This window comes from Trachurus japonicus, chromosome 10 (genome assembly GCF_045865225.1).
Source record: "Trachurus japonicus isolate A0001 chromosome 10, Traja_1.0".
Classification (NCBI taxonomy): domain Eukaryota; kingdom Metazoa; phylum Chordata; class Actinopteri; order Carangiformes; family Carangidae; genus Trachurus; species Trachurus japonicus.
Genome location: NC_140916.1, coordinates 4146901 through 4218989, shown reverse-complemented (window position 1 = coordinate 4218989; position 72089 = coordinate 4146901). Strand labels below are relative to the sequence as shown.

The window sequence follows — 72089 nt, the reverse complement described above, 5'->3', positions numbered from 1 at the left end:
TGTGTCATTACAGCTTCTTCTTCCTAGTCTTCTGTCCTCTAATTAGAGTTTCACTGCTCCGACATCTGGTGTGTAACGCTCCAACACACACACACACACACACACTGGATGAGGACCAGACCTCCACGTCTTCTTCTCTCTGTGTTTATTTGTGCTGACTGATCAAATCCATCAATAATAATCACTGGTTCTTGTTCATTCACAAGAAACAATCAGCTTGGAACTGAGCTGTGACTGGCCCCATGTTTATATGTGGCCCCTGGTTCTATGTGGCCCCATTTTGAGGGCCTCAAAACTTACCTTTTTAAAAAATCTTTTAATCTGTAATTGCCCGCTCAAGATAACTGTTTTTAAGTCTTGTTTTTAACCTATTTTTCTTTTTTGGTTGCTGTTGTAGCACTTTGAGATTTTTTGGTAAATATAAAGTGCGTTACAAATAAAATGTATTATTATGTATTATTATGTTTATATGTGGCCCATGGTTCAATGTGGTGTGAGCTAAATCTGGTGCAACCATCTCTTCATTTTTTTTCTGCAAATGATTAATGTAATTGCAAACTGTCCCTTATTAAACTAATAAACTAAACTAAACTAATGTTTATATGTGGCCCCATGTTTATATGTGGCCCCCTGGTGCTTTGTGGCCCCTGGTTCTATGTGGCCACTGGTTCTATGTGGCCGCTGGTTATATGTGGCCCCTGGTTATATGTGTCCCCTGGTTCTATGTGGCCCCCTGGTTCTATGTGGCCCCTGGTTATATGTGGCCCCATGATTTTATGTGGCCCCCTGGTTCTATGTGGCCCCATGTTTATATGTGGCCCCCTGGTTATATGTGGCCCCTCGGTTCTATGTGGCCCCTGGTGTTCTGTGGCCCCCTGCTTCAATGTGGCCCCATGTTTATATGTGGCCCCCTGGTTCTATGTGGCCCCATGATTTTATGTGGCCCCCTGGTTCTATGTGGCCCCATGTTTATATGTGGCCCCCTGGTTATATGTGGCCCCTCGGTTCTATGTGGCCCCTGGTGTTCTGTGTCCCCCTACTTCGATGTGGCCCCATGTTTATATGTGGCCCCCTGGTTATATGTGGCCCCATGTTTATATGTGGCCCCCTGGTTATATGTGGCCCCATGTTTATATGTGGTCGCTGGTTATATGTGGCCCCTTGGTTCTATGTGGCCCCTGGTGTTCTGTGGCCCCATGGTTATATGTGGCCCCTTGGTTCTATGTGGCCCCTGGTGTTCTGTGGCCCCATGGTTATATGTGGCCCCCTGGTTCTATGTGGCCCCTGGTGTTCTGTGACCCCCTGGTTATATGTGGCCCCCTGGTTCTACAGGGACTACAGATGAAAATTAGCTGTGAGCTAAATCTGGTGCAACCATCTCTTCATTTTTTTTCTGCAAATGATTAATGTAATTGCAAACTGTCCCTTATTAAACTAATAAACTAAACTAATGTTTATTTGTGGCCCTCTGGTTCTATGTGGCCCCTGGTTCAATGTGGCCCCCTGTATATCCACAAGTTTCTGAACGTCATCTTTGGTCAAAACCGGAAGCCGGTTTTACTATTTCGGTGGAACTGTACGTTTACATTTCCATGGTTTTCAGTCGTTGTCTGTCTAGTTGCGGTAAACGCATGGATCTATTAACGCTGGCTTTTAACATGGATGTCAATTTGTGTGATATTCATTGTTAAAAGCTGCTGTGATGATCCATGCGTTTTACAGATTTTCATTAAAAAAATAAAAAAAATCCATGCATTTACCATGACTATGAAACCATGGAGACATAAACATAAAATTCCACCGGAAGAGCAAAACAGCTTACGTTTTTGACGTTAGGAAAAGGTGGATATGTAGCCCTGTGGCTCATGGTTCTATGTGGCCCCTGGAATCTTATTTTACTTTCTTGCTTTTTATTGTATGTTTATGTTTCCAATTTCTTACTATCTGGGGTTTTGTTTTAATTTCTAAAAATTGTATGTTCTTATGTTGTTGTTTTTTTCCCCCCTTTTTGAACTCTGACTGTTCAACGTTTAGTTTTCATGTGAAGCACAGAGAGAGTGGTCCCTTTTCTGCTTCTCTGTGGCTCCTCAGCTCGATGGACACAAGAAGAAGTTTCCTCTGAACGTTGTTGAGATTTTTTAAACACAATCTCTCAAAGGAATTTTCAATCAAAAGCAACTCGAAAGCAAAATTCCTTTGAGATACTATGACCTGGACAAATGAGAATATGCACAGGCTTAATCACAATCACACAGAGTCAAAGTGAATGTTTGAACTGAGGCGACCTCGGAGCAAAGAGACAAACCTCCTCCTCCTCTCTGATTGGTGGTTGACCTGTGTGATGTCATGGTTGGTGGTCGGCTCTCTGTCGGCTCGGTCCCGGCAGCCGTGTAGAGTGTGAGGAGGAGAAGGAGGAGGAGGAGGAGGAGCAGTTCTTTATGGAGCTCCCTCTGCGTCTCCTCTTCTTTATTCCCTTCGTGTAATTGGCGGTTCTCTCTGGCTCCCTCCCGGGGCCGCTGCCGTGGAGGAACAGGCGGCGTGGGGCCGGTGGCCCCCGGGGTCCGCGGGGGGAGGAGGGAGGCGTCTCCTCGCGGCTCTATAACGGCCCCGGATCCTCCTCTGGCTCCAGAGCCGGCCCCTCTGTGGCCACTTATCACCTGTAATGAACAGCACACAGCCCTGGCCCCGCCCCCCCAGGCCCCACCCCCAACGCCACCACCACCACCACCACCCAGCGCCACGGCCTCTGATACGTCCACTCCACCTCCTCCTCCACCTCCTCCTCCTCCTCCTCCTGTTGGTTTTAATAACAGCAGATTTTTATCTGATCAATAAAAAATGTTTTTAATCTGATTTAATTAATTTTCAGTGAGTGAACTTTTTCATTCATGAACTTGTAAAATTTAATCTTAAGCATCCAAACTCCTCCTCCTCCTCCTCTTCTTCTTCTTCTTCATCCTCCTTCCTCCTCCTTCCCGACCTCCTAACCCTCTTATTTTTCCTTATCTTCCTTCCTCCTTTTCCTCCTCCAATACCTTCTTGTCTGATTGATTGATTGATTGAAAACTTTATTAAAAACATTAGACAAGTGTTCAAAAGGATTAAAAACACAATAAAGCCCAAAGGCTTATTTCCATTGTGGTCCTAATTGATGGTAGACAGTTTGTCCTCCTCCTCCTCCTCCTCCTGCTCCTCTTCATCCTGCTTTCTCCTCCTCTTCTTCCCCATCTTCTTCCTCCTCCTGCTCCTGCTCCTCTTCATCCTGCTTTCTCCTACTCCTGATCCTCCTCTTCTTCCCCCACTTCGTTCCTCCTCCATTCTCCTCCTCCTCCTCCTCCTCTGGTCCCGGGGCCCCTGCAGGCCCTGAACCCTCCTGTTTTCTTTGGCCCCGTCCCGTCTCTTCTCTCGTATCGACTCGGCCCCGCTGAAGGGAAATCAATCAGTGTGAGTTTGAGCTCGACCTCCTCAATATGAACTAATTTGATTTCTGAGTTATAAGGCAATAAATAAGCTCCATAAACCAACACTCGCAGCCTTTTCCTCCTTTTCCTCCTCCTCCTCCTCCTCCTCCTGCTCCGAGTTGGGACAGAACTCGTATTGTGTCGCTCTAATTGGCTGCAGCTTTTCTTTCAGGGACGTCGGCCATCTGCGCCGTCCGTCACATTCCAACATGTTTTACTTCTTAATGGAAGAGAGAGCGAGAGAGAGGAGTCGCACTCACACTCTGGCTTGCTCGCCGCCGGCCCCCGTCAGGTGTTTGGATGGTCCGGGGCAGATTAGGAGGGCGGTGGTGGTGGTGGGGGGGTTTCTCCTCTCCCCGGGGGTCACTTCAGGATGTGTAACCTGATGTAATTGCAGGCATTAAGTGCAGCGAGGCCCCGGACAATCTCCCCCTTTGTGGAGTGAATTAAAGAATATTAGCAGTGGCGGCGGCGGTATAGTAGCTGCCGCCGCTGCTGCTAATGGACAGAAAATGGATTGGTGTGCAAGGGGGGGGGGGGGGTCATTAGAATACAAAGCTGGTGTTAAAAGGGGGCTTGTCGCTGGCGTGGATCCACCCTGAACTCTGCTGCTCTGGCTCGTAAATCATCAGAGAGTTGTGGAGCTCAGTGCTCAGGATGAAGGATGGAGGATGGAGCAGGAGGAGGCTCAGAGCTGGCATCCAATCAGGTTCCTCCGTTTGGGCGTCCACGCAACAGTAAAAAAAAAAAAAAGCCCGGGTCCAGCAGCAGCAGCAGCCACCCACCGCCTGCATGAGCTGCTTCCTGTCGCTACGGCTACGGAGGATCGAGGCTGTCGAAACCAAGGGGGGAGTTGTGGGTTCTCCAAGTGAAGACCACTTCCGCGTTTAAAAAGCTGCAGTTCTCCGTCCGGCCTCTGGGGGCTGGGACCAGAAGGGAGCAACTCCAATTGAGCCCCATGTTAAAATAGCCGACTTTACAGCTTAAAAAAACATATTTACAGCCTGGTACATTTTATTGTTTTGGTCTCTACCGATAGTTTCCACCTCCGTGAACACTGTGTTTGTACCACAACCGTTTTAGCGTTTAGGCCTCAAATTCATGCATAAATTACGTTGAGTGTCAGGTTCACAGACAGTTTACCGGCCGTTAATTGGTTGCTTCGAGTTCAGTGGGCGGGTTCTCGGCCGGCTAACCGCCGCACCTCTCCAAATATGGCAAGTAGACTCCACCTAAAATCCAAGATGGCGCCGTTCAAATCCCCGTAGTATTGGTGTAGGTACCAAATGTGTCCGAGCTGTCAGATTTGTCCGGGGCCGCGACTGGCGATGACGTGGCACATCGTGATTGGTCGTGAGGATTTATAAAAGTTGTAGGTAGACGAAAGTGAGCTATTTATATTTTCTAATGATAACATTAAACATTTACACAGCTAACAGTGACGAAAATGATTAAAATACTGTAACTAGCGGGGGCTGTCATGATCGTTTGTTTGACGTTGCCTAGGAGATCTGAGCCAAATCTGGCGAGAGTGTGTTGTTGAGACAGAGACAGGTCTTGAACAAAGTGGATTTTCTCCTGATGTGTCCGTCTGAAAATTACGGAGCCCTTGATATATCATGGAATAAAAAAAATATAATTTGTGGCCACGAAATAGCAAGTCATTCCCACGAAATAGCAAGTCGTTCCCACGAAATAGCAAGTCGTTCCCACGAAATAGTAAGTCGTTCCCACAAAATAGTAATTCGTTCCCATGAAATAGTAATTTGTGGCCACGAAATATTAAGTCGTTCCCACGAAATACCTAAATCGTGGGAACAAATTACTATTTCGTTCCCACGAAATAGATAGAACGTGCGCACGAAATAGTAATCCTACTCCTGGACACATATGCGCCGATTCCGGCCACCCACTGACCAGGTTGAGCACCCACTGAGGGGGCACGCCACCAGATGTGCATTTCTCCGTGCCGCCTCGGCCCCTCTGCTGTGTGTCTGTGGGTAGCTCGTGTGTGCGTAGCCTGTGTCAATGTGTGTATTAACACTAGAACCGCCAACATTCTAATCCCCCTTAAAACGCCACAGCGGTCTCGTCATGTGTAATTACATTGTTTCCAGTCGCAAACAGTTCTGTAAGTGGAAAAAATAATATTTAATTTTTAGTAGTGTTAGTCCTTCTTCATATTATGTTGTGTTGGGGTCTTGATTGGATGTGGTTGGGGGGTTAGACTGAGTGATGTTACAGCACCGCTTGTTGCACCTGCAGCACACACTTCTGCCTACAGCTGAAAGTGACGCATCTGGACACATGTGCTGCTCTCATGTCAAGAGTCGATGTCGCTGTTCACTGGATTTTTATTTTTTCTAGGTCAGTTTGTTATCAACTCCAGTGTTTTACAGTTGTTCTACCTGGATACTACGTAGTTTAGGCTCCACGCCCACAGAAACCTGTTATTACCGGACTGGACAGCAGCCGAGATAATTAGGCTATTATTACGTTATAATTCAATAATCATTATGACCGAGAGTGAGTAGGCTATACATATGGCGCTTTATATCTAACACAGACTAATCATGATCTAGTCTGTCCTGAGCCCACAAAATAAAGTTTGTGAAGTGTCTGTGTAACGGAGCTCCGCGCACCTCCGTTACATCTGCACGGAGCACACGTCAGCTGACAGCTGACAGATGCGTATATCTGACAGATGCAGCTTACAATTTCCTCATCACTACCTGAGCCACCAACCAATCCCCCCTCCCTCACGTCCCGATGAGTCTCCTGGACATATCCTGTATCCTTTTTCTTTTCTAACCGCTGTTTCAGGTATTGCCCGTATACACTCTCGCTCTCTCTCTCTCGCTCTCTCCTCATATAAAAATAAATATAGCCACATAGGAACAGCCGGTGCGAGGTATAATTGCTCAGAAATCGAGTGTGTTTCATTTTAATAAGTTGTAAGCTTCAGAAACCATTAAACACACATATTTAGGAAAAGTCACGGACTGGAAGACCTGTAGGGGGGGGGGTGTCCTGTAGACTATAGACTATTGAGAGCCAGGTCGCTGCAATAAGGGGATCACCGTGGTCTGTAATGCGAAGGAAGCCTATTCTTGGTGGGCGGACCTAAGTTGCCCTTTGATCAAGTAGCCTATTGCCTATAGCGCACAACTTCTTTCAGCGGTGACTGACTGTATATAAAATGACATATATAGGCTATAGCCTAATATATAATAAGCTCCTGACGCTCAGCTCCACTGGACTTTCAAAGTAAAGGTGACGCAGCTGTAAATAGGTTAAAATAATGAAACAGCGGCACTTATATATATTTTATGATTAAACTCTGAACATAACCTGGTCGGGACCAGGCGCATATGTGTCCAGGAGTACATTAGTATTTCGTGCTCACGTTATATCTTATTCGTTCCCACGAAATAGTAAGTCGTTCCCACAAAATAGTAATTCGTTCCCACGAATTAGGTATTTCGTGGGAACGACTTAATATTTCGTGGCCACAAATTACTATTTCGTGGGAACGAATTACTATTTTGTGGGAACAACTTACTTATTTCGTGGGAACGACTTGCTATTTCGTGGGAACGACTTACTATTTTGTGGGAACGACTTGCTATTTCGTGGCCACAAATTATATTTTTTTTATTCCATGATATATCACGGGCTCCGTAGAAAATTGCCATTTTCATGTCAAACTGTTCAGAAGAGTTGTGGCTTATGACAGATGAGTCCAATATTTACTATGGGGCCAAGTGACTAACTTCGCCAACATCCGCGGTAGCGTCCAAGTAATTGCATTACACCACCACGACCAATCACGATGTGCCACGTCATCACCAGTTGCGGCCCCGGACACATTTGGTACCTACACCGGCACAAAACAGACTCCCCCAAACCAATGGGTGACGTCACGGTGCTACGTCCATTCTTTTTACAGTCTATGGTCGAAACACACAGTGGACGGATACGGTGGTGATGTCATCAGCAACATCTGTATCAATCAATCAATCAATCAATCAATCAATCAATCAATCAATCAATCAATCAATCAATCAATCAATCAATCAATCAATCAAGAAGACCAAACAGATGAAATAAAAGATAAAAGATGAAAAATAAAAGCAGGTGACACATGGCAGCTCCTCCAGGGGTTTGAACATCTGGACCTCTGTAGACCAGGTCCTGTGTAGACCAGGTCTTCAGTAGACCAGGTCCTCTGGAGGACTCTGGACCTGCAGAAGCAGACCGTCTCGTTCCTGAGACTCCTTCAGAAATGTGAAACTTAAAACAAACAAACAGACGAGTTTAATGTTCAACTGTTGAAACCAGGACCTTTAAAACAAAAAGGTTTCTGTAGAGACTTTCTTCTTGTCCTGGTTGCTAGGCGACAGGAACTATGTGACACATCAGGAACAGCTGAAGACTTGAATGTAAACGCTTCGAGGACAAGACACCGTCCACATCCAGGTCAGACGTCCACAGTCTATTAAAGTCTAAAGTTTAAATTCTAACTCGGTTTTTACAGTTTGATATTAAAGTTGATGTAACAGTGTAAATGTTTGAGGCTGTGTTTATGTCGTCGCTGCTCCTCAGAGTTGAACTTCAGAGACCAACGTGTTTGACAGTTTTTATTAATTCATCGTAACTTGAACTTCCTGTTTGACGTGGACACACCTGGTCCTCCATATACTCGCTGTGTGTTTTTCTTTCCTCTCGGCCTTAAGTCCTCATTTCCCTCCCGGGCCGGCTCGGTAATGACTGGTATTTTGGAGTGATGAGATAATAACCTGGAGTGAAGGAGGGGGGCGTGTCCCGGCGTCGGAGCACGCTCACTCGCTCTGTCAGCAGCTGAAGGTTATTCAGCCTTTAGTTTTTTCTGGTTGCTGGATCTCGGTGGGCGATCTTAATGTGAAATCCAGAGAGGCTGAGCTGGCAGCTCCTGGCCGCGGCCCAGCCAGAGAGGAACTCTGCCACCGCTGTTCTCAACACTCCTCCATTACCTCTGCTGCTGCTGCCAACAAACACTCAGACATTAAATATGTGGAGCTGCGTTCCAGAAATGTAAGAAAGCAGGAAACTCTGACTTCCAGCTGTAAAAAATGTCGAAAATAAATACGGAACTGTGACCATATTTCTTGGCCTCGGCGCTCGGAGCCACTGCCAACATAACACGGGGTGGAAGAGATCCCTCAGTCACATGTTCAACATGAACTTTAGTACGAGTTAAAGCAGGAAATATGCGCTGCAACAGACCTGGAGCTGCAGAGCCGAGTCTCTGTTCCTCCCGGCAACGATCAATAAGCTGCTTCAGAGGTTTATTGAGATGATTTGGACGAGCACATGGAGCTGGTCCAGAGATCTGACTGTGGAAGTGATGCACACTCCTAATTAGTGAACTGGAGTGAACATGTTCTGTGCGTCATTACAACTTCACTTTGCTGTAGCTCTAATTTCACTGGAGACTCAGTTTCACCTGAAGCAAACGAGCCCCCCCCGCTCGTTACCGTGACTCTGTTGCCAGGCGACATCTACTGGTCGCACGGGAGCAAAGTGACAGAGGATAAAGTTTCTATTGTTCTCGACCTGCTGTAACCATGACAATGAAGATCGTGTAATGTTATCTTAAACCTATGGTGGCCCTGAAGGCCCAACGCTTTCAAAAATACTAAACCTGCTACAAAAACTCACAGATGTGTTTCTGGGGGACACAATTAAGTGACGGACCAGGCTAAAATAGAATGCTAAGCTAACAGTCCATATGATCAATAATCATGATCAATGGCTGAAACCGAAAATGAAGAATCCATGGCCGACAAAGGAAAACCAAAACACTGGAAGAAATTATTTTGCCAATTTCTAGTACTGTTGCGTTTATGGCTATTACTGTGTAGCCTAAAATAAAGGCATTGCAATTGCATGAATTAATATTCATGCTTCAATGAATAAATCAATAAAAAATGTAATATAAAATAAAATAAAATTCTAAATAAAATGTTTTACTTGACCCCACTCATGAATAACCTACGGGCCTATAACTGACTGGCCTGTTACTGGCTGCTGGAAGACTGTAAAATTACATATGATATAAATATAACAATTCCTTTAAAAACTTTTCTGGTGTAGGCTATAGGTTGTTTGTTTAATTTTTTCAACTCTGAGAAGTAACGTTAAACTTCAACAACAGAGATATACCTAGGCAGAACAACAAGTATGCGGGTTATTTATAGCGCTTATCATTTAGTTTTTAGACGGACCGCTGCAGAGATCGACTGTAGCCGCTAACGGAGCTAACTGCTAAACAGATACTCGTGGTTTCAGATCGGTGCCTGGACTCCAGTACTCGCCGATACCGATGTCGACATTTTCGGCAGTAAAGGGATTTCAGATGTTGGTGACATGTTGGCTCTAATCCAGGCAGACTCGTGCTGGCCGCGGTTTTTGCTTGTGTTATCACAACATCCTTTTACGTGTTGTTTCATTTTTTGGCCATTTTCGACCGAAAATTTTCAGTGGCTGAATTTTCGGTGAATCTCTATCTCAATAACATGTGAATCATGTGATATCTTGTCCCTGGCCCAGTCCCTTGTTTTACTGTGTCCCCCCCTCAGGGCCACCGTAGATGTAGTATAAAGAGATAAAAATAGCAGTTTTGTTTCTATTATTGTCCATGATTGTTGTTGTGTCTGATGTTATCTCTAATGTGCCATCTTTTCCTAAATCAAACCAAACCTTGACCGTTATTATAGTGACCATGGCGACAAAATTGGTATGTAATGTATAGGTTGGTTGGTAGCTATGTAAGCTATGTATGTTTGTACAGACTGTGTTATTGAGAAGACAATAAAAAAAGAAACGATATAAGAAATATAAGAGCAACAATAAAAAAGCAAACAAACAACCTCAGATCAATTTGATCCATGTGATCAACCAGGAAGTGAACAGGAAACTGAACAGCTACAGTAAAATACAGGGATCATCATCATCACAAGTGTCCAGGGTTGTGTCCAAAATCCCTCCCTCATTCCCTCCTCCCTACTCACTACATAGTGAATTCAATATAGTGACTATATAGTGGACTCACTGGTCAAATAAAAAAACACTTTCGGACACTACTCCGCCGCACAGTTAATGACGTATTACGTTGCGTAATTAAAACGTTCCGACCGTGATCCTAACGGCCGGTGTAGTTACCATGGACACAACCATGGTAGGTACCAACATAAAAAGAGGAGGAAAGCAATATATTAAGCGGTAAGCATCAAAGATGTTCAATCAAACCCACATAGTTTGAAACAACGTTCACAACGTGTCACAACTAAGCATAAAGTCCGCTAGCTTAATGCTAACGTATAATGTAAAATCTCATAGACGGGCTAACATAAATTAGCCTCGCTATCCAGAGTCTGTGGTCAGTTTATAACGCTTGTTAGGAAATTTGCTCCGACGTTTGTTGTAGGAGTCTGTGGAAGACAACTCTGGCAGCTGGAAACACACCGGTCACTACTTCATTCATTTGGTAGCTACCATAGACATATAAAGAGTAGACGCCGCATCGAACGCTGGGCCTATTGGCGCTGACGAGCGGTGGGGCCGCCATCTTGGACCGGTCTACCGCTCCACTCAATGTATCTGTTTGGTAGGTGCAATTGATAGTTTCACTAGTGTCAGTGCATTTAATCAATAACTTACTGAACATGATCCCGCCTATTACACGGCGTACGAGTGAAATAATTCATTTGAAACATAATTTTGATCAAAATACTACTTTTATCGATTTATAAATGTTATAATTTAGCACATCTGCATGTCTGGTCTCCTCTCCGCTGTGTTGCTGAGCCTCCTCCCATTTGTTTTCAACAAAGCCTTTTATAATCAATAACTGGATCGATGGATTATCACATATATGTTACAATGTGTGTAGTCTTATCTGTCATAAACAAGATATTATAGGTTTGGGGCGTGTTTGTGTCGCGGACTACAGGCTCTGATCTGATCAGCAGGTTTGGTTTTCAGCCAGGATGTGGAAGGAGCCTCTACTCTCTCTGTAACAGGTTACAAGTCATTTATCTAACATCACTATTAGTCCCAAGGTTTTTACTGAAGGTAAAAATGAAACATAAGGTAAATATCCTGCATAGTCTACTCTGTTCTGTGCTGCGCTGATCAGAGCGGCGTCCCTAGCAACGGTGTGTTACACTTGACAACCATTCATTATACAGAATTATTACACGGCTCTATTGAATGCTGCTCTCTGATTGGTCCAGCGCTGCGTTCTGCGGTCTGTTATTTCTGTATAACGGACCGTCGTCAAGTATAACAGACCGTTGCTAGGGACAGCGCTCTGATCAGCGCAGCACAGAAAAGAGAAACTGCAGGATATTTACCTTGTGTTTCATTTTTACCGTCATTAAACAGCTTCGGACTAATAGTGATGTTAGATAAATGACTTGTAACCTGTTACAAGGAGAGTGGAGGCTCCATCCACATCGCTGCTGGAAACCAAGCCTGCTGATCAGAGCCTCTGACCCGGTGTCAGCTCTCCTCTCGTCTCGGTCGGACCGCGACTCCGCGACACAAACGCACCCCGTAAACAGTAAAGTTAATCTCTTGTTTATGACAGATACGACTACACACAATACACACATCGTAACACGTGTATGGTAATCTATCGATCCACTGATTGATTATCAAAGGCTTCAAATGCACGAACGGGAGGAGGCTCGGCAAAACAGCGGAAGTGACCGGTCTTGCAGATTCGCTAAATTATGCAATTTTAAATCAATGAAAATCGTATTTTGATCAGAATTATGTTTCAAATTAATTATTTTCCGCTTCGCGTCGGGGTTCCATACAACCTGTCGGGGTTTATTTCTCCATAACAACCTCCGAACTATACATTATCCCTTACATAAATATGTCTATGGAAATAACAGCCCGTAGAGAGCAGCAACTGATCAGAGAGCAGCATTCCTGTAATGAATAAATATATAGAGATAAAAGCTATATGTTAGAGAAAATAAAAATATATATAAACCAGAGAATCAATTCATATCAGGTCAGAGAGAGAGAGGGAGGAGAGAGAATAAATAAATAAATATTCGATTCACAAAATGCAACCAATACAAGTAATGTTCAATCTTATTAGTGAAAAGTAATCCCCAGAGCCAGCTGTTTTCGATGGTTTTCTGCTGATTAGAACAGAAATAATATGCTGCACAGTGCTCTGCATCCTGTTACTTCTGCTGCTCGACTGAGTAGAATGACCGGTTCAAGATGGCGGCCGCATTTCTCACGGCGCAGCGTTCGATGCGGCGTCTACTCTTTATATGTCTATGGTAGCTACACCGGTCACTACTTCATTATTTGGTAGCTACACCGGTCACTACTGCATTTATTTGGTAGCTACACCGGTCACTAGCTACTTCATTTATTTGGTAGCTACACCGGTCACTACTTCATTCATTTGGTAGCAACACCGGTCACTACTTCATTCATTTGGTAGCTACACCGGTCACTACTTCATTCATTTGGTAGCTACACCGGTCACTACTTCATTCATTTGGTAGCTACACCGGTCGCTCTGGGCCGGTGTGGTAACGGCCATCCGTGACCGCAATGCATGATGGGATATCTTGCTCCGGTTAGTGACCATCGGATGTTCACTACATTTCGCGGTGAATTGTGGGATAGATTCAGTCACTATAGTGAACATTAATAATCACTAAACATTCAGACACCACTACAAAATGGCCTGGTCACTAGATAGAGAGTAGGGGGGATTAGGACACAGCCCAGGTCCAGGTCTGGTTCTGACGGTGGTGCTCAGACCTGTGGTGAACATGCTGCTCTCTCTGCTCTGGGACTCGGCAGCTCCATTTCCTCTGTGTCATAATTTCAGCAGCCCGTTAAAGACGGAGTTACAGGCTCCACACTCAGAAGGTCCAGAGAGAACCAGGAACCGTTAGATAAAGGTTATGGTTCCCCGCTGAGCCGTAACCCCGGAACGACACGGAATAACTTCACTCCTCCTCATAATGAGTGAAAGCATCACTCACTCACCTGTCCCTGTTTTATTGACAACATGCTCAGATGGACTGTGTTAAGTGTGTGAGTGTGTGTGTGTGTGTGTGGTCATCAGCTGCACAGGAAGTCATAACAGGACTGTAGCTACGGTGGCCCAGAAGTGGAAAACCATCAAAGCTACAGAAAACAAACAGCAGAGAGTAAAACCTGAGAACAACAGCTCCGTGTTCGTTTCCTCTGCAGTAAAAACTCTGTTCAGGAAAATACTACGACACAGAGCGGTGAGTTCAGGCGTCCTGGTTCCTGCTGTAAAACTCTGTCACTCATTCATTAAACCCAACTGGAAATTTCACTGAACTCACAGTTGGATCAAAGAGAGACTCTCCTCCTGAGTCCAGAATGACTTTTAACTTAACTTTTCTTTAAAAAGTCAAACCTAAGAATTGTTGAGACACAAAAGTTTCAGGGGAGACGTTACAACGACAGCCAACCGGAGAGCTCGGAATTCTGTCTTGAGTTGCTAGTGGCAACAAAAACAAACAACAGTCTACAGCTCAAATCATACATCATGATTTAGTTCTGAGCTAACATGCTATCATGCCGACAAGCCAGGGATGAAGCTAACGTGAAATCTTACTTACGTAAGCAGACTGAGGCTAAAGCCAACATGCTATTTTTAATTTTAATTTTAAAAAGGACATTGCACATTAATAACAAAAGCATTAAAAACTGGAAAAAGAAAGCATTTCCTGCAGGAAATGCATGCAAATGCTGAAAGCAGAGCTTTAGCTGAACGCTATTGCTGAATGAGCAGATGAAATTGTTGAAACAATGCTGAGTTAGCTGAGGAAACTGCTGAGGCAATTTTGAAAAAGGCTAAAGCTAAAACATAAAACTTGAAGGCTGAGAGATGAATGTCTTTCTATGGGCGAAAGAAAGAAAGAAAAAAGAAGGAAAGAAGGAAGTAAAAAGACAGAAAGGGGACAGAAGAAAGAAAGAAGAAAAATAGAGAAAAGGAGACGGAGAGAGGGTGATGATAAATGGAAAGAGGTAGATAGATAGAGATAGAGAGGGGTAGAAAGAAATAAAGAAAGAGACAGGGGTAAGAAAGAAAGAAAGAAAATACAGAGAAAGGGGGTAGAAGGGAAGAAATAAAGAGACAGAGAGAGGGGGATTGATGAATAGTAAGAGGTAGATAGATAGAGATAGAGAAGGATAGAAAGAAAGAAAGAAAGAAAGAAAGAAAGAAAGAAAGAAGTAAAAAGACAGAGAAAGGGGTAGAAAGAAAGTAAGAAAGAAAGAAAGAAGAGAGGAAGGAAGGAAGGAAGTAAAAAGCATAGACTGTAAAAAGAATGGCCGTAGCATCCGTGACATCACCCATTGGTTTTGGGGAGTCGTTTTTGTGACTCAAATATGGCGGCCTGAACAGCGCCATGTTGGATTGGCCGGCCGAGAACCAGCCCACTGGCCTTGAAGCAGCTGTCCACGGAGCTGCTCGGACCTGTCACTCAACGTGTCCGCGCCCTAGTTGGCCAGAGTTTTAACCTAATAACAGTAAAACGATAGAGTTAAAAAAAATTCACCCCCCTCAGAGTGTGTGCGGGGGTAGAAACTATCGATTGAGACCAAAAAACGTTCTGACACCAGGCTTTTAACATGTTTATTGAGGATGTAAAGTCGGCGATTTGGAGAATGCTGCTTTCTGAAAGGGGGAAGAAAGAAAGAAAGAAAGAGGGGATAGATAGATAGATAGATAGATAGATAGATAGATAGATAGATAGATAGATAGATAGATAGATAGATAGATAGATAGATAGATAGATAGATAGATAGATAGATAGATAGATAGATAGATAGATAGATAGACACTCTGCAGGAGGATCCTGCATCTCTGGACCTTCTCTCATTTTCTCACACTTTCCTGCCAGATCAGATTCTTTCCTGTTCACGTTCCTTCAGTTCGACCCCAGACAAAAGGCCATCAGAGTCGTCCTTCGCCTCATCTCTGCTCCGTCAGACAATAATCACCGCTCCGCCTGCCAGACGACGGCGTCCGCGTCATAAATCACGGCGTTCGTCCCACACACGGAGGAGGCGGGAAAACGTCCAACGACACATCCACCGCCGTCACCGCTCGTCTTTGTCTCCTCACATCTTGGTGACATTATCTGAGCTCTGCTTCCAGTTAGTGGAGGAGGAGGACGAGGAGGAGGAGGAGGTCAGGTTCAGGGCGTGGTCGGAGGTCGATGACTCCGCTCTGACTCTCTGCTGACGCTCTGATGTGGTTTGGAGCCGCAGGTTCGATGCCGAGCTCTGAGACTGTGTTTGACCTCGTGAAGTGGTAAATAACAACAAGTCAAACTCTGGTGAAAACACACGACGAGTTCACGGGGCCACGACCCAGAGACACACACACACACAAACCACCTCAGAGTAGACAACTGAAATATATTCATGAATAAATGAATGATCAGAAACCAAGCAGCGACGTCACCTGTTCAACCTCCAGGAATCCAGTTTGGTTTATTCACCAGGTCCTGACGGAAACAACTAGAAACATGATGATAATAATAATAATATAATGGTGATGATGATGATGATAAAACAATAAACTGACAGATGTAGTCCTGAAACATCGGAATGTGTTTAGAAAGAAAGAAAGAAAGAGACAGAGAGAGGGGGATGGATAGATAGAAAGAGGTAGATAGAGATTGAGAAGGGCAGAAAGAAAGAAAGAAAGAAAAAACAGAGAGAGAGGGGTAGATAGAAAGAAAGAAAGAAAGAAAGAAAGAAAGAAAGAAAGAAAGAAAGAAAGAAAGAAAGAAAGAAAGAGACAGAGAGAGAGGATGGATAGATAGAAAGAGGTAGATAGATAAAGATAGAGAAAGAAAGAAAGAAAGAAAGAAAGAAATGGTGAATAATGTTTATTTACAGGTAAATAAACAAACAAACCAGTTTCATCTTAGAAAAATTACAGTTAATGAGCTTGTTTTCTCTGATTCATTGATTGTAAAAATAATGTTTTATGTTTTTCAATAACTTGATAAAGTATCTGATGGTGATGCTGATCATCACCTGAACGTCATAGTCCAGAATGAACTCACTGTTACATGGTTTAATATATTTTATACAATATATTTAGTTATTACGTATTATGTTTTTGTGATGTCATGGCTCCTTCTTGTTCTCTGCACCAATCACAAGTTCAAACACCTGGTATGTTAAAAACTGCTTTTCTGTTTCTGGTTCTGGTCCTGTTTCTGGTTCTGGTTCTGGTTCTGGTTCAGTAGACTCTGATGTGTGAGTGTGGATCCCACAGCGCAGCAGAGTGAAACTGACACTGGGCGAGACCGGCTCCAGCTCCAGCTCCAGCTCCGGCGTCGTATCGTATTTTATTTTTATGCTTTGGCTCCATATGTAATAAACAGTATAGATAGAAAATAAACAGCAGTGCTGGCTTTGTGTGAGGAACCCTGGGGGAGCGAGGACGGGAAGAAAAGCTGCAGCTCCGAGCCAAGAAATAAATCCCTGCCAGGAGCCGGATCACCTGCTAGGATATTTATACCGGTCGGTCCTGCAGCAGAACCTCTGTCTGCTGCTAAATGTCACTGATGGAGGTTCTGCTGCTCTGCTCTGCCCGGCCCCACGGCCTCCCGGTGCACATACATCTCCATCAGCGCAGAGAAGGAGGCTGACTCCTCGCCGTTGTGGTATATTTCGATGTCTATGCTGATGAAAAAGATGACCACTCTGGCACGTCTTCTTTGTAGATGGTAGAAAAGAGTTTATTGCAAAAAAGATATAGTGTCAAAAAGCCAAATCTTGGAGATGTCTCTGGAGCCAAATATGAGACCTCTGGCTCTTGGCCAAAAGTCCAGACCTTGGATGTAACTGACCAAGATGGACATAAGCTAAGACAAAACCTAACATGTCCAAATGACCCTCTGTTATTTGACATCTTGACCAGTCAGTTACGCCTTTAGACTAACTAAAGCATAGATGAAACAGGCCAAATACAGATGTCCAGAAAAAGTGACTTAACCTTTAACCTAAAAATATGGCCTTCAGTCTGAACAGAGCCTTTAGTTCACGTTATACCAGTCATTACTTTCAGGCAAACAAGGAACACACCTGGAGAAGGTAGTGAGATAGTTCTAAAGGTAAAAGTAAAGAATTAAAGTGGGTAACATACTAAACACATCAATGACGCTCAGGGTAAATTACTTAGCAACTTAGGAGGTAGAAAATACACTACACCGTCCTCCTCCTCGCTGTCCTCGCTGCTTATAGGAGGGAGTCGGCCATATTGAGCTGGAAACACCTCCCAGAGGAGAAATGTATTTTAGGTCAGCTACATGTTCTGCCATCTGTTCTGCTGCACAACTTAAAAGATGTTGAGAGGAACGAGAGAGGAGGGGCCAACAGGGGGAGGAGGGGGGAGGGGGGAGGACTAACCTGAGAGGAGGAGGAGGAGGGGGAGGGGGGGCAGGTGGTGCGTTTAAAACCATAATAAAACAGAAAGAAAAGAGACTAATTTCAGTGGGAACCTTAGAGGAGCTTCGTGCCAGGAGGGGGGGGGGGTGTATACATTTATCATCCTCAAGCTTCCCACAATCCTTTGGAGTGCAACATGAATGACGGTGTGGGGGGGTGAGGAGGGGGAGGGGGGTTGTCGGTCCCTCGGCAGTGTGAGTGGAGTTTTATGCAAATTAACACGAAACCAGAGGAAAGGAAAAAAAAAAAAAAACGAAGAATGTGAAGAGGCTTTTATTGTGACAGGACAGGAAGTGGACAGGAAGTGACCCTGCAGAGGTCAAGAGGTCAGAATCGGTTCTGATTCTGAGATGAAATGTTTTAATTTGAAAGAAAGAAAGAAAGAAAAAGACAGAGAAAGGGGGAAGAAAAAAGAAAGAAAGAGACAGAGAGAGGGGATGGATAGATAGAAAAAGGTAGATAGATAGAAAAAGAAAGAAAGAAAGAAAGAAAGAAAGAAAGAAAGAAAGAAGAATTAACACGAAACCAGAGAAAAAGTAAAAAAAAAAAAAACAAAGAGTCTGAATGTGAAGAGGCTTTTATTGTGACAGGACAGGAAGTGACCCTGCAGAGGTCAAGAGGTCAGAATCTGTTTTGATTCTGAGAAGAAATGTTTTAATTTATGTTTTAAAATAAATAAAAATTCACTCTTTAATTTCCGTCTTAAAAAAACCTTCCTGTTCATTATAATATATTGTATATTGTATTGTATAAATATATTGTATTATAATTAAACATCATGTTTTTACTGAATGTAATTAATTTTTTATGTAAATACATTTAAATTAAAACCTTTTTTTGTTCATTTCAATGAATTTGACTTTAATCATTTATTATTATATTTTGTACTTTTATATTTTTCCCCCTCATGAAGAAGATGAAGCTGTTTTTTTTTATATTTTATACTTTGGGCCTTTTGTTTTCACTTGTCGATGTTTTTCCTCCTGAATGTCGTCGTTGTCGTCTTGGTTGTCGTCGTTTCCCAGAATGCTTCACTTCACACCAGAGGAACGTTGCCGTCATCATCACCGGCCCCTCCCTCCCTGTGTGTGGAAAACATGTGAGGTTATGGATGGACTCGCTGATGGAGTCAGAGGGGTGAGGAGGGGGGAGGAGAGGGGAGATGGGGGGAGGAGGGGGGTCATTAGCTCCTCTGGACGAACTTCAACTCGTTTTCATGAACTTCTCTTCAGTCGTGGTTCGATGCAGCGACGTCCCCACAACCTGCAGGTGGCTCACAAAAACACACATATTGTTTTCACATCCTCCCCCCTCCTCCTCTCCCTCCCTCCCCCCTCTCCTCCTCCCCCCTCTCCTCCTCCCTCCTGGTGGCGACTGATGTCCGGCCTGATGCACTGCAAAAACTCAAAATCTTACCAAGAATATTTGTCTTATTTCTAGTCAAAACAAATCTCATTCTACTTAACATTCACACACACTACATTAAAATAAGACTCATCACATAAAAAGCAGCTTGTTTTTAGACACTTCTTTCAAGCAGATTTTCACTTGAAATAAGTAGAAAAATCTGATAGTGGATCAAGTTTTTCTTTCTTATTACAAACAGGGCCATTGTATAGGGGAGAAAGGTGATGGTAATTCTAGGGGCCCAGAGCCCAGTAGTCTAATCTTTATGACTGAATTATTCTGCATCGTGGAAAACTGACTAATACTCAGAGTAATGCTGCATTAGCATCAAAACAAAGTTAATAAAAAATGATAATACATAGGTAGTCTATGAAAAAAAAAGTGGAAAAGTCAGGGGACAGGGGGCCCAGAAATCCTAGCAATTGCCCTGATTACAAGCACAAAAAACTGTTGTGAAAAAGTGAAAATTATCTAAAACGAGTAAATTTTTAGGCGATGAGTCTTGTTTTAAGTGGAAAGAGTTTAGTTTTGAATAGAAATGAGACATTTTGACAAAAAATAAGACAAATATTCTTGGAAAGGTTTTGAGGTTTTGCAGTGTTGCTACTTTAATATCAAACACACAAATAAACGTCTTGTTCAGGCCGAGCCGGGCCGAGCCGAACCGGGCCGAACCGGTCCGAGCTGAGCCGAGTTGGGGAAGCCCGGGGCCGAGCCGAGGGGCCCGGGGCCGAGCTGACAGGGGAAAATATTTGGTGGTCTCTGGGGTGCAGCTTAGTTCACATTGAGCTCTGCTTTTACTTCCCTCCCAGGAGCAGAGACTTGGCTCGGCCGCTGATGACTCCTCCAGATGTTCACCTCACTTCTTCTCCTCCTCCTCCTCCTCCTCCTCCTCCTCTTCTCCATTGTGAATTTTTTGAAACACCACAATTAACATCTATAAATCATGTCCCGAATACTTCCTGCTCAATCACAGGGGAATATCAGGGAACAGCCCAATAACTCATTACAAATTGGAGGCTTAGAGCAGCCAGAAAGATAAATAGTGTCGTGAAAAGCAGCTTCAACAGGACGAGGAGCTCAGAGTCCTAATGACACCAGCTCCACCTCCACCTCCACCTCCGGAGCCACTCCCTCTTTACTCCACATCTCCGTTTGACCAGAAACTCAACTTCATCCAAACTGCACAACCTCTGAGATTAAAAAATATGGTAAAATGAAAACATAAAGTTCAGTTTTCAGCAGCTCTGGAAATCATTAGCATTAGCATCTGTTTACAAAAGTCCATCATTAGCATGCTAACCAGTTAGCCTTAGCTTCATGTGTGTAAAAACAACATTTTCTTCATATGAATCAAATGATTTTTATCATTTCAATTTTAAATAGCATATAATGATTATTGATCATTTATAATATTTAATAAACATTATCGAAGTAAAACTGATAAAGACTGATAAACACGAGTTCATGCTTCACTGATGAACAGTGTTTATTAGAGCTTCTGCAAATGTTAATGTAACTTTTATGATTGTTATTTTTATATCATGTTATTATATTATACATATATATTTATTTTATTATCATATTGTGAGTTTTTGTTATAAATCTAGTTTTAGAATTTTAGTTTAAAATCCCAGGATTAACATTTATCAACATGTGATTCACATCATGTATTTAATCAAAAGTTATTAACATTAAGTATAAATGTCCATGTTTAATGTTTCCTTTTTCTCATCAAAGACAATAATTTAATAGTTTGTAATTCTCATCATTGTCAACTCAACATGATTTAAAAGAATATAATTTAATTCATGAATTGTAATGTATCAAACTTCAAAATTCACTAATTTAGAGAGAGATGAACAATAAAAAGTGTTTATCAAACTGTTTTCACAGATTTGTGTTTATTCTGTATTTATTTATATTTCATATTTTGAGCATCTGCTGTTTTTACAGAATGTTTTTTTAATTGTTCAGTTTGTGAATCACTGAGTTTAATCTGTTTTGTGAAAAATCAATAAAGTTTATACTAATTCTAATTATTCAGATGATAAAACACATAAATAATGTACAACAGATTCTGATCATTAACAAACAGTTATGATGTTGTTATAAGGACTTCATATTCTGTTTCCAACGTTGAGTGAGAAGCTGAAACAGGAATCGATCAAAAGGTCAAAAGTTACGAGGTGTTTTCACACGTTTGCCCTGCGATCATCAGACTAATGATCGCTCATCCTCCTCCTTCTCCTCCTCCTCCTCCTCTTCTTCCTCCTCTTCCTCCTCCCTTCACTCAGCTGTCAGTTTATTTCACCCCGGAGATGTTGGAGAAAAAGAAAAAGAAGAAAAAGTCAAAGAAGAAGCGTCGGCTCGTGAGCTGCCAGTGATGAATTAATAAACACGGCAGCGTTGATGCTTCTCTCCGTCATCTCCAAGGTTGTTTCCTGAAATCTGGCCGGGGCCTGCTGGGATTGGTCGGTTTGTCAGATTTTCAGCCGCTGATCGATAAAGTGAGGAGGAGAAACAAACAAACAGAAAACAACAACAGCAGCAGCATCGGTGCAAGGAGCAGCAGCAGCAGCAGCAGCTCCGTCTCCGTCTTCGTCTCTGTTGTCCTCTGATGATTCCAAGGACACGAGCGCTCGGCCCGGATCGATGCTGCTGCAGGTTTCCTCCTCTTCCCCACGCGCCTCAACACCGACGCTCAACACTTTTATTCACTTTTATTCTCTTAAAAAAAATCCAAAAAAAAATCGGTTCAGTCAAATATGCAGCAACCAATCAGAGCAGAGAAAAAACTTCTTTCACTGTGGTTTGTTAAACACACAACACAAGAAACTCAGCTGCTCAACAACAACAACAACAACAGTGGAGAAAAACCGTGACGCCTGAATCCTCCAATCAGAAACCAGCTGCAGTGATGACATCACAAAACATTTAGTGTGAATGAATCAAAACTCTTTCTTTTGTTGTCAGCGAGGACCTAGCCCAGCCGTCACCTAGGAAACGGTAACGCAGACACTCAAACATCAACTCACATTCTGTCGCTGAAGTAAAGGCAAGGCAAGGCATCTTTATTTATATAGCGCATTTCATACCAAGGCATGTGCTTTTCTTTAAGACAAAACTTTTTTTTTTTTTTTTAAAAGAGAACCATAAAACAGAATAAAAACAGAGTTAAAAGCAAGAGCAAATAAAACAAAATAGATAAAGTTTTAAGTTTTTAAAAAGAGCTCAGCTATAAGCACGTGAAAAGAGAAATGTTTTTAACCTGGATATAAAAGTGCTTACAGTTGGGGCAACAAAATGATTAAAGTTTAATTATCATTGTCAAACGTGTAAAAGTGAGAGGTCCCACTTTCCCACCAGCAGGCGAACGCATCGAGCAGCTGGGGGGGCGGAGCCAACAGGTAAGACACACCTGTCACCTGTTGTTGTGATTCTCAGTGGACCAACACACCGGGTGTGTGTCTGTGTGTGAACATGAGTTCTATATGAATGAAATGATTGGATGGTTTCTTGGGCCTCGTTTGGAGACAAACTTCTGTTTTTATTTTCTTTGACATATTTGATATAATTATTATTCATCATGTTCAGAGATGGACAGAATACTCGACCCCAGTACTTGAGTAAGAGTACAAATACTACCGGTCAAAACTTACTCCATTACAAGTAAAAGTAGCTCAGTCCACATGTTACTCGAGTAAGAGTAAAAAAGTACTTGCTTTTAAAGGTACTTAAGTATCCAAAAGTACATGCTTTTAAATTTACTTTAAGTAAAAACAAGAGTAAGAGTAAATTTCTTATTTTTCACATCAATGAATTACTATAATTTTTTCTAAATGAATTTAAGGAGCTTTTAACTCTTGTTAGTGAGAATGAACTCTTTGAAAGCAGCTGCACTGATGTACTGCTTTTAGGGGTTAGGGTTTCCTTCTTTGACAAACACAGCTTGTGTCCAATAGGATTTTAGAAAAAGACCTGAAAGTAACGAGTACTTTTCAGCCTTCCTAGAAATGAACTCGAGTAGCCTAACAGTAAAAATATTTGTCTTGGAAATGTATTCAAGTAAGAGTAATAAGTACCAAAGAAATCTAATACTTAAGTAAAGTACAGATCCTCTGGATATGTACTTAAGTACAGTACTCCAGTAGATTTACTCCGTTACTGTCCACCACTGGCGATGTTATTATTATTATTATTATTATTATTATAAATGGATGAAGAACTACAGGTGGAGTGGCTGCTGGCTGCTGGTCTGGGTTCAGTGTCGGTGTGAACTCTCTGGTTCTGGAGGCTCGGGGCGGAGCGGAGAGCCGGGTCGTTATCATGGGCGGCCATTCCTCACAGATGAGAGCGTCGGCTCTGTTTCCCCTCGGCGGCAATTAGAGCCAGTGAAGGGATCGACCGCTCGGCTGTAGCCACCAGCAAAACTCTCTTCTGCTGCTGAGTCTGCTGCTGGCAGACTCAGCATGACGACCCCTAGGCCGGCAGCCCGACCCGCAGGACCAGAACTCTGAATCCTGGTCCAGAGGACCAGAACTTGAGAACCAGAGCTCTGCAGTCCGACCTGGAGGACCAAAACTCTGCAGCCCGGCTCCAGGGGATCCAGTCTGAGCGGTACCAGTCTACTTCAGGTACCAGTCAACAAAGAGAGTCCAGCTGCAGGACCAGACCCAGTCCCAGAGACATTGTGGCTCCAGCAGTTGGATCCTTGGTGTTCAATTTTCTTAGACGAAGATCGGCCCGCCGGTTTGCGTTTAGAGTTGCTGAAGAGTTTCTCTGATGACTGTAGGTAGGAGGCAGGCTAACACTACCTATACGCTTCCAGTGTTTGAGCTAAGCTAATTAGCGACTTTAGGTGGAGGCAGGCTAACACTACCTATACACTTCCAGTGTTTGAAGGCCAACATTTCTATATTAAAATGCTTTAAAAAAGATCTTTTAGGTCTTCACTGAATGTAAGTCATAATTATTACTATTAAAATAAACTTAATAAATAAAGACATGGGATGTTTCATTCAGTGTGTAATGGACATATAGGCCTATATAATGTGTTAGTTTCACTTTTTGAATTGAACACATTCTACATCGCGGAGGCGACGTATTTCCACTAGAGCTTCCTTCACCTCTGAAACGGGGCAGAGCTCCGTGGAAACACCTGCCTGACACAGCAACGTAGAGAACCGTGCATGTCCGCGCACGGGGGGAAAAAAACGGCGTTGCCGTCGCACCGAATGCACGCGGACGCGCCACTTTAATGAGCGCGCATGTCGCGCGTCCACATTGGAGGTCGGCTGTTATCAGTATAATCAGAGACAACCATGAATGAGTTCGCCTTTCACGTGATTGTCACAGTCAGCCTGTTAGAAAAACATTTTACTGACACAAGCTGAGACGCTGAGACCCCCCCCCCCTCCCCTCAAAACAAAAACTCTTCGGATCTGAACGATTCACACAAGTCTGTTTGCATCCCTGACCTATACACTTCCAGCGTTTGAGCTAAGCTAATTAGCGACTTTAGGTGGAGGCAGGCTAACACTACCTATACACTTCCAGCGTTTGAGCTAAGCTAATTAGCGACTTTAGGTGGAGGCAGGCTAACACTACCTATACACTTCCAGTGTTTGAGCTAAGCTAATTACGGGCTATACGGCTCTATCTCCTTTGTTACTGCACGCACAGTGGAAAGGATGGTGTCTATCTGCTGGTCATGGACTCAGGAGTGAGGCAAGACACGGAAAAAAAATGTTGCCATATCCCTTTAAATAGAGAAAAGTCTGAATTAAAGGTCAAAGGTCAAAAGTTTGACTGGTCTCGTTGATTTTAACTTTGTGTCTTTTAATTTTAAACTGAACTAAAAGTTGAATTTTGGGTATTTTCCCTCAGTTGTGTGTGTTTTATTTATTGTGAAAATCTTGACCCTGCTCCGTCTCTGCCTCTTCACACTCATGTTCATTCATTATGTAATTACTAATTACGGCTAAAATCAAATAAATGTGATTTTATTCTGTTGTTTTAGGATCTGAAGGACCCCCCCTCCTCCCCTTTCCTCCCCCCTCCGTCTCTGTGATCCTCGGCTCCTTCAGCAAATTGCTTAATTACATATTTAAGGTGTAATAAGACAGTTTGAGCGGCGGCCTGTGATGTAGTGAGCGCGGTGAAGTGCTCCATATTTCAGCGGGTGAGGCGGGGGGAGGCTGTGCTGCGTTCAGGCGCAGTGATAATGGCTTGTTAAGGTGGAGGAGGAAGGAGCTCCTCTCTAATCACTGCCAGGCTTTGATTAGCCGCGGCACACGAATAATGGGTGGCATTTTCCGAGGCTTGTCGGGCGGCGGAGGGAAATGATTTAACGGCCTCTCTGCTCCGTCCTCCTCCTCCTCCTCCTCCTCCTCCTCCTCCTCCTCCTCCTCCTCCTCCTTCTCATCCCAGTGGTTTTGATCTATTTTTTACTGCCTGTCTCAGTCATTTATCACGAGCAGAACGGCCAGTAAAGTAATCTGACATTAGCACCCAGTGACTAATACCTCAGGAAAGAAAAAGAGAGAAGGCTGAGCTTTGTCATTTGAATAAATCATGGAGCACGTCTCCATTAAAGATGGAAAAAAAAAAGAAAGAAAGGGAAGGGAAGGAGGAGATGTTGGAATTGGCCTCTGAACCTCGGAGCTCGTTCTCAAAGAAAAGGACGAGGAAGAGAAGGAGAAGGAGGAGGAGGAGAAGAAAAGAGACGTTACTGTAAACTGAGACGTTTATTTATTTAACTTGATTTCTGCCTTTTTAGATAGATAGATAGATAGATAGATAGAAAGATAGTAGACAGACAGACAGACAGACAGACAGATAGATAGATAGATAGATAGATAGATAGATAGATAGATAGATAGATAGATAGATAGATAGATAGATAGATAGATAGATAGATAGAACGATAGATAGATAGATAGATAGATAGATAGATAGATAGATAGATAGATAGATAGATAGATAGATAGATAGATAGATAGATAGATAGATAGATAGAACAATAGACAGATCGATAGATAGCTAGATAGACAGTAGACAGATAGATAGATAGATAGATAGATAGATAGATAGATAGATAGATAGATAGATAGATAGATAGATAGATAGATAGATAGATAGATAGATAGATAGATAGATAGACAGAGAGACAGACAGACAGACAGACAGACAGACAGACAGATAGAACGATAGATAGACAGACAGACAGATAGACAGATAGAACGATAGATAGACAGACAGACAGACAGACAGACAGAGACAGATAGACAGACAGATAGACAGATAGATACAGTAGACAGAGGAAGTGGAAGAAACCGTCGATGTGGTCAACGATCCTGCAGCTCCTCAGCATCGATCCAGTGTGTGTGTGTGTCTGTTGGGGTTTGGGGGGTCCAGTCAGTCACTCAGGCTGTTGGAGATGCAGGGTCCCCCCCCCCCCTCGGCGCCTCAGCCTTGACCCCGAGACGACCAATCAGCTGCAGGCCAGCGGTCAAACTCTGAGTCTGCATAATGCATGAAGACGAGTCCTGAGAGGACGGACAGCGGACTCTCTCATAATGTTTACACTCTCACCACGGTCCAGTGTGTCTGTGTGTGTGTGTGTGTGTGTGTGTGTGTGTGTGTGTGTGTGTGTGTGTGTGTGTGTGTGTGTCTGTGTGTGTGCTCCTCTCTCTCTGTGTCTTCACTTCAGTACAAATAATAGTAATTAATTTTCATGTTTATAGAATTAGGTTTTATTTTGGCGGGGCGGGTCAGAGACTTCCTGTGTGAGTTTCACCAACACCGAGGTCAGAGGTCAAATCATCACCGGCTGGGTTTTTATATTCAACAGAAAATTACACATCAACTAAAGTAAAGAGGAGGAAGAGGAAGATGAGGAGGAAGAGGAGGAAGAAGAAGAGGAGGAGGAAGAGGAGAAAGATGAGGAGGCGGAAAAGGAGGAAAATGAGGAGAAGGAGAAAGAGGAGAAGAAGGAGGAGGAAGTGGCGGAGGAATAGGAGGAATAGGAAGATGAGGAGGAGGAGGAGAAGGAGGAGGAAAAGGAGGAAGAAGAAGATGAGGAGGAGGAGAAGGAGGAGGAAAAGGAGGAAGAGGAAGATGATGAGGAGGAATAAGAAGTGGGGGAGAAGGGGTAGATGGGGAGGAAGATGAGGAAGAAGAGGAGGAGGAGGAAGATGAAGATCAGGAGGAAGAGGAGGAGAAAGTGGAGGAGGACGTAGATGAGGAGGAAGAAGAGGAAGAGGAAGATGAGGAGGAGGAGAAAGAGGAAGATGAAGAGGAGGAGAGGTAGATGAGGAGGAAGAGGAGGAGGAGGAGAAAGAAGAAGATGAAGAGGAGGAGAGGTAGATGAGGAGGAGGAGAAAGAGGAAGAAGAAGATGAAGAGGAGGAGAGGTAGATGAGGAGGAAGAGGAGGAGAAAGAGGAAGATGAAGAGGAGGAGAGGTAGATGAGTAGGAAGAGGAGGAGGAGGATGAAGACGAGGAAGATGAGGAGGAATAGGAGGAAGAGGAGAAGGAGGAGGAAAATGAGGAGGAGGAGAAAGAGGAAGATGAAGAGGAGGAGAGGTAGATGAGGAGGAAGAGGAGGAGGAGAAGAAAGAGGAAGATGAAGAGGTCTCATCTCATCAGACCAGGACCAGGTCCACACACCTTTATTCCAGAGTCGGACAGAGGCTCAGTGTTAATGTGCATTAGGAGGAGGAGGAGGAGGCGGAAGATCCCCGGAGCCCAGCACTTCTCCAACTTAATTATTAAGGGGGGGTCGAGGGGTGGTGGTGGTGGTGGGTGGGGGGGGCACTAATGAACTGTAGGATTACAGGGTGATAATCACAGTCTTGGAGGGTCCATTAAGTCTGACTCTGTGTCATTAGGCTCTGAGCCTGACAGTCGACGAGCAGGGAGGCACACACACAGAGGACGGCCGCGTCTCTTCCTCCTCTTCCTCCTCTTCCTCTTCGTCTTTGCTTTTTTAAATTTGTTTCCATCGTTAAAACGTGGATCTGATTCAGACGGGAGAAGATGGAGGAGAGTTGGTGTTGATGTGTAAAAACCAGTGTCAGCTGTGTTTTTATTGAGCTGCTTTCTACGCAAGTTCAATTATTATGGAGTTTTCAATTTTATTATCTAAAATCAACACGTGAACACAAGTTTAGGGTTGGTATACATTTTGTAATAAAGTACATGAAAGTACATTTTTCTTTAGATTATTCAATAAAGTAAAGTTTCACAAAACTGCAAACCACACAACACACCAGCAGTGTTTCTGGGGACACGATAAAGAGAGGGACCGGTCACAATAAAGCAAGGGACCGGTCGCAATAAAGTGAGAAACTAGACACAATAAAGTGAAGGACCAGTCACAATAAAGCGAGGGGCCAGTCACAATAAAGTGAGGGACCGGTCACAATAAAGTGAGGGACCAGTCACAACAAAGTGAGGGACCGGTCACAACAAAGTGAGGGACCGGTCACAATAAAGTGAGGGACCGGTCACAATAAAGCGAGGGACCACACACAATAAAGCGAGGGAACGGTCACAATAAAGCGAGGGACCAGACACAATAAAGCGAGGGACCGGTCACAATAAAGCGAGGGACCAGGCAAAATAAAGCGAGGGACCGGTCACAATAAAGTGAGGGACCAGACACAATAAAGCGAGGGGCCGGTCACAATAAAGCGAGGGACCAGTCACAATAAAGCGAGGGAACGGTCCGGGGTCACAATAAAGCGAGGGACCAGTCACAATAAAGCCAGGGACCGGTCACAATAAAGCGAGGGAACTGTCCGGGGACACAATAAAGCGAGGGACCAGTCACAATAAAGTGAACGACCGGTCACAATAAAGAGAGGGACCAGACACAATAAAGAGAGGAACTAGACACAATAAAGCAAAGGACCAGTCACAATAAAGCGAGGGACCAGTCACAATAAAGTGAGGGACCGGTCACAATAAAGTGAGGGACCAGTCACAATAAAGTGAGGGACCAGTCACAATAAAGTGAGGGACCGGTCACAATAAAGTGAGGGACCAGGCACAACAAAGTGAAGGACCGGTCACAATAAAGCGAGGGACCAGACACTACAAAGTGAAGGACCGGTCACAATAAAGCGAGGGACCAGACACAATAAAGTGAGGGACCGGTCACAATAAAGCGAGGGACCAGACACAATACAGCGAGGGACCAGTCACAATAAAGCGAGGGAACGGTCCGGGGTCACAATAAAGCGAGGGACCGGTCACAATAAAACGAGGGAATGGTCCGGGGTCACAATAAAGCGAGGGAACGGTCCGGGGACACAATAAAGCGAGGGACCAGTCACAATAAAGCGAAGGACCGGTCACAATAAAGCAAGGGACCAGTCACAATAAAGCGAGGGACCGGTCATAATAAAGCGAGGGAACTGTCTGGGGACACAATAAAGCGAGGGACCAGTCACGATAAAGAGAGGGACCGGTCTGGGGCCTTTAGTTGTTCTTCTTGACTTCAGAATTTGTGCAGACAGCTTCCTGTTAGTGGGTTTTGACAATAAACTGATTTTTTTTGGTTTGTTAGAACGTCGATATCACTGGTCCGTCACGCTTTTGTGTCCCCCAGAAACACTTGTGTTGGGTTGATTTTTTTTTTCACATTGGTTTTTCTGGGGACAAAAAAAAGAAAGTGACGGAGCAGTGAGATCAGGTCGGGGCAGTTGAACATGTGAGGTCAGAGATTTCACTTTGCTCTGAGGGAGAATCAACCTGCAGAGAGATGGTGCTGAATAAAGACGAGTGTGCGTGCGTGTGTGTGTGTGTGTGTGTGTGTGTGTGTGTGTGTGTGTGTGTGTGTGTTGAAGCGAGGCCGAGCTGCTCCGTCTCTTCTCGGTGTGTTATTCTGGAGGCTGGGGGTCCGTCTTCAGGGGCCTGACATTTCAGCTCTGTTTGTGCTTTTTTTCCACACTCCTCTTCTTCCTCCTCCCCCACCCACTCCCCTTCCCCCCCTCTGCCCCCCCTCGCCACCACTGGGGGAGTCTCATTTACCCACGATGCCGCGCTCGCCGCTCGCCGTTCGGACGTCGCTGTGGTTTTTGATGTCCAGAGGGGCCGAGTCCGATTTATCATGTTTTAACGTGACGCGTCCCATTCATCACCGACACACACACACACACACACACACACACACACACACGCTTCATTAGCTGATATCAGGCTGTAAGTACCAAGATAATTAAAGTCAAACACAGTGAGAGAGCACACACACACAGTGAGAACACACACACATGATGAAGTGTTTCTCTCGGTGTGTTTAAACAGCACAACATGCTAATGTTTGCATGTGTTTGACCTGCAGCCGCTCGCAGCTCGCAGCGCCGCGGCTAATTTAGCTGCTGAATAATAAAACACAGATCTGATGGAGCACGGAGAGCTGACACACACACATGCTCACACACACAGGCAGGCATACTTGTAAAACAACACAACAACAAAGGCTTAACACGTTCCTGAAGCTGAGTTCAGGTCAATAATCTCAGTCTGTAAATTCACGTCTCTGACAAATAAATACAGTAAAACCTGAAATATTTACAGTTATCTCACATATTTAAATATACATGAAATATACAATTACTTGTGAATTATATGAATTTATATGAAATAGAAATCTACCTGAAACATAGGCTACACATCTGTTAAATACATTCTGAAATATTTTTTAATTCACAATTAATCAATATATATATATGATATATAGGCCTATTATATGATATGATATAAACATTCCTGAAACAGATAAATATATGTGATAATTAAATATATGAAGCATGATGTCTGAAATGTATAAATATGTCAGGAAATATTAATATATCTGAGTTTTTATAAGTCTAAAATATATTTGACCATATCCAAATGTGGTCAAAGAGCAGATAGGCCCCGCCCCCTCTCAGTCCTCCACACCTGTATAAGTGTGAACAGGTAAATTGTGTAAATAGGAAGTGACCAGGCTATAAACATGTTGAGTCTATGGAGACTGACTCTAGTGGTCAGGAGAGGAACTGCAGCTTCAGACTCATTCACATGAATCCATAAAACACACTTCACAATAAGGTAAAGAAAATTAGAGTATTACTCATTTTAATGTCTCACTTTACTTTAGAATACACAAACAGGGTAACTAATGATTAAGTAATTCATCATTAGTTCCTCAGTATCTACTCTAATTGTGTGTACCTTATTGTTAGCTACTGAGAGAGACGTGAGCTAACAGACGTTAGCTACACTGCTAACATGGCTAGAGCTAAAACCTTTCCTGTTCCAGAGTCTCGGAGTCGGAGCAGGCCCTGAAGTGGTCGTGATGAAGCTCAGCAGTGGAAACAGACAAATGCTGTGTCTGAACTCCTAGCTCACTGGTCAAAAGAAAAAACACTTTCGGACACAACTCCGCCACGCAGTTAAATTTAAGTTTTTATGTCGCATAATTGAAACGTTGCATATCAATGCTGACCGCGATCATAACCGCGATCCATGACCGCAATGCATTATGGTATATATTACATGCTTAGTGACCATTGGTTGTAGCCTACACTACTTTTCATGCTGCATTGTGGGAAACTATGAGTCCATGATAGGGCAATGGTTCTCAAAGTGGGAATTATTACTGTACATTTTTTTTCCTGAAATTTATCTACATTCTTCCACAAATTCACATCACTGGACCTAATTTGAACATACACTGACTAAGAAAAGTAACGTTATCCAGTCCCAGAACAAATATTTGTGTTTTTCTGGTGTTTGTTTAAAATTGTGGAGGTGTGTGGTCTAATTTGTGTCAGTTCAGGGTCCTTGATGTAAAAGAGTTTGAGAACCACTGAATATAGGGAATATTAATACTAAACGTTCAGACAGCACTACAAAATGGCATAGTCACTATATAGTGAGTAGTGAGTGAAGCTGCAACAGTCGACGCTGAGACGTCCCAGTGTCACTGAACTAAACATCGGTGAGCTCAGGACTCCTCAGAGTCTAGGATCTGGTCTGAGATCAGGGGAGGAAGGATGTGATGCCACCGAGCTGTCGCCCCCCCTCCCACTTCTTTTCTGCTCCATTTGCTTCTTTTACAGCCCCCCCCCCACCGCGACCACGACCCAGAAGCCCCGGGGTGAGCTGAGCGGAGTGGAGGTGGAAATGGATGGAAAGATGGAAACTCCTGGAAACTCGTCAAACCTGAGACTCGGGAGGAGACGGACAGAGACGAATCACTGGAGCCAGGTTCAACTGTCAAAACCAGATTAAACCGGTTTAAGTCCTGCTGCAACAAACTGGTTTTAAAAGAAGAAAGAATGAATTCAAACCTCTTTAAAGGGATAGTTCAACATTTTGTCAAATTGGTCCATTGCCATAATCCCTATAGTCATAGCAGTAGGTTCGTTACCTTTAATTGTCGGTGCAAGCTAAAATGTTGAACTATCCCTTTAAACTCAGTTCACAACGAACGCACCTGAGACTCCACACCATTTCACTGACAAACAGCCAATCACAGAGCTGCACAGTTGGTCACATGATCACAGGTGATGTTAAAGATCTGATCCTGGATCAGTTCAGACTCTTAAAAGTTTCAACTGTCCAGCTGCAGCCAATAAAAAGTTTCAGAGCAGTGAAAATCCTCTGCATGAGAAGATGCTCCCCAACCTGCAACCAAATAAAGATCTTATTTAAGTGGAGACGTTTATTTTGTTTTTAATTTTAAAACATTTTTCATGTGTCAACAATAATAAAGTTTTTACCAAACTAATTGTTCGCTGAATAATTTATTACTGTTTGTCTAAAACAAAACAACAAAAAACCGACTCAGCTGCTGCAGAATAAAACACCATCATCTTCTACTTCCTGTAATTAAACCCCAAACTCCTCGTTTCCTACGGTCCGGGTGCCAGTGAACGCCTCGTGTCTTTCCACTCTTGTTGTTTGTCGGTGTCTGTCGTCGGTCGTTTGGCAGCAGCAGCAGCGTCTCTCCAGATGGATTTTTTGACTCTGTGATCCGTGGCGTCGCTCCGTCGTGCCGCCGCCTGCTGTGTGGTCTGGTCGGTGGGTCCGGGGGGAGGGGGTTTGAGGGGGGGGTCGCCTCCACAGGCCCTTTATGTTAATGGCATCATAATGTTATTTAGATCAATCGATGGAGACGCTCGGCGGGCGCTGCCAGGCTGAGGTCAGGAGCCGCGGGGGTGACCGCTTACATTTGCACAACACAGTAGCGTTGTGGCGTCCCGTCGGACCGGAGCCGACCTCTCGCCGCGGCGTTGGGCGGCGTCCTCCCCCTCCCCCACGCTGAGCCTCAGAGCGGTGGCCTTTTCCCCCCCAGCAGCACCGTCAGACTGACAGCGAGTCCCAGAGCTCGGACCGACCGCCATCAGACAGCAGCTCGTCTGCCGCCGCCACTGTCACACACTCACACATCACTCACACTAATTCTCCCTCAGTCAGAGGAAGCAGGAGACTCACTCCCTCACCGAACCGAACCGTCCGCTCACGCCCGCACACCAAAGGTCAACCGCTCCAAGGCCTTCAGGGTTTTTCACTTTCCACAGATCAGATCAAAACTCTGATCCCCAATCTCCACCGGATCCGACTCCGATACCTTTTAGCTCCGTTTGACGTTTCAAACCTTCGTCCACTGGATGCGTCTCCAGAGCCCGAGGGACAACTACAAACTATGGTGATAAAGTCAGATTAAACGTAAACAACAGGTCACTTTGTCTTTCTGAGGTTGATTTTGAATGAATGAATGAATGAATAGGTACTTTATTGTCATTCAAGTACACAGTGTGCATAGAACAAAATTCCGTTTCACTGACTCTAGACACAAAAAAAAATATGTATAAATATATCTATATAGAAATAAATAAATTAAAAACAAGACAAGTGAGGTCAGTCAGCCAATAAAGTGCTCTGTGTGCATATGAAAGTGTCTCATGTGCATGTGTGCAAAAAAACAACAACTATTTTTATATTTAAGAAATCACAGTTAAAATGTTCAAAGTGTTTTCTGTCAGGCTACTTTATGTTAAAATATTGCAGTTTTATATATCAATATATACGTAAAATATTGCAGTTTTCCACCTCCATCATTAATATTTTTTAGCTTGTTTTTTAGCCTGTTTAGCTTCAGGTTCCTCTGATTGATTGATGACTTGTTGCTTGTGCCAGCAGGTGAAACTGGCACCGGCACTTTATAGAACTCATTCTGACATGCACTTTATGTATACGTATAGATGTTTATATATGTTATATAACTCTTTGTGTATTTTTTTATTTAGTCTTAACTCTACTGCTTATTACTCTGTCTGTTTGTTTATTACCTGCCAAGGGTCTGCGGATGTAAATTACCAGGCTTGCTAACTCAGACACATTTACATTTGTATACTCGTACTGATATTCATTCATGTGTACTGTCCCTTTCAAATAAAACATTATAAACTCATGTCGACAAAGTGATGATTTACGATTACAAAGTTTGTCGTTGTGTTTCATTTTGAAATTTACCGGATGCTCGGTGCGTTTGACTTCCTTTGTGGGGCGATCTAATCGAGATGGATTGATGCGTGACGGCTCCGTCGTCCGGTAAAAACAGACCTGCTGCGTATTTCTGCCGGACGTCGAAGCTGTGACGGACCGGAGACGCATCAGAGACCGACCGCATCGGAGACCGATTCTCTGATTGACTTGAATGGGTGTGAATCGCTGCGGCGTTCCCAACAGAGCGGAGACAGATCCGGTGGAAAGTCAGGGTAAAGGACGTCTCCCCTCAGGAACATTGAGATCAAACAGGACTGAACTGCAGATCTCCTCCCTCACTCCCTGAAGACTCAGGTGATGGAGGAGCAGAGCCGAAGCAGGAAGTTCATTGATCCTCCTGTACGGTGGCCCCGAGGGCCCAACTCACCGCAGCTTCTCAAAACACACAAACACAAAACTCACAGAACAAGCTCTGCAGACGACTTCCTGTTTGTTCTATTCTTTGGTCTGTGTCTGTTGTGAATGATATGTTTGTAGCTAAATCTAGTGCAGCCGTTGCCTCATTTCTTGTAAATGATTAACGCTATTATTGCACACTGTCCATTGATGAATTTAATAAACTAAACTATTAGAACGTCAGAGTCACATGATTCAAATGTTATTGATCATATGGACTGTCAGCAGAACATAAGCCTTTAGCCTGGTCCCTCAAACACCTTTTATACACTATAAGAGACTTAAACCTTGTATCGACATTTACATATTTTATTTTACATAATATCATATATAATAGTATAAGATTATGAATTCATTCATATCTATCTATATATGAATGTTTGTGTTATTTGTGTCTGTTCTTCATATTCTCTGTCACGTTGATTCATCTCTGTTTCATTCAGATTTTCATATTTAAAACTGATTTTTAAAGAACTTAATGTAAAAACATTTGGCTCAAACTCAGCTCGACTTGTTTCTGTTTAAATAATTCAGAAGTTCCTGTAGTTTGCATCCACATGGAGACAGCGATGGACATGCAGCAGGTAGGACGGCTGGAGGACCTCAGGTGTCCAACCGGAGACGTTAATGTTCTGACTGAGCTGCGCTGTCGCGTGGACGTTCTAAGCACATGAAAAGAGAAATGTTTTTAACCTGGATTTAAAAGTGCTTACAGTTGGGGCTGATTTCAGTTCTGCTGGTAGTTTGTTCCAGTTGTGAGCAGCATAACAGCTAAACGCTGCTTCACCATGTCTGGTCTGAACTCTGAGCTCCACTATCTGACCTGAGTCAGTAGATCTCAGAGCTCTACTGGGTTTATACTCTACTAACATGTCATTCATGTATTCTGGACCTAAACTCTTCAGTGAAACACTTTTTTATACACTTATACAAAAGATATTATAGACTTAAACCTTGTATCTACATTTACATATTCTATTTTCATCAAATATAATAGGATAAGATTTTGATTTTATTCACATTTGTTCATAATTATGATTATATTCATTGTATGTGTATTAATGTTCAGTGTTATTTGCATCTGTTCTTCATATTCTCTGTCACGTTGATTCATCTCAGGTATCAATAAAGTTTCTGATTCTTATTTAAGTTGTTTTTCATATTTAACACAGATTTTTTTTTAAAACTTTATGTAAAAACATTTGGATCAAACTGTTTGTGTTTGACCCAATAATCCAGAAGTTCCTGTAGTTTGCGTCCACATGGAGACAGCGATGGACATGCAGCAGGTAGGACGGCTGGAGGACCTCAGGTGTCCAACCGGAGACATTAACGGTCAATACAATAATGTGTCCAATGTCCAGCAGCGTCTCACTGTGGCTTTAAATGTGTGGTCCAGAAATGTGACACACATACACACAGTCAGGACCTCACACACACACAAACACACACACACACACACACACACACACACACACACATACATTCACAGATTCCCTCCATATGTAGAAGGAAAAAAAAATGCACAAACATAAACAGCTTCCTCTCCATCACACACACTCTCCTCCCCCCTGCACATAAAGACAATACAAACCCCTCACACACACACACACACACACACACTCACTCACTCACTCACTCACTCACAGAGCCTCCTCTCCTCTCCTCTCACTTGTTTGGCCTCCCCCAGGACCCATAGGCGTTGTCGGAGCCCGGCGCTCTCCCCCGGCGCTGCGGTTCACCAGGTGTTGTCTGCAACAGGCAATTAGTAGAATAGGTGTAGCTGTCAATCAGCCGGCTGGAAGATTAGCTGCTTGGCCGTAATTAGCGGGTTAGAGGCTTCTTGGCCCAGAGGATAAAGGCTTTGCCAATAATGGGCCCTGGGGTATTAATTACTGAAGGTCGAAGCTGCCGAAAAGGCCAGGATCTTAGCAGCAGCGCACGTAAGATGATTGTTTAAATTTCAAAAATAATACTGGTCTGACAGTTGTTGGAGTCCCGCGGGGCGGCGGGTACAAGGTAGCCGAGGTAATTAGTTTGAAGAGGGAAAGGGCATGGTTACAGGCGTGTTTGTGAAGAGCGAGGGGGGGGGGGGGGGGAGGGGGGGAGGGAGGGAGGAGAGGAAAAATATAAATGTGAGGATGGAGCAGAGAGGAGGGAGGAGGAGGAGAGGAAATATGGAGAAATGTGAAAAATAAAAACATAAGAGGAGTGACTGGGGAGGAGGGGAGTAGGGAGGGAGAGAGGGAGGGAGGGAAGGAGAGGAAGTGGAAAATATAAATGTGAAGGAAGGAGGGAGGGAGGGAGGGAAAGGTAGAAAAAAAAGAAGAATGAAAAGAGGGGGAGGAAAGATGGAGGGAGGAATTAGAGAAATCTAAGGATGCAAATAACAGGAGTGAAAGGGAAGGGGAGGAAGGGGAGGAGGAAAGGAGGGAGGGAGGAGGGAGGGAAGGGGAGCATGTAAAAATGTGAGGATTGAGAGAAAAGAGGGGAGGAGGGAAGAGGAAATGCAGAGAAATGTGAGGAAATAAAAACACAAGAGGAAGAAAAAAGGAGTGATTAGGAGGAGGGAAAGATGGAGAATGGAGGAGATGAGGATGAGGGAAGAGGGAAGAAGGGAGAGAGGGGAGGAGAGATGGGAGGATGAGATGGAGGGAAAATATTACAAACAAGAGGGAGAAACAGGAAGAGGAAAGAAAGAGTGAGGAAAGATGGAGAGAAACAGGAAGAGAGTAGGAAAAAATAATAATGTGAAGAAGGAAGAGGAGGATATTTATTATTACTAATATTTTTATCATTATCTCTATTATTATTATTATTATTATGAATGAAAACACACATGTTCTGTTTGACTTTTGACCTTTGGAAACTTTATGAAAACATTACAATAAAGGGGGTAGGGAAGGAGGGGAAGTGGAAAATATAAATGTGAAGAAAGGAGGGAGGGAGGGAAAGGTAGAAAAAAAAGAAGAATGAAAAGAGGAGGAGGAAAGATGGAGGGAAGAATTAGAGAAATCTAAGGATGCAAAAAACAGGAGTGAAAGGGGAGGGGAGGAAAGGAGGGAGGGAGGGAAGCATGTAAAAATGTGAGGATGGAGAGAAAAGAGGGGAGGAGGGAAGAGGAAATGCAGAGAAATGTGAGGAAATAAAAACAAAAGAGCAGGGAAAAAGGAGGGAAAGATGGAGGATGGAGGAGAGGAGGATGGAGGATGAGGGAAGAAGGGAGAGAGAGAAAATATTAGAAACAAGAGGGAGAAACGGGAAGCGTGAGGAAAGACGGAGAGAAACAGGAAGAGAGTAGGAAAAGATAATAATGTGAAGAAGGAGGAGGAGATTTATTATTACTAATATTATTATCATTATCTCTATTATTATTATTGTTATTATTATTATTGTTATTATTCTGAATGAAAACACACGTGTTCGGTTTGACTTTTGACCTTTGGAAACTTTATGCAGACATTAAAATAAAGTTGTGTGAGTTTGAACGGACGACATGACGGTGGAGTGTGTGTGTCTGTCTCTGTGTGTGTGTGTGTGTGTGTGAGGAGGCGGAGATAACTGTCTGAATAAAAATGATAAACTCTGCAGCTCCTCAGCTCGACGCTCCGCTCCCCTGCTGGTCATTACACACACACACACACACACGTTACACTGTAATGACCCCTGGCTCCTCCCAGCATGCACTGCTCCTGTGTTTTATGTTTATTTATGGGGGCCGGTGGTGGGGAGAGGATGACATGTTTATTGTGGCCCTCGGTTCAGGAGCCGCCGGGGGCCACAGGTGCAGAGTTTTACATGAGGGGAGATTTACAGTATGGTCACTGTCAGTCTGACTCTGCTGTTTCTGTTATTTTCTTTATTTTCTACTCGTCAACAAACATTAAAACACACACACACACACACACACACACACACAGAGTTGACCCTCCTGTGTGAAACTTTACATTTTCACAGATTCAGTAGGAACCAATGCACTGCAAAAACTCAAATCTTTCCAAGAATATTTGTCTTATTTCTTGTCAAAATGTCTCATTTCTAGTCAAAACTAATCTCTTTCCACTTAAAATAAGACTCATCACCTAAAAATTTACTTGTTTTTTAGATCATTTTCACTTGTTTCAAACAAACTTTCACTTCAAATAAGTAGAAAAATCTGCCAGTGAAAGCAAGTTCTTTGTGCTTGTAATAAGAAAGAAAAACTTGCTCCACTATCAGATTGTTCTACTTATGTCAAGTGAAAATCTGCTTGAAAGAAGTAAAAAGTGTCTAAAAATAAGCTGCTTTTTATGTGGTGAGTCTTAATTTTAAGTATAATAAGATTTGTTTTGACTAGAAATGACATTTTGACAAGAAATAAGACAAATATTCTTGGTGAGATTTAGAGTTTTTGCGGTGTAAACTGAGATTCATTCTATCATCATCCATTATTCTGCTCAATCAATCAGGTGATTTTACACTATGCATTTTTGATTGAACCATTGATATTTGGGAGTTACTAGACTATTTATTTATACTTTTTAACAGATATAAATCTGTCTTTTGCACATTTCTATGCTACATGTCTGTTAATCTGCGGTGTCTGAAGCTTTTGTATGTTGTATGTGCTGTGTTGTCCCGTCTGTGAGTATTATATGTTTTGAGGCCAAAGATGAATTTCCACAACAGTCGGGAACAATGATGCAGAACTATTCATTATGAATTTATTGTACTTTTCAATAACTATATGTTAATGTTTTTTGTTCAAATCTTCAGTGATGATTGTTCAAAAAGTGACTGAACAATGAAAAATACGATTTTATGTAACTTCATTAAATAATAAAAGTAACTGAACATTAATGAGATGTAAATAATGTATTTGCTGAAGGTTGTTTGTTCAAATAAAAACATGAAGTTCTGTTCAGATTAGTCACTACTGCTGCTAATGCTAACACCAGCTATGTAGCTTTACAAATGAATGAATAGATACTAGATACTATACTTTGATAGATAAAAACTCTATTGATCCCTTGGGGAAATCCCCTTCAGGAAATGTTGTTCCATATAATAAAAGAGAAAAGGGAAAGAATACACAAAAAACAAACATACACAACAACAAACACAATTCTAACAAAAAAAAAAAAAGTGTCAAATATCAATAACAATATGGTCCAGCAACAAAAACTAAAGTGTGCAAATAACAGATAAAAAGGTTAAACATGTGCAAAGGAAGCAGTAGTTGCATCGTTCTAAGTGACTTATTAATTAAATGACCACATAATTAAAGAATAAATAAATACATAAAATAAATTAAGAATTTACATACGCTCTGAGCATTAGTACAGTGTATTCAATGTATATATTTATCTATATTTGTATAAGGATATGTCGGTAACGCTTTACAATAAGGCACACAAAATTAGAGTAGTTACTGAGGAACTAATGAAGAACTAATGAGTAGTTACTGAGGAACTAAAGTACACAAAATTAGAGTAGTTACTCATTTTGATGTCTCACTACACAAACGAGTAACTAATGATTAAGTAATAGTTAGTTCATCATTAGTTCCTTAGTAACTACTACCACTGTTTGTTTTTCTGTGTCCATGTTTCTGTCCAGTTTGTTTTGAGCGACGGACTCGTCCTCGCTCTTCCTGCAGCAGCAGCAGCAGCAGCAGCAGCAGCAGCAGCAGCAGCAGCAGCAGCAGCAGCAGCAGCGTCAGTTCACTGTGATGAAACACACCGAGGCTGTAACACACACACACACACACTCATCAGTTCATGTAATATGGAACAGCTACAGACGAGAAGAGAAGGTGCTCATTAACCTTTGACCTCTGAGCTCCACGACATTAAAAGTGAAACAGGCAGAAAAAGGAAAAGTGAATTAACTCGTCTGCTCATGGAAATTAAATTCAGTGATAGTGTTAGGAGTGTTTAATAATGTCTGATGATCCGCACTCACAGAGACTCAGAGCTCAGACACAGTTCACCCCTTCATCTTCATCCCCCCATCCACTCCTCTTCACCAACTGAGTCAGGTCAGCTGCATCTATCTATCTATCTATCTATCTATCTATCTATCTATCTATCTATCTATCTATCTATCTATCTATCTATCTATCTATCTATCTATCTATCTATCTATCTATCTATCTGTCTATCTGTCCATCTCCCTCTTTCTTTCTTTCTTTCTTTCTTTCTTTCTTTCTTTCTTTCTTTCTTTCTTTCTTTCTTTCTTTCTTTCTTTCTTTCTTTCTTCCCCCTCTATGTCTGTCTTTTTCTATCTATCTATCTATCTATCTATCTATCTATCTATCTATCTATCTATCTATCTATCTATCTATCTATCTATCTATCTATCTATCTATCTATCTATCTATCTATCTATCTATCTATCTATCTATCTATCTATCTATCCCCCTCTTTCTTTTTTCTTTCTTTCTTTCTTTCTTTCTTACTTTCTTTCTTTCTTTTTTTCTACCTACCCCAAAGACTTTATACTGTATCTGTCATATTTACTTACACTTGTTTTTGCTCATTCAGGTGTATTTATTGTTATTGTGAAGTGTTGGTTGTGTTTGTACACAAACAGAGCTGTTTATTATTTACAAGTTTATTCATCTTCAACAGTGACATGTTATAATACACACTATGAAGCAGTAGTTAATTATTATTAAACACTTGGTTTGTAATTCATTAACCATTCTTTCTACAATGACATTAATTAGTCTGTAATTTATAAACACAAGTATAAATGTTAAACTCTGGATTAATAAATTGACGTGTTTAATTGTATTTTCATACTTAATCAATAATGATTCATCATTGATAAATCAGTATTATATCAGTTATTGGGGAGACGTCAGTGGATCATCAGATCATCTGAGTCAGCACTGATGCATTCTGGGTAAAACAGGCGGAGCCAGAACATGTCATGTGAACTCGTTTACACCAGAACCGAGCTGAGACTGATGATGTCATGTGTCAGTCCTGTCAATCACTTCACCTGTCACTGAGGAGGCGGAGCCAGGTGTGTGTGTGTGTGTGTGTCTGTGTGACAGTGTGTGTGTGACAGTGTGTGTGTGTTGTGTTATGATGGGATGGGGTTGGGGGGGGGAGACCTCCAGCTGGCGCGGCGCTCCCTGCAGACGGGGCCTCCACAGACCTGCTCCTTGTTCAGTGGGAAACAAATGGCAAATGAAAAGACATTAAGTTGCACATGTTACACACAGGTGTCAGAGTAATAACACGTATCAGAGAAGAAGAAGATGAGGGGGGGGTGTTTACTGGTGGATAATACAGCTGGTTCTCAGTGGGGGAGGGAGGGAAGGTGGGGTCTGTGAGCTGCTGTCAGTTCCCACTCGTCCTGAAGAGAAGGATGTTTGATTGGAGACGAAGTTTCTGCTGGAGATGGTGGAGACGGTGGAGACGGTGGAGATGAGCTGCTGCTGCTGCTGAGGCTGGTTCACCTGAGTCAGCAGAGCTCTGAGTCACATCATCTTCAGGTTTACGTCACATTTGACAAACATTATAAGAAACAAGTTAAGAAACTAGTAAATAAAACTTTTGTTGTTGTTCTGCCTGCGTCACGTCACATTTACGTTGTCTACATCACATCTGCATCATGTCTACATCGTCTGCTTCACGTCTGCGTTGTCTACGTCATATCTATGTCACGTTACGTCTACATCCTCTGCATCACGTCTGCGTCGTCTGCGTCATATCTATGTCACGTTACATCTACATCGTCTGTGTCTTGTCTGCGTTGTCCACGTCATATCTATGTCACGTTATGTCTACATCCTCTGCGTCACGTCTGCGTCGTCTGCGTCATATCTATGTCACGTTCAGTGATGGGCAAATTACTTTGAAAAAGTAACTAATTACAATTACAAATTACTTCTTAAAAAGTAATTGAGTTAGTAACTCAATTACTCTATTAGAAAAGTAACTAATTACTAGGAAAAGTAATTTTTGCGTTACTAAAACAAAGTAATATGTCAAAGAATTTGGCTTTTTAGAAGCATGTTTCACACGCCAGTTTCATAGAGTAGAACAGCATAGAGAGATAATTAACCTTAAACAAATATCCTTTGCCATGGGGGGGGGATATGAACTTCAATAATTCAATTTATTGCTCATCAACATAATATTTATTGAAACTGACACATCAGCAACTGGCATATAAATAGGGCTGAGGGAACATAGGCACGCTCCCTTTCAGACCTGATATCAAATGTAGCTACAGTAGAAATGTCTACTAAATCGTAATTAATTGCTAAACGCCGACTTTCCCACTTTATCCTCCTCTTCTGTACTCGCCATTTTCTTCTCTGTCTATCACTTTGGTTTTACCGGTCGAAAGTTGTGTGTGTGCGCCGCACAGAAGCTACGTCGGTTTGTGTGTAAAATAAACTCCTACAAGGATTCGTCAATGATGTCACGCAGCTATACATCGTCAAGTCAGTTACTTCCTTGTTCCATATCCGCAAAACATGACCTGTCTTATCCTTGGTATTTATCGAAACCGTGTCGTACTAGTGTGCTCTCTACTCTGCAGCCCGCTTATGAAGTGAGGAGGAGGAAAGGAAGAAAAGAAAAAACAATAGCCTAGAACTCATGCTGGCTGCAGGCTTTTTTTTTTTTTTACCATGATCGCGCTGGGGCCCCGATTTTAGTAACGACAACACAAGTCATGTTAGTAACGGAAACGGCGTTAGTAACGCTGTATAAAGTAATTAATTAGATTACAAATTACAGAGGAATGTAACGGCGTTACGTAATCGCGTTTATTCTAACGGCGTTAGTCTCAACACTGGTCACGTTACATCTACATCGTCTGTGTCTTGTCTGCGTTGTCCACGTCATATCTATGTCACGTTATGTCTACATCCTCTGCGTCACGTCTGCGTCGTCTGCGTCATATCTATGTCACGTTACATCTACATCGTCTGCGTCACTTTTGCGTCATATCTATGTCACGTTATGTCTACATTGTCTGCGTCATATCTATGTCACGTTATGTCTACATTGTCTGCGTCGTCTGCATCACGTCTGCGTCACGTCTGCGTCACGTCTGCGTCATGTCTATGTCACGTTACGTCTGCGTCATGTCTGCGTCGTCTTCGTCATATCTATGTCACGTTATGTCTACATCGTCTGCGTCACGTCTGCGTCGTCTGCGTCATGTCTATGTCACGTTACGTCTGCGTCACGTCTACATCGTCTGCGTCACTTTTGCATCATATCTATGTCACGTTATGTCTACATCGTCTGCGTCACGTCTGCGTCATATCTATGTCACGTTATGTCTACATCATCTGGGTCACGTCTGCGTCGTCTGCGTCATATCTATGTCACGTTACGTCTACATCGTCTGCGTCACGTCTGCGTCATATCTATGTCACATTACGTCTACATCATCTGCGTCACTTTTGCATCATATCTATGTCACGTTACGTCTACATCGTCTGCGTCACGTCTGTGTCATATCTATGTCACGTTACATCTACATCATCTGCGTCACTTTTGCATCATATCTATGTCACGTTATGTCTACATTGTCTGCGTCACGTCTGCGTCATATCTATGTCACGTTATGTCTACATTGTCTGCGTCGTCTGCGTCATATCTATGTCACGTTACGTCTGCGTCATGCGTCTGCGTCATATCTATGTCACGTTATGTCTACATCGTCTGCGTCATATCTATGTCACGTTATGTCTCCGTCACGTCTGCGTCATATCTATGTCACGTTACGTCTGCGTCACATCTGCGTCGTCTGCGTCATATCTATGTCACGTTATGTCTACATCGTCTGCGTCATATCTATGTCACGTTATGTCTACATCGTCTGCGTCACGTCTACGTCATATTTGCATCACGTCTTTGTCGTCTGCGTCATGCCTGCGTCCCCTCGGCGGTCTATGTCTTCTGTCTCAGACGAGCCTTTTTTGTGAAACCTTCAGGATTCAGGAGTAAATAGTTGAAAATCAAACTTGTGTTTTTCTCCTTTGGTTGAAAAGTGAAACTTTATTTATTGAGCAGCTTCTGAAAACTTTAGAAACCAGAGTTTAAAAAAAACAACAACAACATAAAAACAAAGAGAAGAACAGAGGTGGAAACATCTTCACTTCTCCGAGTCAGTGTTTTTGAGCTTCAGGTCCAGTTCCATCTTTAGTTTCTTTATTTGACTTCATTTCTTTTATCATTTCTTTCTGTACGTTTGTTTCATATTATGTTTTTTTCTTTTATGAAAGTCACAGATTTGATTGAATTTGAATCTGAGTTTCTTGGTGGTGTGTGTGTTTGTTTGTTTTTTCATCTCCTCAGCTCATATGGAGACACAGTCAGATAAACACTGAATAAATAATGGAGCTGATGTGTTGCTGCTAAAACACGTAGAAATGTAGATGGAGGTCTGAACGTGTCACTGAGGACGAAGCCGAGCCGGTGAAAAGAAACAAGTAGGAGCTTCCCCGAGGGCCGGACCGGCCTCAGGTCATACACACACACATAGCGCTGCCTGTGAGCCTCGATCCAGGGATAACACACCCACTCTTGTTCCCTCAGTGAAGAACAAACCTCCAACATCGTCTAAAACACACACACATGCACACACGCACACACACGCCTCCTCTGTGTGTGTGTTCTTATTCAGATCACTCCTCTTCTCTGGTGTTTTCTCTGCCTCTCTCTGACCTGGAACCAGCTCCGGGGCTCGGACTAATTGTTGGCCGAATAATAAGTTTAAAGGATTTCAAGATGCTCGTCGTCCACAGACTCATAATTGTGTCGTTGTTGTCGGTCGGTCCCTCGTGGCCCACGCCCACACCCATCACAGGAAACACACGGCTTTTATTTTCCTCTCAGTCCATCCATCAACCCTGAGAAAACCCCGTCATCCATCTCTCTCTCTCTCTGTGTGTTTCACCTTCAGGACTCGACCTCGGCCGAAGCTCCGGGAGCTGACTGACACTCTCCTGAACTTCAACTCCCAGCATGCACCGCTGCTTCCTGCCATCTGCTGTCGTTTAACCAAACTCCTCCGTTTAACCTGAAACACAAACGGCCTCTCGTCCTCTCGACCTTTTTATTTAACGGCTGATTCCTGTTTGAGCTCATCATCATCATCATCATCATCATCATGACTCACACTGTTGCTCTGGGCGACGTCCTCCTCCTCCTCCTCCTCCTCCATCATCATCATCATCATCATCATCATCATGAACACACACTGTGGTCGACTTCATTCAGTCCCACACACAACATCCTGTTGCCTCACTGTCTCATTGTCACTATATGTGCGTATGTGTATTTATGTGTTATATATTATACATTAATATATGTTATATATAAATGTATATATTACTATTTTATAACTTATTATAGTATATATTGAATTAACATAGGGAGAAGCTGTGGGATTTAAAAAGCTTTGGCTCCTTTCGAACATAAATATGTGTATACAAGTTTTGTTGTTGTATTTTGCGTTGTTTTTTATGTTTATTGCTGTTTATTTGTTTTTATTTTGTTCTTCTTTTATTCTGTGGTCAGATAAACTTTCATTCATTCATTAATTCATTCATGTTCACCACACAACCTAATGTGGATCCATCCGCCACTGAAAATAGTCCCAGACAGACGATCTGTTCCCTCCTCAAACATCTGTCGTCCTCATGGTGCCGTTTAGACAAACTAACTATAATTATCAGATTTTATTATTTTTCCTTCTAGGATCTGTAAGAAAGTTAAAAAAAAAAAAAAAAAGTCAAATAAATATACAAACTGCTGTTTTTTCACTCTGCATTTTGTCTTCATTGTAAATATGTGACTGTACTCGTTCAATTGTCTTTATTTATGTTTTCTACTATGTATGGTTGTTTATTATCAGTGTTACATTAACAATAATAAAAGTGAATTCATCGTTTTAAAGATAAAAAAAAAGTTTAAGGTCAAGACTGAATCAGCTGAAAGCTCTAGAACGCCTGAGTAAGAGGACGCTGAGTTCAGACTGATCCGTTTGGAGAGGATGAAGAACAAGATCAAAAGCTCCAGAGTGGAGGTTTGTCTCTGTCACAGACGTAACAAACTCCATCAGTTTAAAGTCTGATAGAAACCAAGTGAAATAAACATAAAGTAGAAGAAGATGCTTGAGGTGAAGGTGAAGGAGGAGGAGGTGGAGGTGGAGGTGGAGGTGAGCGGTTCCTCAGGCCGAGGAGCAGCTCGGGGAGTTTAGATGTTTGGAGTCGTCTCCTCGTCAATAATGAAACGTAGAAACTGTCAGAAACTAAATCTGCAGCACATGCAGGGCATCCCCCTCCTCCTCCGTCAGCGCCGAGCCTTGAAGCTGTAATGATTTCCACGTTCCCTCTCCTGCGTTCCCTCTCCTGCTCTGATCTGACGGTGATCTGCTCACAGGGAGGTGCGTTTTCTCCGGTGGACCCTGAAGGCAGCATGAGACTGGGAGAGGTTTTATTTCTTTTTTTATTAACAAACATCAACATGAGCACAAAGATTTATTTTTCATTTTGACTTCTGCACTTTTTCTATAAAGTAGCTACAGTCAGCAACTTTAAAACTGAGTCCTGGTTCGGATTATTGATCATGAATTACAGAATGTGCTTTTAAAGAAAAGTCTCGTATAGATATGCAGAGCTACAACTACAGCTGGGACTGTGTGTAATTTATTGTAATTTACAGTTTCACTTTCATTTCCCATTATCATGATCAGGCAGCGAGTGTGAGCCGTGATAAGTGTGAAAACGTGTCAGAATACGTGCAAGGAAATTATCTCCTATAGCGAACTGTAGGTTTCTGTCACACATCGGAGACGTAGGTGAATCTTTAGACTCCGTTCTGGTCATGTGTGAATTTAAAAAGCAGTTCACACATTAACAGCCTGCTCACTTTAACTCACTTCCACTGCAGCTGAGTGTGTTTCTGAGATCTAACAGCACAGATCCAACATAACACGTCCATTAGTGTAAAATGTAGCATTAGCATGTAGCTAATGGGTTTACTAGTTTTATTTCACCAGGGGATTCACCAGGCTAAACGCTTGTGTTTTAGTTAATGTTGAGATAATTACTGTGAATGGGTTTAGGAGTTTAAAGGAGAATTCCGGTCATTTTCTATGTAACCTATACAGCTCTAGGTCCCCAAGTGCAACCATACGAAAAAATCTGAGAACAATAGCCTATGTGCAGCTCGGACCTATAGCTCTGCTCCTGCTAACTGCACTACACCGCAGTTAAACAGCAATGTAATGGGGGCAGAACTTCTTACATGTTTTCCTTGCATTTTTGTTTTTGTTGATGGAAACAGTCCAAAGCTTGACAGTCGACTAGTAAGGTAGTAAGGAGCTGCGTGATAAAAACACATGTTACAGCTCTCTCATGTTAACAGAGTTATGCACACTCAGTGTTGTGTAGTAAGGGAATGGTGGATGTTGCAAAGCATGTGTAGTTATATTTTGAGCTTTATATAGAGGTCAAAGTTGCAGTTAGAAGTTCTGTCCCCATTACTTCACTGTTTAACTGCAGTGTAGCGCAGCTAGCAGGAGGAGAGCTAGGTCCGGGCTGCATATATTGTTTTTAGATTTTTGCCTATGGTCGCACTCGGGGACTTGGAGCTGTAGAGCGTTACTTCGAAAATGGCCGGAATTCTCCTTTAATTTCACCACGTAAAAAACAGAAAAAGTCTCAACCAGACTAAGAAATCTACGGTCGGACCTGAGTTATTAAATGTTTCGGACCTGAACCCGGTGCGTCAAGTCGTGCTGTTCGGCCCGTTGAGAACTGTGACTGGCCCTAAGAAAGAGGCGGAGCCTATAAACAGTCTGTGGGCGGAGCAACACGTTTATTGATCAGAAGTGTAATGTGTGCTGGTTAAACCTGATGCTGCTCTGGATCCGACTCTTTCCTTCTGTTCTGACTCTGTTAAAGATTCCCCGAGGAGTTTGATATCGGTTATGAAAGAGTCTCATATTAATGTGGATAAATCTACGTTACCACTTGTTAATGGATCTATTTTCAATAAATGTATCGTTTTGTCTTTATAGTTATTTTGTTTTTATTATTTAGTGGTCGACTCGTCCAGCATTTCCTAGTTTCAGGAACGCTGCCCGGCGGGTCATGGAAATAACGCCGCCAGATCGCTGGTTGGGGTTTATGGTCACAACTGCGACGGTACACACTTCACTTTCCAAAACTCCTCGTAGTTCCTTTAAACAGGAACAACAGAACCATTGAAGAGGAGTTTCATCTTTGTTCTAGATTAAATAAAGTCCTGTCCCATGTAGACACCTGTCTCTGAGAGAAGACAAGTTAGTCCAGCAGCTGAAGCTGATAAAAGCCTGAGCTGCTGCTGGAGGATAAAGCTGAAGTTGAGCACATGTGTAGCCTTAGTTTACATTATTATTCAGCATTAACCTCTCTATTAGATGTGTGTGTGGTCTGTTTAAAAAGTGAACACACACTAACATCTTCCTCTTGTTTCCTGCTGTGTCTGTTCGTGTGACGTCGCTGCTGATGTCACTGAATCTTTCAGCCTGTTTCAGGTCTTTCCCCCGTTCTCCACCGTGGCTCCGGTCTGGTTTATGGAGCTTTCAGATCAGGAGGATTTAGTGAACATCAGCATAAATGTTTATTAGCAATAAAAACACAGCTGAAGTGGAGCGGAGGTTTTTCTACCTGCAGCTCGTCTCTGCTGAAACATTTAGCAGAGACACAGGCAGCGAGCGGGGGGCCATAACTTAACACCAAATCACATTATCACAAAATGGATAATATCTGGTGAGCCATTAGAAAGCAGGCAGGTCTAACGCCGTGATGAACAGACTCTAAATTTGGGGTAAATGTTCTTCAGGTGGATGAGACTCCGCAGACAGATGGAGATGAAATCAGAGTTTTATGGTCGATGTGAGTCTGAGAGGAGCTCGTCCATCAGACCGCGATCAGCTGCTGCTGCAGACGATAGACCGAGCCCGTCTCCAGCTCGCTGCAGAGCCACCGCTGTCTGACACCGAGGTGCGTTTAATAAAGATCATCCTCATGTTCCTCCACCTGCACCTGCAGCACTCAGCTCAGCTCAGGCTTCACTCTGCAGCATCAAGTTCATTTAGAGTTTTAGAGAAGATAGATATTGTTTTTACTTGGAAAGCACTTTGTGACATTTGTTTTGTGTTATATAAATAAAGTTTATTATTATTATTATTATAAGATTTGATTTCAGGGACAAAAACACAGAGTTTTTAAGATGTAATGGAGTCAATAACCTGTCAATAACCTGTTAATAATGTAAATATTAAACAACTCTCTCAGTCTCTTCGGTCTCTGTGTCCCTGTAAGTTTCTTTTCTTCTTTGAATAACCATAAATCAGGAATTATTGAGCCGTGTGTTTTTTTATTAACCCAGTTTAAACCTGAGCAATCATAAAAAACATGTTTTTTATTTTAAACTTTTAAACTCCTTAAATTAACATAAAAACAAATACAACAACCAACGGAGCGGAAACATGAATTTAAAAAAAAGTAATATGTAAAGTTAATAATGTTTAATGATTTAAATAACATAAATATTACCCTTACATGGCATATTATGTTATATATTATATTATATATTATGTCAGTTTAACAGTTTAACACAATGACACTTTGTATTCTAACAAAAGAAAGACTGACTTGTTTAAACTTTAATTAATAATGATCATATTGAGTAAATATTATAATAAGGGATAAATCACTTATCCTCTTTTCTTTCTGAAGGTTTGATCATACTGATTGATTGATTGATTGATTGATTGATTGATTGATTGATTGATTGATTGATTGATTGATTGATTGATTGATTGATTGATTGATTGATTGATTGATTGATTGATTATCTATAATAACAAAGCCTTTTCTTCCTTCTCTGCTGAATAAAAAATAAAACCATAGTTTTATTTAAAGGTGCGTTTTCAATAATTAAAGGAATAGTCCGTGGATTCATCAGATCATTTAAACGCTCAATCTCGTTCTTCAGATTTTTCTTCTACTTCAGTGCATTAATTCATTCAGACTGTCAAAATAAAAGCGGTGGAGGTCACCTCGGCGTGTGAACCATCCGGCTGGCGCTGGGTCCTGCAGGCGGTCGGCGGCGTCCAGAGATCGCCTGTCAGAGCTCCATGAATAAGACACAGAGGTCGGCCTTGGACTGTCAGGCACCACAGAAGAAGAGCGCAGCGTGGGTAAATGATGGATGGCAGCGGGTCAATGACTGGTTACCTCGCCCCGTCTCACCTGCCGGCTCATGACACCGGACTAATCAGGAGGATTCCACCTCAAAGTCTCCGTCATTATTCAGCTTCATTTTGATTTTCAGTGGCGCTGCTGGGACTCAGGACCAAGGTTTGTTTGTGTGAGATAAAGCAGCTTTTAAATAAGGGATGGGCCTCAGTCTCAGTCCGGAGGGGTTGGAGGGGGGGGGCATTGAAGTTTGTAAAGTGACGACACTTTAGATTCAAACTGAACATTTGAACAAACTGGTTTCTGTAAAGAGGGAAAATGTTCCTGAGGATGAAATGGCAAGAAGGTTAATTTTATCAGTAAACTGTTGTAGCCCCATTTTTACCAACAGTTGGTCTCAAAAGTCTTTAAAGGGATAGTTCACCCAAAATTAAAATTTCACTCATTATCTACTCCCCCTCATGTCAACTAAGAGCTGGGAGACTTTTCAGAGTCCTCCGTGCCTTCTCGGATTTGTCCATATAATGGTTGTCAATGGATACCAACTTTCTTCGTCCAAAAAGACACACCAAAAAACATCCAAATACCTCCATACTGCTCGTCTGTAATGTCCCTCTTGTATTGAAGCCCCGACATGAGAAATTGTTCCGCCGGTCAGAGTAAATCACGCGAGATTTGCACTGACACAGGAAGAGCAGTTTTTTTCAGAACAATTTCTCATGTCGGGGCTTCAATACAAGAGGGACATTACAGACGAGCACTATGGAGGTATTTGGATGTTTTTTGGTGTGTCTTTTTGGACGAAGAAAGTTGGTATCCATTGACAACCATTATATGGACAAATACTGCTGCGCGGACCCCCCCCATAACTCAGAGAAGGGACGGAGGACTCTGAAAATTCTCACAGCTCTTAGTCGACATGAGGGTGAGTAGATAATAAGTGAAATTTGAACTATCCCTTTAAAGCCCCAGTGTGTAACTTATTTGGCTTTTTATTAGCAAAAATCAAATATTCTTTCATAAATACATATTTCACTGAAGTGGAATCACAGCCGCATACAAATGAAAGCTTTCTGGTACCTTAGAATGAGTTGTTACAAGTCGTTACAAATACATAAGTGGGCGACGCACCGAACTGAGGCGGCCATGTTGCATCGCCATTTTTTACATTGAGTGGCAGCGTGACCGTAGGTAACCACGGAAACTCAGCGGAGCTGTGGGCTCGGCCTGTTAAAACTGTCACCACTGTGTAGTGTGAGGAAGGACGGAGGCACTGGTGTTGCATTCAGGTGCAGTCAGGCAGACGGCCGTCTGCAAACCAACCGGATGTTACTTTACTCCACCAGAGAAAGACGGTAAAACAATACCACATCACCATGACAACATATTGTCAGGCCTGTATTGTTTTGCCTCATGCTGGCGGACCACTTGTTTACATAGACGCTTGTTTATCCTGTTACATGCAGCGTCTGTTGTCTGTCTGACGTCTGCCCCATTTCACCTGAATGCAACATCAAGAATACATTCAGATATGCAACCGCACCACTAGATGGGGGCAATTCATACATATTATACCTTTAAATGGCATCATAACAACATCCTCTGACCTTAGACCTGCACATCCACTGAGGAAAACCACCCACGAAAAAACTTTTAACAGGGAAAAAACAGGAGAAACAAACAAAACAAAACTGGAAAGTCCATAATGTCCCAGAAGTAGCCGCCATGTGGAGAAACAAGACATTTAAAATCTTTTTATTTGCAGTTGTACTGTAAGATCATCTGTGTATGCAAGTGTGACTTTTTTACATCAAGAAGTATCAAGTATCAAAGTTAGTTAGTTGCTTTATTGTCTCCCTTAGGAGAATTTTGTTTTGGACATAAGAGAATGTCACATATAGCACATGACAGAACACAACAAAGAGGAAAGACAAGGAAGTCTGTTAGTATAAATTAGACCACGGAACCCCATTAGACAAAGTTTTGAAACAAACACCAGAAATAGACAAACATTTGTTCTGAGACTGAATAAACTTGTTTTTACTCAATGTACGTTCAGATTAAGGCCAATGGTGTGAAGTTTTGGGAAATTTTAGAAAAATTTCAGGAAAAAAATTTAATATTTCTGGAAAAAAGTGGTAAAATTTCGAAAATAATGACAACATACAGAAACTTCAATAACCCATACATAATATCACTTAAATACAGTATAACAGAAAACCAAGGCTATAATTTTATAACGTTGCTTTATAATTATATAAAAAATCCTAATTTGACCAGAAATGATCAAGTCTATTTTTAAAAGAGTTCCCTGATGGAACTGCTCTACATCCTCAGGAAGCTCGTTCCATAAGTGCAAAGAAATGTTTTCTTTTGTCACAACGACACCTTTTTGGTCGGAGTTTTATGGACTTCCCTCTTAGTTCATATACCTGTTATTCCAGAAACTAACAACCGGCTCCACTGGGGAATTGTATATAACCTCAATCATGTCACACCTACACCTCCTATAGACAAAAGTCGGAAGTTTTAAGAGCACTTAATCTTTCACATTCAGACCTGGAATAAATTTCGTTACTCTTGCCTGAACTGAATATATTTTACTAAAGGTATGATTTCAGTTTTAACTCTCATTATTGTTCTTATTGTTATAACCTAACAACACAAATGTCATAATTTTAACCAGAGCATTTTAGAATTTTGTAAAAAGAAAAAAAAAAAGAAAAGGAAAAAAGTTTCTGTTTTATTTTGTTTAAATAGAGGTTCCTGACAAAGTCAAAAAGCCTTGATGCTATTAACTAATTTATGTGGTACTTTTATGCAGTAAAAACCTGAAAACACAATGGTTAATTATGTAATTTTTTTAAATTTGTATGTTTCATTTATAAGTCTGTTTTAATTTGTGTAATCTGCTGGATAAATAAAGTCTTATTAGTCTGAACATGTTTTGTAAAGTTTTTGATTTTAAAAAAATCTAATGTCAGAACATTTCAGGAATGTGTGTGTATGTGTGTGTCTCTCTCTCTCTCTCTGTCAGGTGGGGGTGGGGCCGTCGTGGCGTTGGTGTGCTGTGTGAACATTGAGGCGTGCCGACCAACCGGGGAGGCCGTCTGTTGTCATGGCGAGCAGCTGATGAGTGAGTGTGTGTGTGTGTGTGTGTGTGACATTAGGAGGGTTAATCCACATAAATGTTGACAGCCATATTGCTGACACAGGGAGTTAATAAGACTAACAGATTATTAGCTTTATAACATTCCTCCGTCATCACGCCGCTGCCTGTCAATCACTGGCACAATTAAATTGTTTAATGAATAAATTTGCATTGATAATGGGGAGGTGGAGGGGGGGAACATCTGGCGGCGGAGGTTTAATGGCGAGCGTTGCATCAGACGCCCATATGGAGGCCGAGTGGCGGGGTTGTTTGATGCTAACTAAATGAAAAGTATCACTCAAATTAATTTGGCTCGTTTGACAGTCAGGAAATCACTTAGTAAGACTGATTCCGTCCAATTACAACCTCCGCCGCTAATTACTATAGGAGGAGCTGCCGCCGCCGCTACGCTCGCCACCGCCACCGCCACACGCTCACCTTCGCTCCGTCAGCACCCGACAAAATACCCACAAGTCAACACAAACAGCGAGCGCTAACAGCTTCCTGCTCGGCTGCACGGTGGCGGCGAGGAGGAATCTGTCGACGGCGTTAAAATGAAATGCAAATTGCCCCTCGCTCCCTCGCTCGCTGCCGCCATCACATCTGGCCCAGATTCAGTCTGAGCGGCTTCATGTGCGTTTCCTCACAATTAAAACACCACAACCAGCGCCGGCGCCAGGACCAGATATACATTTCAAAATAAGACGCAATTATCCTGCAGGAGGAAACCGAGACATCAGTGTCGTTATGTGAGAGAGCACGAGACACACACAACACACGCACACGCACACAGAGACACACACAAAAAAAAGAACAATCAACAATTGGCGTTGAAGTGAATCATTTCCGGGAGGAAACGTGAATATTCATGAGGACGTGAAGCAGGTTCTGCAGTTTGTTTGTTGAGAAGTTAGAGAAGTTGTGCAGTGTGTGTGTGTGTGTGTGTGTGTGTGTGTGTGAAGTTGTGAGTTCAGACCTGCAGCCTCCATCCATCAACCATGTAACCGTCTCATATAGAGGACACACTCGGACGCTGAGGACAGTTGGACAACGTGAAAACATTTTATTATTTCAACAGGAAACAGAAACCTTCAGCCTGTTGTATTTACAAAATAAAAGCGTAGAGTTTGTTCTCTTACAAAATAAAAGCGTAGAGTTTGTTCTCTTAACTTCAGGACAGTTAGAGCTGTTGGAAAGAAGCTGGTCCATAAATTGTAATTGTAACAACAACAGCTGCACTTTATTTGTCAAATTTGCTTGCACGTTATATTTCAATTTTCAAGTTTTGTATTGTTGTCTACCTGTCTTGTTCATTATGATGTGTGCTGCTGCCTTCTTGGCCAGGTCACTCCTGTGAATGGGTCTTCTATCTGGTTAAATGAAGGTTAAATAAATAAAAAAAATACTTGGAGGAGTGAAACAGCCTCTAGATGGAAATAAAATCACAGACATAAAAATTTTACAGATTGATGGAGAGAAGAAATGATAAAAACTGACGTTCAGAAAAAACTTCAAGAGAAGAACAAATATGAAAATGAGATATGTGTGTATATAGTTTAGTTTATTGTGTTTAATACAGGACAGTGTACAATACCAATGATCATAGTAACAGAAAGATGGTCGCACCAGATTTAGTTTCGGCAGCTAATTTCCATCTGTAGTCCCAACATAAAATTCACAAATACAGATCACAATAAAATACAGGAGGAGCTTGGAACATAGGACGACAGTGAACACTTTTGCATATACACACACATCTAAATATATGTGGGTATATGTGTATGTGTATGGGTACAGTGTATGTATATGTGGGTATAGTACTGTATGTGTATATATGTATATGTATATGTAATCCATGCAGGTGGATTCCTCCGTCTGTATCTCTGTGTTGAGGATCAGACATGAAGCAGCGAAAACTGACTTGAGGGCTCTGACTCTTTTACACACAACAACTGAATGAGATGTGTAGATGAAGCAGCAGCTCTGACACATGTTCCAGTCTCAGTCTCTGCTCACAACAGCATTTTCTCCTATTCAATTCTACTCAACACATTAAATAATACACAGTAGTTTTCTCTAAACACAAAAACAAGACGGAGAAAACAGAAGAGCATCCCCTCCAGAATACTACACCAAACTAAATGATCAGAAAAACATAAGCAGCTCAATCAACCACAGAGAAAATCCACCTGGGTTACATATATGTATATACTGTATTTATGGGTAATGTATGACTGCATTGTATAAAGGTATCTAGGTGTGTATATAGTCAGCAAGTAAAAAGAAAGTTCACAGATGATATGTGTATATAACATGTTGCATGGCGACTTGTTTCAGACCTACAGTGATTTACTAGGATTAAGAGTCGATGTCTGGTCTGGAGCCGATACTTCAACTTGTTTTATGATACTTGTTTTGTTGTTGTTGTTGTTGTTCTCTTTCTTCTCTGATGGATACATTATCTATTTTGTGAAAGGATTTCTTGAAAACAGGTTCAGACAACATAAGTTTGCTTCTTTCTGCCTCATTTCATTCAGGAGCTGCATCATTGTGATTTTTTTTTTTAGTTGTTTTGTTTAGTTTTTTTGATTGAATGAGACAAATAAATTAAATAATCTAAACTAAACTGAACTATGAGAGAGGAAGAAGAGACTAAAACATCAGGACCTGTTGTCTGAACGGTCAAATGATGAGTCCACATCTCCAAATCGCCGTCCTCGTGTCCTCAGCGCCGTCCTGAAGGACTCGCTGGTCCCTGATTGGCCGATGTGGGTCTGCAGGCAGAGATTAGGCTCCACCCAGAGGAACAGCTTTACTTTACCATGTTCCTGAGTGTGTTTGTTGAGAAGTTGTGCAGTGTGTGTGTGTGTGTGTGTGTGTGTGTGTGTGTCCACAGTGAGTCTTTGTCTTTGTGTTTTCTTTACATCTGAATGGAGCCGTGTTGGGACGAGTGCTGCTGATCTCTACCAGACTCGGGGAGCGGCCGGACTCTCCGCTCCCTCCTGCTCATCAGGGACATGGAGGAATATTCTGGGATGGTTCTGGCCGGGGGCCACGGGCCCACTCGGCTCCAACACACTGCGGCGTATTGTCCCGTCGCCCGGGCGCGGCGCTGCGACGTGGGTGTCGAGGAAGTGCTCGGCCCCGGATCCCTCACCGCGGAGCTGGACGGTCTGAGTCCGGTCCAGCTAGAACTCCAGAGGTCAGAGGTCCAGTTCATCGGCCGGGCCCGGAGCAGGAAGAGGACAACTGCAGATTTAAAGCAGATATCAGTGGAATGTTTTTGTTAATATAAGTCCTAAATAGTCCTATTTTCCGCCAGCAATCACTTACATGAAGTATTTCAGCCTAAACACGAGTCTCTCCGTCACTCTGCTCTGCTGTAACCCGAGGAGAAAATTTTCCTTGTGGGATACAAGTGTTATCCAATGAGGGGAGAGAACGGCATGAAGGGCTGTGTGTGCAGCCAAGGGATGCGCGTGAATGTGGTGACGTAGCACGAGGACCAATTGACGCCTGACAAGGGCGGGGGCTGCTAACTCATGGTGCGTTCAAGGAAACTCGTACTTTGTGTTTTTCCTTCCTGTGAAGTCATACCAGTTCGATCTGGTACGAGTTCACGGGTCGGAAGTTACGAGTGGCCGTTATAGGGAACTTTCACAGACAACAGGACGGTAAAAACACGAGCTACGGGTTACCTGGAACGCTACCAAGTCGTAGTTGTGACTTGAAGCTGTAACTTACGGTTTCAAAAGCCTGCCTTGAACACAGCATTAGCCGAAACGGCCGTGCCACTGATATCTGCTTTAACTAAACTGTTTTAACAGTGTAGAGACTCTGTGTTAAAGGGATAGTTCAACATTTTGTCAAATTTCCATAGTCCCTATAGTTATAGCAGTAGGTTTGTTACCTTTAATTGTCGGTGCAAGCTATTTTTAGAACGGCGGAGCAGAGCGGTGAGCTGCTCAGAGCTACGCTACGGAGGCTCATGGGATTTCTTGGTTTAGCAGAGTTGTTTTAGAGGTAAATTCATGCAAAACCGCTGATGCGTGTTGCCTTCAGGGACAGTTTTTCATCAAGCAGTCTCTGTATTTCCCTCTAAAACAACTCTGTCTGGTAATGTTGTGTTATTATCTCATAGCGTGGTGAATGTGCAGGTCACAACTTGTCCACCAGAGTGTTGTGGAGTTGTTGGATTGTGTATTTGATGAGTTTGATGAGGGAAACCAAGAAATCCCATGAGCCTCCGTAGCGTAGCTCTGAGCAGCTCACCGCTCTGCTCCGCCGTTCTAAAAATAGCTTGCACCGACAATTAAAGGTAACGAACCTACTGCTATGACAGGGCCAATTCGACAAAATGTTGAACTATCCCTTTAACTCCACTTTGTCGATGCCGTCAGATGTTAGAGGTTGGTTTAAAACATGATTGAATTTAATACTGAAGGAATGAACTGATGATTAAAGTAAAACAGACTTGTGTTATATGTTGTGTGTTATGTTAATGTGTGTGAGCAGAGCTGAAGTTCAACTTCATTTAACTGTGATTGTGATTTAAAAATATATATATAAAAGAGACAAACAAGAACAGAGAAGGACAAATATAAGAGCTGCAGAAAAACCTCTGAATAAATATCTGTGTGTGATGGAGGAGGAGGAGGAAGATGAAGGTCTATGTGTGTGTGGGTCTGTTTGCACGTTTGCAGCGTTAACAACGTGTTGACAAGTCGCTGACATCACACAGATGTCAGACACATCTGCCTCCTGCAGCCGAGCACACACACACACACACACACACACACACACACACACACACACACACACGGAACTGAAACCTGTCATTGATCTGATTAATGACTGATCATCACACTCATTTTCTTTTTCTTGTGACCTTGTGTTTATTGTAAATATCAAACTACATGTTGTTATTGTCTTACACATTTGTTTATTCTCTCCACTTTATGTTAATTATCTCATCTTATCATACCTTATCTTATCTTATTTCATCTCTTAATCTTCTTGTTTGACGGACAGTGTGTGCGTTATACAAATAAAACAGTGTGTTCATCAGGATAGAAACACACAAACAACAATCTTTAACAGACAAAACTGAAGAAAGGCAAGGCAAGGCAATTTTATTAGTATAGCCCGTTTTTACCAACAGTTTGTCTCAAAGGGCTTTACATCCCATCATAACAACATCCTCTGCCCTTAGACCCTCACATCCACTGAGGAAAAACTCCATGGAAAACCCTTTTAACAGGGGAAACCAGGAGAAACGTCAGGGTGAGCAACAGAGGAGGGATCCCTCACCCAGGACGGACAGACGGGACATAGATGTTGTTACAGACAAGAAAACAGTTTATAACAGAGAATGTGAGAAACATGGAAATGTTAAAGCGTTTCAAATAGTCTGACGTCATTTAACGAGGTGTTACATGTTCATATCGAAGAAATTTTATATTATAATGAAAGTGCTGAGTCAGCGTTCCTGCCCCTGTGACAACAGGAGGAGGGACTACTTTCAGCGGCGGACTGATCCACATTCAGCAGCACTACAGTAACAGGTGGCGTTAGACTGGAACTACTTCATCAGGGTTCATGTTTCCACTGAGACCAAAACAAAACACCTGAGTGGATGGATACGCTGCTGTTTGTGAGGAAATAGTTCTCTAGCTATTACCTGTAGTTTCACGCCTGTGTCTGTGTGTGTGTCAGTGAGGTGTGTGTGAGTGTGTGTGTGTGTGTGTGTGTGTGTGTCAGTGAGGTGTGTGTGTGTGTGTGTGTGTGTCGTTGACCTCTGAGCTGATCATACTTGATCTCAGCTTAATGAAACTCAGTCTGCAGCTTGAAGGGCGAGTCGTCTCCGCTGCACTAATTACTGTGTGATAAGGAAGCGTCTGGATGTGGGAACGAGGCCGGAGGTAATCTCCCTGTTTAATGTCGGTGTCGACTCGCCGCTAATGAACCCGCCGCTCCGACTGGTTCCCATCCCGACGACCCCGCCCACGTTTAGCATTCACCGCACAGAGACCAGAGTCCTGAACACGGCTCTGCTCCGAATTCAGATTCACACACACACACACACTGCATTGTGTGTGTGTCTGTGTGTGTCTGTCTGTGTGTTCATTGAGCAGCAGTGATGAAAGACACACTGGATCCTACATTTCCCATGATGCACCTGAACAGCATCTTTCATTAGAGCAGTTGTGTCACAGTTAGAGCACTGTAAAAGAGATCACCATTGACTCCCATGGTAAGGGTTTTGCGCCCCGAGTGGCAGGATATGGGTATTTCAAAAGTGCTCAGAAAACCCATTCACTCCAATGTATGTGTGTTGCCCACTTGCTTGTAAATTGATGAAAACGGCCGTGTTTTTGTTTTTAGGTGTCTTGGTCATATCAAATTATACTCATAATTTGTTTATTACAAAATGTAGAAACATTAATGTAGACAACTGTTTTGTTTTTTGTTTTTTTTTACTCGCCTATGTGTTAATGTTTATCTGTAAAGGATCCACGATAATGCTATTAAAGCAGAACTATGCAGGATTTGGGCTGTAATTATTGTGGCTCAGAGACACTGTGATGGTTGAGTGACCTATTATGAGGTGGATGGGGTCTAGGCCAGGTCACAAATCTCGTCAATGGATAGAACTATCGCGAGAAACTGCCTTACGGCAGTACGAGATAAGAACGCAGATGACGTCATGCATGTCATGAATCGTGATTGGTTTGAGTTTGAAAAGTCGGAGGAAACCATGGAAACATGAAATGTTTGTACTGATGAAGTTCGGCTTGTGGCTAACACGGAGCTAATGCTAACACGGACACACACACCATGGATCTCTTATAAGATAATGTAATACATCATGACACACACACACGCCTTCACGTTTATTCGTGTGTATGTCTGTGTCTTTGTGTCTTTGTCTGTGTGTGTTAGCGTTAGCTCCGTGTTAGCGTTAGCTCCGTGTTAGCATTAGCTCCGTGTTAGCAGGGCTTAGCAAACACCGCGCTCTACCTTCAGCAGTAAACACAAGCACGTGTAGGGGGTGGAGGTAGGGTTGCCACCCGTCCCTTAAAATACGGAATCGTTCCGTATTTTGAAATAAAATAGTGCGTCCCGTTTTGAATCAATACGGGACGGGCTTTGTCCCGTATTTCCGAGTTGTCATGAATGCAGCATCACTTCGCACGTGTTCTGTAAAGATCCAGCATTTGTCAGAACTACAACGAAACAGAGATCATCCTCTCTGTAGGACACTTTCTATCCATCGCTAACTCATTTTCAGCTGGCGTTTCAGCTGGCGTCACCTTTACTTTGAAAGTCCAGAACGAAGCGTTTGGGAGGGAGAGATCAGCTGATCCGCTGCTGTTGACGTCTCCGCCTGCAGATGTTCAGCTGAGGGGATACGCTGCTCAGCTGTTGAGCCGAGCGTCAAGAGGTCATTATAGCCTATTTACAGTCAGTTACCACTGAAAGAAGTTGTGCGCCGCTCGCAGCAGGACAGATAATAAGATGGATAATCGGTAAATTAATTTAACTTAATGTGGCTATCTACATATTTCGCCACCCTGTTATGTGTTGCTCAAACGCAAATCTTGAGTAAGTCTACTCTGTTTTCACATTTAAAAAGGTCTTTTGAGACAACATGAGATTTGCTTGTAGCTACAGCACCTAAAAAACCCACTGTAACCTATTTTCAGTCTAACGGGATGATGAATGAACGGGCAATATGGAAAAAAGCGACAGCTTTACGCACTGGGCTGATTTTATATTAGGCTTTTATATTATTATTATTACATAAACAAAAGCAAACTAACTGGGTGCTGTTTATTCGTCAGACCTGCTGTTGCTGGTAGCCTATGCAGCTGGCCTTGAACTGGTCTGAACATTAGCACAGTGTTATTTCTGATCATTTTGTGCAGATGCATTTTTATTTGATTTGCATGTGTTTCAAACCATGGTAAATCACTGTTAATAATAGGCTTTATGCACAGCTCCACTACTTCCTGAACTTAAACCATCCAGTCCTCCCATTAAGCTGGCCAGCTCTCTGACAATTGAGGTCAGACACACCTGGATTAATCAGTTTGTCCAATAATACAGGAAATAAAGGAACTTGTTTAAATGTTCAGGAAGTAGTGGAGCTGTGCATAAAGCCTATTAGGCTGTTGTGAGGAATCATTACACGTGTAACATGTGACAGCCTCTTCACAGGCTATAGGCATTAATATGTATGACTATTATATTTAAGTGGGATATTGCAACTTTATGTTTTGGATCAAACAAGTAGCCCGTCCTAGCCTTAGCTACGTCAAGTCAGTGACGTAAGAAAGAAACGTGTACAAAATACATAGGCCTACATGAAAAGTGTGGCCTTTTGACCCGTGTCAACCCCCCCCCCCCGTCGACATTTGGTCGAGTGTCCCTTGTTTTCACAACTCAAAGGTGGCAACCCTAGGTGGAGGGGGTGGAGGAGGTGGTGGCGGCGAGTTTTTTTTTTTTTTTACGACAGTGACATGTGCCTCCCAGAACTGTGGGGGAGCTCCGGAGAGGGAAAAAAAAGAGAAACCAACGAAGGAGCGAGCTATTTCCGGCCGACTTGCATACTTCTGCTTTAACGTGGGTGATCTATAAATGTCCTTAAATTATTGACAAGTCCGCCATCAGGAGGCGCTTCCATTGGACCAATGCGTGTCGTTACTCTCTTTTCCAGTGCTCTAGTCACAGTCACAGGGTAAGTAAGATAAAGCGAGGGACCGTTTTGGGGACTTGATAAAGTGAGGGACCAGTCTGGGGACCCGGTAAAGCGAGGGACCGTTCTAGGGACCCTATAAAGCGAGGGACCGCTCTAGGGACCCGATAAAGTGGGGACCGTTCTGGGGACACATTAAAGCGAGGGACCGGTCTGGGGACACATTAAAGCGATGGACCGGTCTGGGACACGATAAAGCGAGTGACCGTTCTGGGGCCACATTAAAGCGAGGGACCGGTCTGGGGACACATTAAAGTGATGGACCGGTCTGGGGACACGATAAAGCGAGGGACCGTTCTGGGGACACATTAAAGCGATGGACCGGTCTGGGGACACGATAAAGCGAGGGACCGTTCTGGGGACACATTAAAGCGAGGGACCTGTCTGGGGACACATTGAAGCGATGGACCAGTCTGGGACATGATAAAGCGAGTGACCGTTTTGGGGACCTGATAAAGCGAGGGACCGTTCTGGGGACACATTAAAGCGAGTGACCGTTCTGGGGACAAATTAAAGTTAGGGACCGTTCTGGGGACACCATAAAGCGAGGGACCAGTCTGGGCAAGCGAGGGACCGTTGTGGGGACACATTAAAGCGAGGGACCTGTCTGGGGATACATTAAAGTGATGGACCGATCTGAGGACACATTAAAGCGAGGGACCGTTCTGGGGACACGATAAAGCGAGGGACCATTGTGGGGACACATTAAAGCGAGGGACCGGTCTGGGGATACATTAAAGTGATGGACCGATCTGGGGACACGATAAAGCGAGGGACCGGTCTGGGGACACATTAAAGTGAGGGACCGTTCTGGGGACACATTAAAGCGAGTGACCGTTCTGGGGACCTGATAAAGCGAGGGACCGTTCTGGGGACACATTAAAGCCAGTGACCGTTCTGGGGACAAATTAAAGTGAGGGACCGTTCTGGGGACAAATTAAAGTGAGGGACCGTTCTGGGGACACAATAAAGCAAGGGACCAGTCTGGGGAAGCGAGGGACCGTTGTGGGGACACGATAAAGCAAAGGACCATTCTGGGGACACGATAAAGCAAGGGACCATTGTGGGGACACGATAAAGCGAGGGACCGGTCTGGGGACACATTAAAGCGAGGGACTGTTATGGGGACACGATAAAGCGAGGGACCGACATTAAAGCGAGGGACTGTTCTGGGGACACGACAAGGCGAGGGACCATTCTGGGGACCTGATAAAGCGAAGGACCGTTCTGGGTACACATTAATGTGAGGGACCATTCTGGGGACACGATAAAGCTAGGGACCGCTTTGGGGACATGATAAAGCGAGGGACCGGTCTGGGGAAACATTAATGTGAGGGACCATTCTGGGGACACGATAAAGCGAGGGACCGCTTTGGGGACACGATAAAGCGAGGGACCGGTCTGGGGACACATTAAAGCGAGGGACTGTTCTGGGGACACGATAAAACGAGGGACCGCTTTGGGGACACGATAAAGCGAGGGACCGTTCTGGGGACACATTAAAGCGCGGGACTGTTATGGGGATATGAAAAAGCGAGGGACCGGTCTGGGGACCTGATAAAGCGAGGGACCGTTCTGGGGACACATTAATGTGAGGGACCGTTGTGGGGACACGATAAAGCGAGGGACCGGTCTGGGGACACATTAAAGCGAGTGACCGTTCTGGGGACACGATAAAGCGAGGGATTGTTCTGGGGACACGATAAAGCGAGGGACCGTTCTGGGGACCTGATAAAACGATGGACTGTTCTGGGGACACATTAAAGCGAGGGACCGTTCTGGGGACACGATAAAGCGAGGGACCGTTGTGGGGACACGATAAAGCGAGGGACTGTTGTGGGGACACGATAAAGCTAGGGACCGCTTTGGGGACATGTTAAAGCGAGGGACCGGTCTGGGGAAACATTAATGTGAGGGACCATTCTGGGGACACGATAAAGCGAGGGACCGCTTTGGGGACACGATAAAGCGAGGGACCGTTGTGGGGACACGATAAAGCGAGGGACCGGTCTGGGGACACATTAAAGCGAGGGACTGTTCCGGGGACACGATAAAACGAGGGACCGCTTTGGGGACACGATAAAGCGAGGGACCGTTCTGGGGACACATTAAAGCGCGGGACTGTTATGGGGATATGAAAAAGCGAGGGACCGGTCTGGGGACCTGATAAAGCGAGGGACCGTTCTGGGGACACATTAATGTGAGGGACCGTTCTGGGGACACGATAAAGCGAGGGACCGGTCTGGGGACACATTAAAGCGAGTGACCGTTCTGGGGACACGATAAAGCGAGGGATTGTTCTGGGGACACGATAAAGCGAGGGACCGTTCTGGGGACCTGATAAAACGAGGGACTGTTCTGGGGACACATTAAAGCGAGGGACCGTTCTGGGGACACGATAAAGCGAGGGACCGTTGTGGGGACACGATAAAGCGAGGGACTGTTGTGGGGACACGATAAAGCGAGGGACCGTTCTGGGGACACGAAAAAGGTAAAGGTACTTTATTGGTCACATATACAGCTAGTACAGTGAAATTCTTTCTCTGCATTTAACCCATCCCTGAGGAGCAGTGGGCAGCCACGGTGCGGCGCCCGGGGACCAACTCCAGATTATGAGCCAGTGCCTTTGGTCAGGGGCGCTGACTGGAGGATTAACCTAGCCGACATGTTTTTAGTGGTGGGGGAAAACGGAGCACCCGGAGACGCAGACACGGGGAGAACATGCAAACTCCACACAGAAAGGACCTGGGCGGCCAGGGATTCGAACCCAGGACCTTCTTGCTGTGAGGCAACAGTGCTAACCACTGTGCCACCAGAGGGACCGTTCTGGGGACACATTAAAGTGAGGGACCGTTCTGGGGACCTGATAAAGCGAGGGACCGCTTTGGGGACACGATAAAGCGAGGGACCGTTCTGGGGACATATTAAAGCGAGGGACCGTTCTGGGGACACAATTAAAGCGATGGACCGGTCTGGGAACACATTAAAGCGATGGACCGGTCTGGGACACGATAAAGCTAATGACCGTTCTGGGGCCACATTAAAGCGAGGGATCGTTCTGGGGCCACATTAAAGCGAGGGATCGTTCTGGGGACCTGATAAAGCGAGTGACCGTTCTGGGGACACGATAAAGCGAGGGACCGTTCTGGGGACACGATAAAGCGAGGGACTCTTCTGGGGACCTGATAAAGCGAGGGACCGTTGTCGGGACACGATAAAGCGAGGGACCGTTGTGGGGACACGATGAAGCGAGGGAGCGTTGTGGGGACACGATAAAGCGAGGGACCGGTCTGGGGACACATTAAAGCGAGGGACCGTTCTGGGGACACGATAAAGTGAGGGACCGTTCTGGGGACACATTAAAGTGAGGGACCAGTCTGGGGACCTGATAAAGTGAGGGACCATTCTGGGGGCATATTAAACTGAGGGACCGTTCTGGGGACACATTAAAGCGAGGGACCGTTCTGGGGACCCGATGAAGCGAGGGACCGGTCTGGGGACCCAATCTTATTAGTTTATTTCACAGGGACAGTGCACCACTAATCAACAGAGTTGAAAGAAAAACTGTCAGTGGGCCAGAGTTAGCCAACAAGCCTAGTTTTCGTCCGTTGTCCCTGGCCAGATGTTAAAGGCAACCTAAAAGCCAAAAAAAGGGGCAACAATTACTTTCAAAACACAACTTACATAACAATCTATCTAGTAAAAGCTCACAATAACAAGTAGAACAGGTAAGAAGTCTGAAATACAGCATAACAAAAGCTCATGGCATGCAGACATAACATGCAGACAGGGAGAAGAAGAGCGAGATAAAGCAAAATAAAGAGGAGTAAGATGGACCACACACCCTCTGATGTGGAGCAGAATAATCTTCATAATTAATGAACAAATTGATTGATTATATGAGTTGTGCTTCACAACTCTTGTTTTTTTGTCACTGTTGACATCATCATTAAAATCAGCTGACGTCTCTCTGAAGGTCCAACGTGTCTCTGACGCTGACGTTTGACTCAGGTGAGAAAATCACACCACACACACACACACACACACACTGCAGCAGATATGTTAATAAACATATTTATTGAGATGAAAACAGAGTTGAACAATTTATTGTAATAAAACCAGGACTCGACTGTTGAGGGACTTTTGGTGCTGATCATTCATCTATAACAAACTATATTCCTCGTTTTCACATGCACAATGATCCTCAGATATGGTTCAAACACTTGTGACAGATGTTCAGAAACCAGGTCCCCTGCTCTCATACAGAATCAGCTATTGATTATCCATTAGAATCTGATGGATCAATAAACAGTGACTCAGCGTATCAGGCTTCACTCTTCACTGCAGCTTCAACAATAATATTCATAATACAACACAATAACACATAATTCATCAGGTGATTTCTCTAGAAACAATGAGCTTGATTTCCATTAAACACGAGACAGAATTAAATGAGTCATTTCATTGGTTTACTCTGTGTGATTGACAGGACAGATGATCAGAGGGGCAGAGTTTTTACCTCCATCATTAACACAGGGACAGAAGAATGGGTGTAGTTTGTCAGTGAAGCAGCAGCCAGTGAAGGAGTAGATGAGAGCTGTAGCATCTACGTTATAAAAGGAGACCAGACCTTCCTCATAATCCACAAACACCCCCACCTTCTCAGGACCAGACCTCAGACTGAGATAGACTGGGGGGTCAACACCAGCTAAGTACTTTCCATCACTCAGAAATATCGTCCAGTGACCATCCGGAGGATTCATTGTGATGTCTCCCTTCCTGCAGATCGACTCTCTAGCCACTCCCACAGCCCAGTCAGTTTTTCCTTTGACCTGAACCTCAAAGTAAAATCTGCCTGAAGAGAAACTCTGCTTTCCCAAGACAAAAATGTGACGTGTAAATCTCTTTGGGTTGTCTGGGAGATTCTTCCTCACATCACCATCATGAACTTGTTTTCCATCATCAGACAGGATGAGTTGAGGATGTGCTGTATCAGGATCCAGAGTCACATCCACTGCAAACTGCTGGATTATCTTTATCTTCGTCTTCACCTCCTTCATCTGTCCACGGAGCGTCTCCTCCAGCTGAGACACAACTCTCACCACAGTCCCCTCATATGGTGGTGGACAGACTCTGACCTGTGTCCAGTCCTTGGTGGGTGGAGCAGCTTTCAGGGATGGGAAGCTTTGGAGGAGGTGGAGGTGGTCTTCAGAGAGTGAGAGCTGCTCCACCTCAGTGCTTCTCTTCTCCAGCTCAGAGATTTCCTGTTCCAGCTCTGTGATGAAGTCTTCAGCCTGTTTCTCTGAGCTTTTCTGTTTCTCTTCGATCTCCTTGATGAGCTGCTTCAGGCCTCTGTCAACAGACTCCTTCAGAGCAGTGAAGACCTCAACACCTTCTGCTTTCTCTCTGTCTGCAGCAGCTTTACTGATCTTCAATGACTGTTTCATCTCCTCAATCTTCAGTCGTCTCTTCTGGATCATCTGCTGAGTTTCAGCCTCTGTCTTCTGCAGCTCTGCCTTCTTTCCTTCATATTCTTCTCTCAGAGGAACAAACTCATGAGTCTTGTGGTCTAAAACAGAGCAGAGCGTGCAGACACATGTCTGGTCGGTCTGACAGAACAGCTCCAGAGGTTTATCGTGCTTCCTACACATCCTGTCCTCCAGGTTCTCCACAGGCTCCATCAGCTGATGTCTCCTCAGACCTGACCCAGTGCTGAGTGATGCAGCTCTGACAGAAGTTGTGTCCACATGATGCGGTGACTGGATCAGTGAAGACATCCAGACAGAGGGAGCACAGGAACTGATCTTCAGACCTCAGGTGACCAGCAGCAGACATGTCTACACACTGAGGGAGGGAAAACAAACACATTCATTTAAAACAATGTTCTGTCTCTTTAAGACTCTGGTTCTTTAACTGGGGGACAGAGCTGCCGTATGTCTTTCACAGAGTCTGATGTATGTCCTCTCCTAAATTTAGATTATTAAACACCTGGTGACGTTTTGTAGCTGAACGCCACCCTGTGCTTTTCTAAACTATTAAATTTGAAGTGTAAACAGCCAAGAAAAGTAATGAAATACTACACTAATCAATCACTTATCTCCTAAGCAGTTAATGAAGAAGAGCAGCAGACTTGAGCTGATCTATTATTAGGGCCCGAGCAACGACAAGCGTTGATGAAGGCCCTATTGTAATCGCTATGTTAATTATTCTTCAGTTTCTTTATCTTCCGCCGAAACAATTACATTTTTGGGGGCTTGGACATGCTCGCTGGATGATTCTTGGCATGTACGTAGGGACTGGCAAAAAATTTGTAGGGAATTGTATTTTAAAGTTGCTGCACATGGGCGTGGCCAAATTGCAAAATGGCGCCCCCTAGAATTTTCAAAACATCAGCCCCGCCTGTGCATTTCACCTAGACGCATGAAATTTGATGGGCTTATAGAACATGCCAATGTAACGGAGGGACTGGGTGCACTCACTCACCCATAAAGGACGTGCAAACCAGACTGCCAAGCGGTCATTGACCTCTTGGCTAAACGGTTTGCATCGTCGCCCGCCGTGCGTTAGCTTAAATCGCTCAAATCAACAGGCGTTTATTAGGGACCTGCGTTTATTAGGGACCTGCGTTTATTAATAGTGTTCAACCTGGACCTCCTTCTGGGTAAAGAGGCTTCACTCTGTGGCGGCAGGCGGCGGTGGAATGATACGTGCGTTTCTCAAGGCATTACTGTAAATACGGCCAGGGCGGACTCGTTCTCTGTCTCGCTGACCACCGCCGTCCTGGCCCGCACAGGTACCAGGAGACCGAGACCCCCGTCATGTCGGTCCTCCGCCCTTCTTGATCCGCCGCAAGTTGCAAAAACCCCGCGGACGCTAGGGGTGTAAGAAAATATCGATACGGCACAATATCGCGATATTTTGAACGGCGATACTGTATCGATACAAGGACGCCAAGTATCGATATTTTATTATATAAATTGAGATGAAAAAAAAAGGTGAATTTATTTTTTTTGGTACTAAAGTTGTAGTTGCTTGTTCAGCCCAGTAGATGGCGTTGTTGGGGGCATCAGAGGAAGAGATCAGGAAAGCCCCATCATTGTTTTAATCACAGGTTTATAAAGTGTAGAATGTGCCACAGTGCGACCGACACCGACTGATACTCGTCCATAGCAAAGCAAACCCCAGTGCAGTGTGCTGGATGAGCTCGGCTTTCTACGCCGTGGAGGACCAGGAGAGACCGGGGCTGCACCTGGTGCAACCCCGCCGAGGCATCACCTCAGGCGGCTTGTCAGATCACCTAAACGGGTCAAGCCAGGCGGCGTCTGTGCCGGGCTACATGCTAATCCACACACGCTAACAGCGCCTGCACTCATGCCACCAAGCGTCCGCTCCCTCGTCAACAACACGGATTACTGCAGACTGTTCACAGCTTCTCAGCGTAGCGGAGGAGCCGCTGTGTTCACGTTGTCACGGAAACCAGGTAGAACCGGAGCACCGCGAGGCTGCAGCCCAGCTGGAGGAGCTAATGCTACAGAGCTGACCATAGACTGTAGAGCCTACAGGCTCCGCTAGCCGCTAAGCTAACGGGAGCTGGTGTTGTTGTGGTGCGAGATGCCGCGGTAGGTTCCGCCCACTGCTCAGCACACGTGGAAATCCACAGCTGTTTGTTGTGTTTGTGTGACGGACGAGTGTCTCTCACTGCCAGTGTCTGTGTGTGACTGCAGTCTGTGTGACTGCAGCCTTTATTGCCAGACAGGACGTGGAAGCGCAGGAGTGTAAATATACAGCAGGTTATGTCAGTCTCAGATAATAAGGTTATTTCATTTTCAATTTAACATTTTTATTTAAATGTAAAACTACATATTTAATTTTATTTTTACTTGTAGGAGTGCAGCAATCTACATGTTTGTATTTAATTAATTTGAACTAGTATGAAATACAAACAATTTGTCCGATGCATATATTTGCCCATTTTGCATCAATACAAAAGATTGAAGTGAGGTAAACAGACTGAGAAGTTTGTCTTATTAGAAAACACAGATGTTAACAAAGTTTTCATTTGGTGATGAATTACTACTATCATTTAATGTAAATATAGGCCTACAACTCGGATTTTAAGATGCATAATACATTCTTAGTTTTTCAGCGAACTACCGTATGTAATATCGCAATATATCGCACAATTTGGATATCGCAATATATCGCAATATATCGTATCGTGACCCAAGTATCGTGATACGTATCGTATCGTGAAGTCCTTGCCAATACACACCCCTAGCGGACGCCCAGTCTCTCCACTCCTCTCTCACACTTAAGCACCTGTGTTGGCTCGCACCACCGTCCTTTTTTTTTTGATTGAATGAAAGAAGTAGGCCTATAACTAATAATAATGCAACGTGTAGCCTAACTAAATACGCGTATGAGTAATCAGAGAACAGTAGGCTGTTTACGCTACTTTTAAAAGCCGACACTGTGCAGCCCAGGACAGGTGCTGAAGTGCGGATGAGAGGAGTAGACAGAGCGGGCAGGAGCAACCAGCCCAGAGGCGTCTCATCGGTCCTCGGCCATCTTTAACGTCACGAGACACCCGCTATATTTGCATAAAATATTT

The 72089-nt window shown here is 43.4% G+C and overlaps 1 protein-coding gene across 1 annotated transcript; it reads right to left on the bottom strand.

Annotated features, from left to right (window-relative positions):
* Positions 1–57640: 57640 nt before the first annotated feature.
* On the bottom strand, positions 57641–69313 carry LOC146979272 (E3 ubiquitin-protein ligase TRIM39-like). The gene is made up of 3 exons (XM_085788809.1): positions 69185–69313; positions 67998–69144; positions 57641–57969 (listed from the first exon to the last, which is right to left on the bottom strand). Exons 1-3 carry the CDS (start codon positions 69311–69313, stop codon positions 57641–57643), a joined length of 1605 nt encoding a protein of 534 aa, XP_085644935.1.
* Positions 69314–72089: the final 2776 nt, after the last annotated feature.

Excerpts from the sequence above, each read along its gene's own strand:
- LOC146979272 (XM_085788809.1), bottom strand. The coding sequence starts at position 69,313 with ATGTCTGCTGCTGGTCACCTGAGGTCTGAAGATCAGTTCCTGTGCTCC. Across the intron at positions 69,145-69,184 it reads GCTGCATCACTCAGCACTGG|AACCTGGAGGACAGGATGTG; the intron begins GTCAGGTCTGAG and ends GAGCCTGTGGAG. Across the intron at positions 57,970-67,997 it reads TCCCTGTGTTAATGATGGAG|TTGTCCTCTTCCTGCTCCGG; the intron begins GTAAAAACTCTG and ends TTAAATCTGCAG.